The sequence below is a fragment of the Thalia democratica genome, chromosome 1, assembly GCF_965202585.1.
Source record: "Thalia democratica chromosome 1, ktThaDemo2.hap1.1, whole genome shotgun sequence".
In the NCBI taxonomy this organism is placed as follows: Eukaryota; Metazoa; Chordata; class Thaliacea; order Salpida; family Salpidae; genus Thalia; species Thalia democratica.
Genome location: NC_139165.1, coordinates 16007083 through 16079171, shown reverse-complemented (window position 1 = coordinate 16079171; position 72089 = coordinate 16007083). Strand labels below are relative to the sequence as shown.

At 23.6% G+C, this 72089-nt stretch overlaps 1 protein-coding gene across 1 annotated transcript; it reads left to right on the top strand.

The window, feature by feature from the left end:
* The first annotated feature begins 53122 nt into the window (after positions 1-53122).
* On the top strand, positions 53123-57551 carry LOC145846794 (uncharacterized). Its single transcript, XM_082953423.1, has 4 exons — positions 53123-53430; positions 54114-54240; positions 55653-55944; positions 56232-57551. The coding sequence occupies exons 1-4, from the start codon at positions 53163-53165 to the stop codon at positions 56751-56753; spliced, it is 1209 nt and encodes a 402-aa protein (XP_082809549.1). The 5' UTR covers positions 53123-53162; the 3' UTR covers positions 56754-57551.
* Positions 57552-72089: the final 14538 nt, after the last annotated feature.

The following is a 72089-nucleotide window of genomic DNA, read 5'->3' as shown; positions in this document are numbered from 1 at the left end:
TTCCAGGTTTGTTAAATTTCTTTCAGGTTTCTAAAAGTACACATGTTTTGGTCTATTTTTAGTTTTAAGTTAAGTTTAATGTTAGAAACTGAGTTAAATAGTATAAAAACATTGAAAAGATGCTGTAAAGATACTTTAATTGTGTTTTTTAATACAAAAAATTTATGATAATGACTAAATATTCTTATCTAAATGATATATTTTTAGTTTCAAATCCAAATTCTATAATAAAATGTAGAAACTGTTAATACCAGGATTTATTAGTGATTTTAGTTCAAAATTTTCCAAATTTCAGGTTTTTTCAGTATTCCAGGTAAAGTGGCTTCCCTAAATATTGTGTTAAAATTTTTATCAATTGTCATATTTATATTTAACCAAACTTTACCTAAATTGACAAAGATTCATTTTGGCTAAAATTTAAGGTTAATTTTGTTTTTGTTTGCCAAAACCAAGTTTAAAAAAGTGGGTCATGAACTGAAATAGGAGCCAAAGGGTGAGGGGGAATAAGGGAGTTCTTAGGCCATGATTTGAATTAGGACAAATGTTTAAATTCAAGGTTTTCTGGTATTCAAGCTAAAATAGACAAAATATTTATGTTCTTAACTAACTTAAATTCATCAAAATCTTTTAAACAACCTGAATTAGACAATGCAAAGTTATTAGGCTACTGAAAAAATTTTCAATAGAGAGGGTATCACAAGGATATGTAACATGTAGTTGTAGATTGAAAAACAATGATAAACAATGAGAGCTTTTGTTTATGCCTTTTCAGAAGCATTAGTATAGATTCAACATTCACCATATTGTAGGTTACCATAAAAAAAAGTAATGTACATGACAATTTAACCAGGGTTTGTAGTTTTAGAAGTCAAAAAATCTTGTTTAAATAAGTATTTTAACTATTTTTATCGCAAATTAAAAAAAATATTAAACAAAAAAATAAATAGTTTTATTATTTCAAACAAAACTGAAAAACTTCAGTTTAATTTTACAATAACTTGAACTTATTTTCGTGACTTTTAACTATTATTTACTAAATTTGTTTTCTGTGAATAAAAATTGATATAGTCAAAACGTTTGTTTCTTTTATTCCTTTTAATTTTTATTGCAAAAATCTGATTATTGTCTAAAACAACTTAATGTTATGAATTGAGCAAGAGTTTATCTAAACGCTAGTTGCTATATTAGTATCACACTTGTTCTGATTTGCATTTCAATTGTTAAGAAGTTATAAATAGTTTTAATTAGTTATTATAAACAAAATCACTTTTAAACTTGTATTTAGTTCAGTATGTTTTTTAACAGTAGCCTTAGTTGTTGGATGTTATATGCAAACTTGGAATTAGAATAATAAAAATACATTATAAATTACGTGTTTTACTAGGACAATAAATATATTTTCTTCAAAAATGATGATACACTAAAATTTCACGTTTATTTTTTGCAATTTTTATTACTTATATGCTCTATATCTCCTTATTTCTATATATTAAGTTAAGTTTATTTAGTTTTGGAAATAACAAGAAAAAAATTTTTTTTTGTATACTTTTGCAGTTTGCTAAAATTACGTTGAAACATTAACTTAATCGTAAATTTAACACAAATAAACTGCAGTTTAAATGCCATAAAAATGTTTAGTTTCGATTTAACAGCTATGTAAAGTGTTTGAAAAATTAAAAATTAATTAAATGGTCTACAGTTTTTTTGTAGTTTTAAATAATACCATCGAAAATTTGTTTTTTAGCTATTTAAAATTGGTTTAAAAAGTCATTGAGATTTGTATATGTTGTTTTTTTTTTTATGATTTTTATTAGTTTTTATCAAAAATTAACAACATAAAACTAGTTTTTAATTAGTTTGAGAATATTTCTCTAATTTTGAGCAATAAACAAGCATAATATATTGATTTCTAAAAATTACATAAATTTAAGCAACTGCAACAAAACATATTTAAAAAAAAAGATAAACATAACAAAATGAAAAACAAAACTGTTCATTCAAAAGTAATTCACTTTACCTACTTTCAAACGAAAATACTGATGATCAAAAAGTGAAATGCAAGTTATTCGAAACACTCGAGACTAATTAAACACAAAAATGAGCACCAAGACTGAAGTTAACAGCGAAGTTTACATAAGTTTCGAAGAAAAAACGTTGGAAACACATAAAAGCGTTTTCTCACTACTAACACGTTTCGTTTTGTGCGAAAAAATGCAACAAAGAAAATATGCTTGAAAATATATGAATAAAACGTTACTCTGTGTAAAACCGAATAACCTCACACATTTTAGCATACAACACCAAAAAAAAAAACTAATTACTAATTGCTAAACACTAATAGCAGCTCAAACTTAAAATATGAAATTATATAAAATATTTTGCAAGTTTGTTTATACAAAACTTAGTATGCTTAAAATTCTTTAATAGCTATATACATTGTTCTACAAAATATTGTGCGATTTTATTATACTAATAATTTGTTACTCATAATCAGTCTGATAGTATTGACACCTGTGTTGATAATTGTTGCTCGAAGTTGACACATTTTACTCGCACCTTATATTATGAGCATTTTCTCAAATAAAGCTTTTTTTCCTTAAATAAAAGTACATTTACTATGTCGGTTAAAGTTAAAGTTTACACTGACAACAGCAATTTTCTTTGGGTTTTTGATAGATAGCACGCTTTAATTTTTTATAGATCATATATTTCTTTTAGCAAAGAAACAAACATGACTTTAAACATTTTTAGATTTTTATTCAACTATTTTTTCTTTAAACTAATATATTCATAGTGCTAAAAATTAATTTTAGTTTAAATACAAAACCTATAAACTTTAAAACAAATGCAGTATTAATTTATCACCTTTTTTTCGTGTTTTAGCTTTAAAATAGTTATAGTTTTTATTTTTTGATCTTTTAATTTAAACTTATGTAGCCTGTGTAATAAACGTATAAATCAAATATAAAAACAATTACTTATAAAAAAGACGAAAATTTAAACAAAACTATTTATGTTTTTTTTTTCTGACAATCTATTTCAAATGATAGAAACAAAATTATTGCAGTCGCTAATATTGCACCAACACAGCAAAATGCTCAAATAGACCTTTGAACATTTGCATGTGTGTGTATGAAAATGTGAAACAATTCCGCAAATCAATACTCAAGAGCACTTTTGCATTGTACACTCGAACGTTTTATAACACTTTTTGTTAAATAAACTTTTTCTAATTATAAAACTTTTGTTTTCATTTCCTATCACAAACAAAAATCTGACATAAATTTATGAATGTCAATTTTTTTGTTTGTTTTAATTTACAATAATATTTTTTAATTATTAAAAAAAATCTTTAAAAAAAAAATTACTCGAGACGAAAAAAAACTTTAAAACTAATTTTTATATCAACAATTTTCAAATACCAAAAAGTTTTTCAAAATAATTATACTTTTTTTAAACCGCTTTCGTCTTAACCCTGCTTTTAACTAAATTGAACTAGTACTAAAAAAAACATTATATGCATTTTAAAACTCATTTTAAACTTTTAAAACTTAAAAATTAATGAATTTAAAGCCAAACAAACTGTCTTGGTACTTTAACTTTAAAAAAAAGTTATTTTACTGCTCGAACAAATTTATTAAACTGTTTGAAAAAAAATCATTAGTTAAAAAGCTGAAAAGAAGTAATTAACCCATGCACTTAAGACAAGCCTTCATTAAAATTCATGTGCTCTACTATGACAACTTTAAAGCAGGCTTTCCGAAAAATTTATTTAAGTCTTGAAAAAAAAATTCAGATTTGAACAAAATATATTGTAATTAGTTCTTTAAGTTTTTAATTATAATTTTGCAAAACAAATTTTTTTAATGTTTTTTAATTAAGGAATTAAACCAAATTTAAAGTTAATATTAAGCTTAAGTAGATATTAAGTAGATATTAACTTAAAAGCTTTCCCAGATTTGTTTTCTGTAGTGTTGAATGGTGCAGAAATTAAAAATTTGAGAAAAAACTGTATTTAGTTCAGCAGGCTTTTTATCAGTAGTCTTAGTTGTTGAGTTTTATATGCAAACTTGTAATAAGAATATTAGAAATACATTGTATTTTTTGTGTTTTACCAAGAAAAAAAATCTTTACGTTTTCCTTAAAAAAAATTAAAAGTACAGTTTAGGTTAATTAACATATATTTCTACTTTTAGTTAACTCTCTACGTTCAGAAGTTAAAACAAAAATCAATACTTCTGCAGTATCAAAAATATTCAAAACTTAAATGTTTAAAAAAAATTTTATAGATTATAGTACCCTTTTTAAAAGGTGTCTTTGGGATATTATGTGCGAATTCAACATTAAGATGATAAAAACAAGTAAACAGTAGTTTTAAATTATAAAATTAACCGCTCGCTGTTGTTTGATATTATATACTAATTCCGTTTTTACAACTTAATAAAAAACAGATATACTTGCAAACATTTAAACAATAAAAGTCAAAGGAAAATTTTGTCAACATATGTAACAAAAAATATATTTTAACTTGGAATAAAAGGAAATACAAATATTAATGTAATTATTTTTCACGTGTCATATACTATTGAAAAAACTAAATTTGAAACACATTTATAAAATTTTCAAGTTACCAATTAGTAACATTTTTATCCATATATATTTAATCTAAATTAGTCAGTTTTTTTTTTTAATTTGATATTTTACATTTAAGTAAACGAACAGATGATCAACAACCTAATAGACAACCTTCAACATATTAGAATTTTATTTATAAATAAACTGAACTAAAAAAGCAAATATCCCACGCATATACGCATTTTTCTCAGTTGAACTTAAATGCAAATTTTCAAAACACATTCTTGTCTCATTAGACTCTAATAAACAAACTGCTAAAAAACACTGCTCCAACGTTTAAAAAATCCGATTTAAAGTTAACAGCTAAATAAAAAACTATCTTTACAAAGGAAAATGTGCTTATATTATAATCTAGATATTATAGTCATTACTGAATATAATACAAGTTTTTTACAACTTAGATTTAAAAACTAAAATTTATACTTTGGTCTTACTAAACTCTATAATAAAAATTTTTTAATATTCCTTAAAACTAAATAGTAAACTAAACAAATTAAACACTTTGAAAAGGTCATTATAATAACGAGAGATATGTGTGTGCATATGAAACGATTTTTAAACTTCTAATGATTAATCTCGGCTTTGCTGGCAGCTGTACAAGTATTCAGCGAAAACCAATTATATTATCACAATGTACCATGGAAAACTACTACAACGAATTTCAAATTGTGTCAGATGTTGTATGAGGCTAGTGTTCAAAACTAAAAAAATATAGTTTTATCTATAGTTATTATAAACTTTAAACAAACATGTAGTCATAGTTTCATTTTATAACAAAAAAACTCTCAGACAATTTTTTAAAGTGTAATGACAACAAATTTTTCAATTTTTCTGAAACATGCAAAAGTAAACCAATTTATTACTAGAACAACTTAATGTTATGTGTTACTTCATGTTGAGTTTACATGTAAATAAATACATTTAAACATTTTAATATATAAACATGTAGAAAAAAACATCAAGTGAAAAAACAAAACTGACAACTGAAATATTAGATAAATTTATCACTTTATAACTAAGCACTCCTCGTATAATAAGTGTTTTACATAATAATAACTACACTGTTTTAAAACATGTAAAAAGAAAACAGTTGTTTTAGTTTTGTAGAACGATTTCTCGAGCAATCTATTCAGCTTTTACTTAAAAGTAATTCAACTAATGTCTAAGCAAATTACAAAGTTGTAAATTTAATACACAAACCTAATTATGCTTAAGAACAATTTAGTGGCAAAGTAAACTAATTAAATTTGAAAAAAAAACTTTGTAAAATAAATTCTAACAAGCTAATACTTACTAAAATTTATCAAATTTTAATTTTTCAATAAACAATTTTGTTAAATCATTTAAACTAGTATTTAAACAACTAATCATTCAACATTGATTAAAAATTTTTAGTCAGATATAGTAATTTAAAACACTTAAAACTAACTATAATATGTTTAAGTAATATTTAAATTATACCTAAAATATAGTTAAAGACAGGAACTCTTTAATTACGTCGAAATTTAAACTACATCACCGTTTTACAAGTTAAAATGTTTTATGTAAAACTTGTCACTAATTTTATTGCTTGTTTTAGCACAAAAGTGCACGTGTTTTCAATTCTCTCGAGGTTGCACGCACTTGTCGGCTTGGAAAACATTTGTGTTTGTTCTTTATGTTCGGTCTTTTGTCGATTCATTGACCTTATTAGCTTTCTCTCAGGGCACAATAAAACTTACTGGAAAAAGTCTGCAAGTTGTAAACAACTTTTTAAAATTTTTGCTTTTGTTTGTTGTTTACTTTTACCTTTAGTCTGTATTTTAGCTGAAACGATAAACTGATAATTTGAATGAAATAAGTCTACAATTTCAATTGTTATTAATTTGTTTGTTTTTTTATGAGATATCCGTTTGAACTATTTGACTTGTGATTAATCTTTTTTTTTTGTGTAAAACTGGAGTACAATATTTACTTGTTTCTTTTTTAGCAGTTATTTGTCTTAACTAAAATATGTTGCTCAATTTTTTGTAATTTAAACAGCTCGTTTAAATAGTAGTATTAGACAAATTAATTATATTGTTCACCACTAGGTTTAGTTAGAAAATCAGTATAAGTTTAACTTTATGTAACCTTAAGAAGTATAACAAAATAGTAAACTTTGTTTTATTCAATATATATGCTAATAATAAAAAAATCTGTGATAAAAAAAATATTAAGTTAAGACTAAAATAAATGAACATATTTTAAAAACTCAATAAATAAAGTGTTAACATTTGCGAATGTTTACTAGAAAATTTTAGCAAATTAAGTATAAATTTAAATAAAAATACAAAAACTTGGTCTTAACATGATAATATAACAACTATTCTAAATGAAAACTACGGTAAAAAAAAAATATGCATTATATAAATTATGTAGCACTAAAACTAATATATTAAGTATTGTTTGAGAAGGAAATAGTGAGTCACGTTTTTACCGTCTCTTTTCATTTAATAAGTAGTTAAATTAGGTAATTAATTAAATTAACATGTACAATATTCGTGGTTGAAAACGTTCAATTTATATATGTGGCTTTGTTTAACACTACCTTAGTCAATGAGTAGTTATATATTACCACAACTAAAGCTTAATCTGAGAGTTCTAATATTGGAATTTGAAAGCTCGTTCAGTGTCATTTTCATAACGTTAACAATAGAAAAATTTTTATTTAAATTTTAACCTTGTTTTACGTTTGCGTGAATTAACTTGATTAATTGTGTACACTAATATATTCAAAAGCTTTGTCTTAAAAATAATACTCCTATTATACTTAATATAAATCAGTAAAAAGTTAAAATAAAATTAGTCGTATCTTTCCCTAGGGTAATTATATTATATTTTTTTAATGACCAATATTTATATTTAAAATGTTTCAGTTACAGGTAAAAATGTTTTTTTTTTTTTGTTACTTGCCCTAGGTACATTTTTGTTTCTAACAGTAATTTAACTATTTTGATTGTGAACTTATAGCTTGATTAAAACAACAATTTTTTATAATTCACAAGCCAAAAATTTAACGACTAAGTTTTATTTCTTTAAGTCTTGTTAAATTAGGTCTTAAATTTATATAACCAACCTAAAGTAGGTAAACTTAAAAAAATCACTAACTTGTATCAATACAATTTTTAGTAAAATCAATTAATAATAAGTAAACTAAAATAAGTATTTTATTAATTTAGAAGCAAATGACCTTTATACTTTTTGTTTTGAAACACTTTATTAAACTTTATTGGTTAAAATGTTATAAAAAAGTGAACATTGTTTTGTCTGTACTTGTATTGAAAGATAAATTTTTATAAAACAAAGAAAAGTTACACTGTATAAATTTACTTTTCAAAACATTTTTCTTTACATGCATTTGTTTCTATTATCACAAGAGAAAAAAACTATCATGTGTTTTTTAGTTAAAAAAGTTAAGTTACAAAAAAATTAAAGTGTAGAAAACCAATAACTTTCAAAAGCATAAAGACAAGTTGCAAATCGCTATTCTAATATTGTTTAATAACAAATTTTGATATTTAAATGTCATAGTTATTACAGTCTAAGTTTTTATTATGGAAATAAATATTTTCTAAATAAAATATTAGTTATCTTAAATTTAAAGTTTACTTTAAAACAAGTGACTTTAGTTAAGCACTTGATGCAAGGTTAATACAAAATAGACATAGTTAAATATTTATAGTGTCAGTGTTATTTTATATTGGTCATTTGTTGTATCATTGCTTATTTTTATCGATTTAATTGATTTTGCTCTGAACAATTATTTTAGTTTAAAATTAAAGTCACTATATTCTATATCTTATTTACTCAGTTTTTTAACGTAACAGTACAGTTTAATTTATTCCTAACTAAAATAAGCTACAATTAGGTGTTACTAAAATCAACGCCAACAGATTTAACGTAAACAACTTTTAAATCTGGAAACGGGTCTAAATTGCACGAAAACAAAACTGCACGAGGTTACTAAATTGCACGAGTGCAAAAAATTGCACGAAGCCAAATAAAGTACAACATTAGTATATATTTTAACACACTTTTTTCTTGAAAATTCTTTGTGGCATGTGATTAAAAGTTAACTTTATTAGTTTTAATTGTTTAATGATTTTGTAATGAAAGTTGCTTTATGCAACTATACAACGTTTTTTTTCCATTAATGTTCTACTTTCTTTTCAAAAACATTATATTATTGTAAATTTTTATTTAAAATGTTTTCTAGATCATTTTAGCCTTTTAAACAAGATTTTTTTCGATTCGATAAAGTTATGCATTTAAGGATTTTAGTTTTTTATTTATTTTTAAAGTAAGCAGTTACTGAGTAAATTAAAGTAAAAAAGTTTAAAAGTTTTATAAATTTACAGTTTAAGTTTGTTTACATTTTTGCACTTTTTCTTTGCTTTTTTCGACCGATTGCTCAGAGATTTTGTGTATTTCGGACATTTTTTATTGTAAATAATTGGCAATTAATGCTTTTAATTAAATTTCTGAAATATTAAAATCTGTTTGAAGCTTAAATATACTTTATTAGATAAAAAAAAAGTTACTAAACAAAGTTGTCTAACACGCTTCATTGGTTGAGATAATTTCGTAAAACTCATGATTTAAAAATTAATAATTAATAAAATATTAAAGATGCATTCCAATATATTTTATCTAAAACAAAAGTAGCAACTATTTCTATTATATTAAAACATGTATTTAGTATCCTTAAAACATTTTTACATTAAAAGAATACTTAAATTGTAAAGTACCGAAAATTATCTATGATATTTTATTTTTCATTATTTTAAACTAAACAAACTCTAAACAAAAATTTTACATTTTAAGGTTGTAAAAAGTACTAAACTTGTTAATTATTACTTACCGAATGTTTAAAAACTTCTTAATCAAATTATGAAGAACTTAAATTACTAGACATTATATTGCATCGTTAGCTTTGAAATCAAAGTTTCAATACACAACCTTTGTCACTTTAAGTATATCAATTGTAAGTGTTAGTTATGCATAGATATTTTGTTAACTTATAACTAAACTAAGAAAATTATCAAACAACATAAAAAGCCTGAAACTATAAACGTAATTGTTAACAAACTTTGAGTATTAATTAAAATAAATACATTCTTTCTGTTAAAATGAAGTTTCGACTTAAAAATTACGTTTTTCTTTTATAAACTGTAAAAGATAGAGCAAAAGAAAAAAAATGATTGCAACTGGTATACTTAAATATAATAAATTAACAATATTATAGTCTGCATAGTAACAAAATTATGCAAAAATATATAAAAGAGTGAAAAATGCATTTGAAAGGGAATATTACGTAAGATGAAAATTTAGTAAAAAAAAGATTTGGCTCAGTATTAGTGAAGCTAAACTTTGTATAATGAAATTTATTATTACCTATAAACTTCTCACTCACCAGTGAAGAACAGCTCCTTGATATTGTTATATGAACGACATGTAACTTAGTTCATTAACATAGCTTGATAGCTGATTGCATTTTGTTTTATCAACAAAATGTTTTACTATCAAACTCAAACCTGTCTCTCATTCTCTGCGCTGTTGAACTTGTGGCTGTTGGATTGGTGCCACTCCGGCACTATGAACTTTGGTGGGGGCTGCACTAGCTTGGCCATGTTTACTTACTAAAAGTTACTTAGAGCAGTGCTTCTGAAATGGGGTTCCGCGGAACCCTAGGGTTCCGCGACGCCTTTCAGGGGTTCCGCGAATCCTTTCGAAATTTAAAAAAGAAATTTGAAAGAAAAAAAAATTATATTATAAAACTTCAAAAAAACTAGAACACATAAAATGGAAAACATATACAACTATAGCATTCATTGATCTGCTTAGTGTGTATCTAGTGGTAAAAATTTTATTATTTATTCATTATTAATAGGTGTCCTGGTTGCGCAAAACTTTGTAAATTTTTTGAATTTCTTTTTTTAGTGATGTCATTAAAATACTGGTATTATTACTAAAGTAAACAATGTAGGAGCGATCAAAACAAATTCTAAATGTTTACACAATAAAACTAAATAAAAGATCTTTATCAGAAACTTATTTCTACTATATTATATTGTTTCAAATGCTGTAAAAATGTTTAAAAAGATGTCTATCAGCTTGATTTAAAATTTAATATGTATAAAAGCTTATTTTCTACTTAAAAAATGCTACTATAATGAAATGAAATGTGTCGAAAATTATTTCATCAGCAAGGGTTTAGAGTGGAATAAATGTGTCGGCATTTGTACTGACGGTGCAGCGTCTATGACTGGGGCCAAAAATGGTGTAGTGAGGAAAATAAAGGATAAAGCAGTTGAAACTAAATGGATACATTGTTTTTTACATAGAGAAAATTTGGCAATAAAACATCTTCCTTCTTGATTACAAGAATTTCTCTCAGCGTCGATTTAAAACTGTTAATTTTATAAAGATAAGTGACACAAAGGTCAGATGTTTTAATAACTTATGTGAAAGTCTAGATGCTGACCATCTGCGACTTCTTTATCACAACTAAGTTCGCTGGCTGTCGAAGGGGCGGACACTGGTTCGTCTCGTTGAACTAAAGAAGCAGGTGTTTACCCATTAAGCAATGGTTAGCAAAGGTTAGCAATGGTAATTTTGCGATGTTTCACCGGTTTGATGAGGCCCATGAAAAATGCAAAGAATTCAACTTCTCTGACGAAATATACAACCATCTTGATTTTTTGTCTATAAAGTTTCAACATTATTTCCTGAAGATGTTCGCATCGGAAATTTATGGATTTTGAATCCTTTTATGTGTGATATTGCTTCAGAAGAAGTGAATTTTCCTACAGATACAGAAAACGAATTGCTGCAACTATCTGAATATAGCAATTTAAAGTTGAGTTTCAAATGGAAGGAGTTTTAAGATTTTTGGATATGTGCAATTTCAGAGTACCCCGTCTTAGCAAAGCGTGTAGTAAAATTTAATTTACCATTCACCACCACTTATCTTTGCGAGTCCGTCTTTTCACATGTAACAAACATTAAAACGAAGCAAAGGAACTGTATGCTGACTCCAACCTTATCTGCCTGTCTCCGTCTCAGTCTATCCAAAATCCAGCCACACATTGACATGCTTGTTGCTAAGAGACAAGTTCAAGCTTCGCACTAAATGTTTTTTATTTATTTTTTGTTAAGCATCTTACCCGTTTATTACAGTAATCTGTGAATTCGATTAGGTTCATGTTCATTTCGTTATTGTTTGTAGCTCTCATTTTGTTTTTATTATGCAAGGAAAAATTTTTATGACGTTGCGATTAATCATGTTTGTTTTCGTTTATTTATTATAGAATCATAAAATACCTATTGCCTCTGGCGCACTTTGAGTTTGCCTCGACTTAATATTAATACAATTGGTATGAATTTTAACGATGATATAGTTTTGCTGAAAAATTAGTTTTTCACTGAATTTCTTTTGTTTTTTGCAGGAAATATTATATTAAACATTTTATGTAAAATTAAATTAGGGGTTCCGAGGAAAAGTTGAACTTTGGAAAAGGGTTCCGCCACTAGAAAAAGGTTCAGAAGCACTGACTTAGAGCATATAGTGTGAAATTTTATGTTTAAAGTGTATACATTTCATAACCAACAAATTTTACATTCAAATAAAAATAAAAAAGCTAAATGTTCTAGCAACAAAGTTTTAAAATTTGCATAGTAACAAAATAATTTGAAAAAAGGGAAAAATGCATTTGAAATGGCATATTACGTAAGAGGTAATTTTTAAGTAAGAAATAAATTTTGCTCAGTATTAAGCGAGGCTAGGCTTTTAGGGTGGAGGAGGGGACGTGGAGGTATGGAACAGCGCCATCGTGCGGCGAAAAAACACGTAAATAAATTTAATTTTTTTTTATCTAAATCTAATTTCGTGCAAGGTCAAAGGTTAAATGGTGACTCTGTGGCGCCACCTAGCGGATAAATTTTTTTAATAATCTTTATGCGTACTTGGATTCTAATTTTTTTGTTTATAGTTAGAGCTTTAAAAATCCAATTTTTCGTATGTTTCTTTTAAATAAACGTCTTTAAACATATTTTACTTGATATACCGCACAAAGTAAAAGTTAAAGTAATGTCTCAACTTCAACAATTTTACACTAATTAAAAAATAAATATACGATAAAACCTTTTAAAGACGTTTTAAAGAAATAAAACATGTAACTTCATAAGATTTATGAGCTAAATTTTAGAATTTTTCGTGTAAAATTTTCTTTTTTTTTTTATTTTAAGTAAAAAAAAAACATACTGACAATCTCATTTACTTTCTGCATTACTGTTTAATATTAGGTCAAAAAAAGTGTTACTTGTTAGTAAAAGTTATATAAAAAAAATATTTTTATAAATGTTCTTAATTTTACTCATACGAAAATCCTTAAAATTCTAGTTACAAATTAGTTTAGACTTTATATTTATAAACTTCGAAAACACTTTTTAAGTTCATATTCGATTGAAATTTACGCTAAACTTTTGAAAGATGCAAGTTGTTTTTGTCTGCTTAACTTAATATTAATAAGTACAGTCTCTAAGCTTAAGAATATATAATAAGAAATATAATAATCTCCTGTATAGTAAGATACTGTTTTGTTCTTTAAGTAAGTGCTATCTTAAAATTAGTTGTCCGTCTAAGTATGAAATTAAATTCTCTAAAAATTTTAGAACTTCTAGTTTCATAATATAAAAGAAAAAATTATTTTTCAAGGTTTACAACAGACATGAACTTGTTTCGAATAGAGTAATAAAAGTCTTGTTTAATGTTTCAAAGTTTAACTAATAATGGTACCTTTTAACTTACGATGCTATGCAATATTTTGATAATTCAAAAAACCTATAGATGTCAATCAACAACTTTTTTAAACTTAGTTGAACCGTGTTAGTTAACGTTGTAAAAAAAGGTAGTTAACGGTCTACTTCCAGGTGTATAGTTTAAAACAACTTTTTTGCAGTTGTTAATAAAATTTTATACACTATACGACAAAATCGTAGATCATTTTGCATTGTTTAATTATTAAATAACTTTTGTAGTTTTAAGCTTTATAAAAATTAGTAGAGAAATCTAAATATTTTAAAAGACTTTATTGAAATAACATAATGATATACACAAATTAATGGTTCATTTTAACAAAACAATACTTTAAAAGTTTTAGTTAGTTTGTTTACAATTTCAATGAAGCGCAAATAACAGTTTTAAGAGATTATAAAGTATTATATGTTTTATATATCAACATACACATTAAAAACTAAAATTTTAACAAATATTGCTTAGTAAATTGAACGATATTGTCGTTGGTAGGCATCGGATAAATTCAAAAGATAAGTATACTTTGCAACGAAACCCAGATTAACTTTACTTCTAACCAACTATTTCCTGAAAGAGTTCTTTCATTCATTTATAGTGTTTGTGTTGCCTACACGTTTAAATGATGTTGTGCAAACAGTTACGTAATTTATACTTTAAGGCATATATTATGTTGTAAATACTGTCGATTACATCTGTTAGAATTACTGTGATTTCAGTAAATTCGAAAAGTTTTTGTGGCTTTGAGAACAGGCTATTTTTATTTATCCCCATTAGCTTAGCCATTTTTCGTATAGTTTTAACTGTTAATTTTATGTTAGTTTGTAAATATACAACTTCAATTTTTTTCTTACCGTTGCTATTGCTCAGGAAATGTTTATATATATTTGTGTATAACCAAAAAATTCTCTTTGAAAACTTTGAAATAAATCATGAAATAAAATTAAACTGTACTTTCTATGACTTGTATAAACAAGAAGACTAAATGGTAATTTTAAATTATTAGTCATTAAAACAAAACATGGACCATCAGCAAATAAACTGAAGAATACAAACAAGTTTTTAAAGGTTTAAGTTGCCAAGTCCTTAAAATCTATAAAATTTTTGCTGAGACTGTACAAAGACTTTGCTGTAAGCGTATTTTATAATATCAAAAAAGCATCATGAAAGTTCATTATTCATAAAAATTTTTGTAGCGATATGTATTAAGTTATTATCAGTAGTTCAACACTATAGCAGCTAAGTTATTTCATTTCTAAGTTTTAACACAAAGTTATGCGATTTAAGTCATTTTGCAACCATAACAAGTACCTTAAAATCAAAAACGGGTTTTAAAGCTTATCAATATATTTTACAAATGTGTTGCATTTTAAAAATTAATTAGTTGTATCTTTGTAGACTTCGAAACAAAACAATTTTGACGGAAAAACAGTTCAAAGATTTTATTTTAAATGTGCTCGTGTAAAATCAACAAAAGTATAACGATATTTGTTCAAAACCAAAATCATACTATAAAAAGTCAATTTTATACTCAACTTACAGCCTAGTTAAAAAAGAAAAACTGTTTTGTTCAGATAAGTATTTATGTGCATGTACATACAAATACCTTTGAAATCTAATTACATAATTTCTAGTTGAGTGGTAATCAATAGATATCCATAAAAATTGTTTAGTAGGCTTAATTATCTTCTAATTCTCTTCAGTCTAAAAACATTTGCAGGCGTAAATAACCTATTTTATTAGATATTAAATTCAGATGAAATAAGTCTAACTTATTTTCAAATATACTGATTTATTTTTATGAAATGCAATTAAAGTAAAAGCTATGTCAAAAATGAATTCGAGGTCAAGATGGCCTAATTACGTTGATCATTTGAACCAGTTTACTATACATAAAAAAAAAGAAAGACTTAACTGGCTTAAATATTGTTTTGACTGCTAAACATTGTGCAACCAAATATCAAGTCCGATATGATAACTTGTATATACAAAACATAAATCAAATAATACGAAGTGTACTTTTATTCTATGAATCAGCAAAATGCGTACATTATAACGAACATCCTTGGACAATCCTTAAGAAAGTATGGCACGCGAGCAAGTATTTTAATAAAAACCTACCAAAGACTTGTATAAGGCTACCAACCTAACCCCTGTTTTATTTTGGTACAAGGATGTTTATTTGATTTAGTTAAGTCCTTCAAAATAACTCGATCCACAAACTTCATTTTAACAAGCCCGGCCCTCTAAAAAGTTTTTTGAGTTCAACTACACCTATCAAACTAACTATACTTTTAAAAATATGTTTTCACTTGTTGCATTTTTAGGTCGCTAATGAACAATACTGCCCTGGGCATGACGTTAAACTGTGTTGGTGTATGACTCAATAATCAACAGGTTTTTTGTACAACGGGTCCTTGGACCAAACCCTTTGACCGTATTTATTTGTCGTTCAATAAACAGTTTTTCAACAAACTTAAAGATGAATTATATTTTATTCAGCAATTAAAAAAACTAAAGTTAAACAGTCTTACTTTCATTTTGAGCTTTCTATAAGAAACCTCATGAACCTTGTGGGCCGAAATTACATTTAATATTTGGAAAAAAAAACTGCTTAAATTAGGCGGGTAAACATAATTTTAATAACAAGGTATACACTACTTATGACATTAGAAAACTTTCAAGCTACAACTTATAGCTTGATTTACAGCCTGTTATATAAACAATATTAGTAACTTTAGGTACAAAAATATACATTTTTATATGTAAACCTTCAAAACGCACAATTAAGTTAATTTAAACAACAAATATCCATTTTTAGTTAGTCATAATTTATTAACAAAAAAAAAGCAATAGAAAAAAGAAAACACAGCCATCAATGTTCGTCTGCTGGTTTCCTTCAATTCCTGTTTAAAAGTTGGTTACTTTGATTATGTCTGTACTTTAGAATATATTATTATTACAAGTATATCATAAATAAGTAATAATTAACTATATATATTAATAACGATATAACAAATTTAGAAAATTTATTTTAAGTCGCCTCTTATTTAAAATTAATAATATTTTAATTGGTAGAAGTTATAATAAAAGCAAACCAAGTTTGTCAAAATAAAGGTTTACCACTAGACAGTTTTGAATTATTATTTAAATTTACAAGGCTTTTTGTAAAACAAAGTTTCATCAAAAAGAAACATAAATTACAAAACAGTACTATAAAATGTATTATAAGTAATTAAGGCTTCGATTAACAAAAAATTGTTATCTTTAAAAATAAATCCAGACCAAAAAGTGTCAACACTAACAGTTAAACTATATTTTTTACAAATGTTGAATTGTTTCAAGATTTTGGCTACTATAAAATGAACAAAATAATAATAAATCAACTTCTTAACAAGTGGTTATATAACAAGTGATACTATACATCAAGTTTACATAAACTTCAACAATGAGCAAAACATTTAACCTTAAAATTAATTTTCAGCTTAACAAACATTTTAAGTGAACTCTAAAGACTTTTACCATAATAAAACCTACAATAACCATATGCAAAATTCATTTTAAAAAGTAAAACTATTAAACTAGTAAAGTTTTACAAACTTTATCTTTACAAAAAATACCTTATAATAAAAAAAAAACTATCACACAGGATTGCCAATAGTTTGTTGAAAAGTTTTCAGATTTTCTAAAATAAAAGTGTTTAAGTCTGCATTTAGTCGAAAATTAAATTTAAGCTCTTAAATGGCATAAAAGTAATAAAACAATACTATGATGCTACTTTTAATGTGTTTTATACTTTTTTTGTAATCGAAAGCAAAAATAAAAATTGGGTATGGTAGATTTTTCGTACTTTGTCGAAGTTTTATTATGAAAAATGTAAATTTGTGTTAAGTTCTAAATTTTTCAAAAGTTTCTCAAGTTCCAGATTTTTTCAGTTTTGTTTTTGCCAGGACAGTCAAACTCCAGGTATTAAAAGGTTTTTTGGCAACTCTGATTAATCTACTCAAAAAAACTTGTTGCAATATAAACAAAAAAAAACATAGATCTCTTTTTTAAACTCCTTGTTAAATATTTATAATTATAAAGTGTCTATCAAGAAAAAAACTGTAATGTTTTAAATACATTCAATTTAATGTCTGTTAAAAAAAAAGAATTTTGAAAAGCTCTTACTGACTTTTATATCTAAATACCTAATTTAATAAATGTAATTTAAACAAAAAACGTCTTAAAAACGGAATCAAAACTAACTGAATTATTTTGATAGAAACCTTTTAATATCTCCTTGAAATACAAAGTAAACTAACTTTTGTAGTGTTTGGTCAGTTTAGATCTCACACGGCTTTTGTTTGGAAAGATTCTGGTTCTTTGTATCCAAAACCTTTGTTCTTCCAGGACCTGGTTTCCTTTATGAGTTGAGGATACTACGTTCTTGTATGGGGGTTTCTGACCTATAATTTCAACTATTTTAATTTTTTAACTACTTAGTAATTTTTTTTTAATAACACCTAAAATTACTAATTACTAATTAGCTACTTAACTTGTTAAAACTATACAAATAAATATTTTATTTTCATTACATAATCACTAAGAATAAACTAGACCTTAATAAACAGATAAACTAAATACAACTTTTTGTTTCAAAATTAAGATAGTGGCTGCAATAGTACAGCTTTGGACTAAGAATCATACCATTTTTTATATTCGATTAAGAAAAACTAATTTATATAAATAAGTAACTACAGTCTGATAAAATAGTACAGTATCACCATGTACCAACAATTTTAAATACAATTTAGCTTACCAACCTTCCCTAAATATATTTTTGTTTAATATAAATTGTTTTTCAAGATGTCAAATACAAAGTAAACATTTTATTTTAATATCTTTAATTGTAACTAATATTTGATTACATTACAATTAAACAAAATAAAGTTATTTTTTGATAATTTTGAAAAACTTAATCATAAATGCCCTTATGTGTGAGAAGGTTTTTTTGTATGATCATTATTTTGTTCTTATAACATAATTAACTTAAGCAATATGTAACTTTTCTTCAACATATGAATATTTATAGATGTATAGAGCATTAATACTAAAAATAAATAACTTGTAATGTTAGAAAACATATCTATACAAACTTTAAATTTATCACTATTACTTTTTTAATTCTAATATATTTTTCAGAAACTTTAAAAATTGAAGATAAATTGTTAGTGGGCTTTTAGTTTTGCCACTATTTAAAAAGTTTCATCTGTAGTTTTTCAAAGTGTTTATACACTGGACAACGTTCTATTTAACACAAAAACTTCTTTATAGCAACAGTTCAAATTTTGCAGACTATTCTTAATGTATGTACAGTTATAAACCCATTTGTTTTGTATATAATTCTTTTATATATAGTTCTACTATACTTATATATCTCTAACTACAGTATTGAAATTTTTGCAACTGAACTTTAACTTTTAAAAAATACATTTGATTTTCATACTATAAGCCATTAACCAAAAAGACTATAGGACAAACAATTCTTCGTGAAATAATTCTAGATTTTCCAGATGAGATGACAAATGTACATTTATTAAGGCCATAGGGGGAGGGGGGTTGGCCATAATTTTTACAAGTTAATCTTATTTTATAGGGTTTTTTCTAAGCTTCAAGAACCTTTTTATCGTTATATATAATTCAAATTAACTTTAAAATATAACCGGTCAAAGTTGGGTCGCATAACAGGTTCCCTATGGGAAAGGCAAACTAAAACAGCAAAAAATTACTATTTTATTTAAAATATATCTCCTCTTATATTTTTTAAGCAACCTTATTTAAACTTTCACAGTCTAATTTTATACATTAACAAATACTTACTTTGGACTTAAAAAAAATTGTATAAATATTTTTTATTTAATAAAAGACTTTTTTGTGGATTTTTTTTTTATTTTTTATAACATTAAAACTTATACATAACTTTTTTTTATATAAGGAACATTTCCTAAAATTTTAAATCAGATTGCTTGAAAAATGAAGGACATATATTTTTAGTGTATTTTGAAATTTTCTAGAAAATTGACCCCAAAAAATTTGTGGTCCGTATGTCTGAATTAGAAACTTTTTTCAATAAATAAAATACCTAAAAGTTTAAATGGTATTTTCAAATTATATAAAAACTGGCTTGTAGTTTGTACTTAAAGCTTTCATATAAAACCCAAAGTTAGTTTTTGGAAAAGAAGTGTTTTACCACCCTGTTTATGGTCTCAACCTGTTTGTTTTTTATTGTTCTAACTAATACATTTAAAATGTTTCCACTCTCTGAAATTCGATAAAATAAAGAAAGTTATATTAATTTTAAACAAAATACCACAATAATTGACATTCTTTGAGGAAACAACTAAAGCCAGCCTGAGTTACTTGAGTATATTAAAAGATTTTAAATAGTTAGTGACAACAAGTGAAAAGCTACTAATGAGCAAGGTTTCATGATTTTAAGAACTAAGTACAGTTAAAATAAATTATTAATTGTAGAAAATTTGAGTTTTAAAATAAATAGGTGGATAGAAGAAAATTTGACCAATTTAAAGAAAAATTCTTAGGCTTGCACAAAACACTCTAATAAAACTGGGTTTTTATAACCATATCTTATTTCTTTTAATTAGCTTTTGTGGCCATAACAGTTTCAATGTAGTGAGCTTTATAAACTTTTATCAATCTAAAACTTTTTTACCAATATTACCTTACAAAATAGACCTTACAGATTTACCTTAAGATTTCATATAATATATTGAGATTCAATTAAGCTCAGACCAAAGTGATATAAGTAACTTTATTTCATTATTTACTAAAGAAATTAATTAAAACTCTCAAAATATATTTTATCTCTTTATTACACAAACTTTATAGCTTTAAATTACTTAGGTCTTTAAAACTAAATTTCCTTTATATTTGAGAACTAATTACAGACACAGTAAACTTTTCAAATTTTTTACAATAAAAATTCATTAGGAATCACACATAATAATTTAATTCACCAAATATAGTTAACATTAAACGAATTACAAAGCATTTAAAACCAAGTGAGAATTCATGGAATAACAAACCTTTATACAACTAATGAAAGTCAGCTCATTTCAGCACTGGTGGGTGATCAGCTAATGAGTGTCTTCATTGTGGCTTCATGTTACAATTTATGAAGAATTTATACAATTAAGTTCTACATGATTATGTTGTTATTTTATACTTGTTTGATTTATATTCATTTTTAAATTAAGACCTAACTTTACACACATCAAACTTTCTTAAATCAAGATGTGTCTATCTTAAATATTTTATATTGTAAATAATTGCTATTTACTAAACTGCCAAGTATTGTTGGGCACTATTCTAGATTTAAAGGACAGGTTTAAAATAAAAAACATTCAATCATCTTATTTACGTAGCCACAGGACCTTAATAAATTTCATCACAGTTTTATGATTTACTTTAAGATTCATACAATACAAATTTCATTATTCCTCTGTACTTAGATACTACTATTATTACTTTTAATTTATTTGATAACAAAAAAAAAAACAGAAGTTTAGGGTTGCCACTCGTTTTTTTTTTTAATAATTTTCCAGGTTTTAAAAATTTCTTCCAGGTTTCTAAAAGTACACATGTTTTGGTCTACTTTTAGTTTTAAGTTAAGCTTGAGGTAAGAATCTGTGCTAAATAGTATAAAAACATTGAAAAGATGCTGTAAAGCTACTTTAAATGTGTTTTTTAATATAAACAGTTTCTGATAGTAACTTAACATTTTTATTTAAATGATAAATTTTTTGGTCAAATCCAAATTCTACTACTGAAAATGTGAAAACTGTTAAATACCAGGTTTTTTTAGTGATTTTAGTTCAAAATTTCCCAAATTTCAGGTTTTTCTAGTATTCCAGGTAAAATGGCTTCCAAAATATTGTGTTAAATTTTTTTTTAATTGTCATTTTTATATCTAACCAAAGTTTACCTGAATTGACAAAAAGATTCATTTTGGCTTAAATTTATAAGTTAATTTGGTTTTGTTGGCCAAAAGCAAGTTTAAAAAAGTTGGTCATGAGCTGAAATAGGAGCCAAAGGGTGAGAAGGGGGGGGGGATAAGGGAGTTCTTAGGCCATGATTTGAAATAGGACAAATGTTTAAATTCAAGGTTTTCTGGTATTCAAGCAAAAATAGACAAAATATTTATGTTCTTAACTAACTTAAATTCATCAAAATCTTTTAAACAACCTGAATTAGACAATGCCAAGTTATTAGGCTACTGAAAAAATTTTCAATAGAGAAGGTACCACAAAGATATGTAACATGTAGTTGAAGATTGAAAAACAATGATAAACAATGAGAGCTTTTGTTTATGCCTTTTCTGAAGCATTAGGATAGATTCAACATTCACCATATTGTAGGTTACCATAAAAAAAAGTAATGTACATGACAATTTAACCAGGGTTTGTAGTTTTAGAAGTCGAAAAATCTTATTTAAATAAGTATTTTAAGTATTTTTATCGCAATTAAAAAAAAATAATAGAACATAAAAACAAATAGTTATATTATTTCAAATAAAACTGAAAACTTTAGTTTAATTTTACAGCAACTTTAACTTATTTTCGTGACTTTTAACTATTATTTACTAAATTTGTTTTCTGTGAATAAAAATTAATATAGACAAAAAGTTTGTTTCTTTCATTACTTTTTAGTTTTATTGCAAAAATCTGATTATCGTCTAAAACAACTTAATGTTTTGAATTGAGCAAGAGTTTATCTAAACGCTCGTTGCTGTATTAGTATCACACTTGTTCTGATTTGCATTTCAATTGTTAAGAAGTTATAAATAGTTTCAATTAGTTATTATAAACAAAATCACTTTTCATATGCTTATGTTTACATTCATTATTAGAATATACAAAATATCATGTTTATAATAATAATAATTATTATTTTTATTTATCATAGCCCGAAACTGACAAAAACAAACTACCTTAAAGTTTTTTTTTACGATAATGTAATCCGAAAAGATACTAAGCAAATAAATAAATACTAAAAAAATAAACATTTTAAAATTTTAATCTCTATTATATATAGTAAAATTCAAACTATTTAACTATATTTGATTATTCGCAAATAATTAGTTACTTTTAATGAAGAAACAATAAATTATAAACTACAACCTTAGTATATACTTTTACACTTTTTTTTTTCATTTTATTTCAAATTCTTTATGGCATGTAACTTTCATTTGAAAGTTAATTCTATTAGTTTTACTTATTTAATGATATTTTTATTAAAATTTCTTTATGTAACTATAAAATATATTTGTACAAAAATGTACTTTTTCTTTTTAAATACATTATTTTATTGTAAATTTGTAATTAAAATTTTTGTAAAAAAATTGCGTTTTAAACAAGTTGTTTTTAAATAAAATTATGTATTTTTTAAGATTTTAGTTGTTTTAACTTTTAAAGTAAGCAGTTACTGAGTAAATAAAGCAAAAAAGCAAAAATGTTTAAAATTTAAAAAATTTAAATTAAGACGCTATTGGAATTTTACTATGCTAGTTTAATCATAAACTAATAAATAAAAATTACTGGGCTTCTACTTAACTTGTAATCTACTGTATAGTCTTTCAAGCATATAAAGATTTGCAAGAAATTCGTAGATTTTTAAAAACAATTCAGGATATTGTAAGAATTCAAGCCTCTGTGCATTTATTTAATATAAAACATTGTTAATTATGGTCATGCTTCTTTTATTGAACTTTTTAAATTGATACCTTTATTCAAGATGACAATTCTTTTTTCTTAATTTTTTTCAGTGATTAAGTTAAATTAACTTTTTTTTTGAAATTACTTTTTTTTATTAGACTTTCTTCTTTGGTTTAATGGCTTTTATCGTTTACGTAGTAAGTTTAAATTACTAATAGTAAAACTTATTGTTTTAAATATAACAAGATAAAGTTATTTTGTTTTTTAACTAATTCGTTAACAAATTTTAAGTTTTTCATTTGAAACTTAACAGTAAAATTTTTTAAAGTTCCTTTTTGTTAAATCTCAGTCATAAAAACTATTTTAAATTTTTTATACTTAGGATCTAATAACTAAAAATAAAAGTTTTATATAAAGTTTTTAATCATGTCTTTGTTAAAAATAAAATTAAAAGAAAAAAAGTTTTATTAAACAGAACACAGGCTGTTTTTCATTGATAACGGGTCTAACTCAACCATAGTTTTAATTAAAATTACTTTAAACAACTTTATTGCTACTTTACAACTTCTTTACTGTGAAACTAGTTGTATTTTATAATTTACCAGGGAGGCTGATGCAAGTGAGTTCAGAAGTATCAGCACTTGCGTGAATCTTTAAAAAAATTTAAAACAATGCAGGAAACGTTCAGAATAAAATCTGTTAAAACATATTCGTTTCGTGATTAATACATGAAATATAGTTTTGTCAAAAATATAATCTGTTTGGAGTGAATTTGAAAAGTAAGCAGACGTGTATTAACGAATTATTTTTTGTTTAAACTTAAATTCAAAACTTAGCAATAAAAAAGTATAATTTAATGTGTTTAAAAAAACATTTAATCATGATTTTGTTTAAATAAAATTAGTAAGTTTGTTTAAACAGACCAAAGGTTGCTTTTTTTTAATCAAAGGTTCTTACTCCACAACAGCTTGAAATAAAATTACTTTAATTCTACATTGCAACTTAACAATTTTACTTCCACAAAACTAGTTATGTTTTTCAATTGAAACAAAGTATTTGAAATGTACCAGGAGACTGTAACAAGTGAGTTTACATAAGAAAACTCAGCACTTTAGTTATTCTTTGAGGGAAATTTGCACACGATACAAGAAACTTGGTTCAAAATAATATGTGATAGATTGTTTATGTTTCCTACTTAATAACTTAAATTTAATTTATCAAAACGAAATTTTGTTCAGAACGAACTTAGAAAATAAATAAAGGTATACTAAATATATTAAAATTTTAACAATGTATAATAACTTTGATAAAACTAAATCTAACTTAGTAATAAGAGAAACTAAAACAAATAACTATTTATTTATTTATTTTGTATAAGCTTCGACACCAGAATATTACATTAAAAAAGCAACAAAGAAAGTTAAAAAATAACTTAAAAGTAGGTATGAAGCATCATCAACAAAAATACAACACAACAAGTAAAAAGCGTAAAATAACAAACAAGAGTAAAAACCATCTCTTATAAAGGTTGTCAACAAGTTCAGAGGACTCTTGAACATTCTTGCGTTGAAACACGTGCTAAGACTCTTTATGATACTTTCTGTGTTTTCACCAAACTTCTTATAAGAAAGCAATGTTCTGAGCCTCCGTGAACAAGGAAACTTAATAATTTTTCCTGGACAGCTACAAGTCATGTTAATCGCAAAACAGAAGAAATTTGAATAGACGAAATAATATAAGTAAAATGCCAACACACACAATATAACTGTAACGACAAGAAAACAGCTACTGTAGCTTTTCAGTGTGTATTTTGTTTTTCGAGATTCTTTTTTAGTTGGCTGAGAACTTTGATTTTCATTTTCAGGTAAACTATTCAAGTTTGGCTTATCTGTGATCTTTTTACCTGGCAAGACACCTTTTAATTTTGAAAGTTGAATTTGCGCGACATATTCTTTAATTGTTTTTTCCGTAAAACTTTCAACTTCGGCCTCCTCATTCATTCCGTATAAAATATGTTTATTTTGGTGTTCTGTTTTCATTTCTGACACAATACTGTCACTTTTTTTGTATGACTGTGAATAACTGAAGTTTTCGGAACTCTGCATCTAACAAAAAAACTTTTGTAAGTTTTCAAGGACTTTAAAATTATACTAATAATTAAGATATTCTTCCATTTAACCTATGTATTAATATTGTAATGATATTTAACTAATAATAACAAAAAACTATACAAACTATATAAAAGTCTTTACTTGTACTATCAAAAATATTTTTTAAACTCACATATTTCATATTTATATTTTTAGAAATGACAATTGCTTGATATTTATTTACTTTGTGTGAACTTCTTGTCTTTGCATTTGAAAAACGTCTGTTTTTATAACTTTGCATCTGAAAGTAAAAGCAAAAAATGTTACAGCTAGCTTTAACATGTATTTCTAAACAGTATGTGTAAATTTATAGATTTTTTAGTTATCGGTTAATATTTAAACCTATAAAAAATTTTAAATGTTTATTATCAGCAAGACATAATGATATTGGGCCTAGTTTTAAAACCTACACCTATATATTTTTTTTTAATATATATATATATTATCAATTAAATGTGTAAAGGGATTATAAATTATTAGCTAATTCGAAAACTTGAAATAAACGAACTAGCGACTAAATGCCAAAAGTTTATAAAGCTATTTTTAAAGTTTAAGTTTGGGGTTGTTTAAAAGTTTTAAAAATATAGTGAACATTATCAATTAAAAAATGTAATCCATAATGCGCTTACTTTAGTATTATTTTCCACATGAATTAGTTCAAGACTTTTTGATTTTCGATCAAGTCTTTTTTGTGAGCACTCAACTTGATAAAAATTTTTTTCGGACATCAATTGATTCCTTGTAGATATGCTACACGTCATTGCACTGCATTTCGTTTTATTCACCATCCTTTGATTGATAACCTGTTTTTTATAATGTGTTTATAAATATATAATTATATAAAAAACTCTGATAGACAAAAATATGCTTATAATTATCTTTAACATCACTTTAAAACTGGCAACAATTTTATTATCTTCATGTTTATAAAGTTTTTACTAAATATTGATAGAAATATCTAAAACATAATGTATTTATTTCTACACATATATCAAGAAATATCATGTTTTTACAAAGACATCAATGTAGTTTTTTTGTTTAAGTACATTTTATTTGTCTAAAGAATTAGAAATTTTAAATTTAAGTAACATGAAAAATAATTTAAATAAAAAAAAATTCAACCTTAATATTATCTTTCTTTTTTTCACTGTGGTTTTGATGTGTACATTTTTGCATTTTTTCTTTGCTTTTTTCGAACGATTGCTCAGAGATTTTGTGCTTTTCTGACATTTTTTATTGTAAATAATTGGCAATGAATGCTTTTAACTAAGTTTCTGAAATATTAAAAACTGTTTAAAGCTTAAATATATTTGATTAGATAAAACACTTACTAAACAAAGTGGTCTAAAACCATTAACGTATAAAATTTCAAATTAAACTTAAAAACATTCTGAGACCTATACAATTCGTTTACAACCTTATATACTTTACAACAAGATTATTGACAGTATATAACATAATGTTATAAACATTTAAGACAATTTTACAAGATTAGTTCGCATTTTATTTAAAAATATAAGTAAAATTTAGGGAAATTACTAAACCGTAGTGTTTTTAATATAACATTTATTACTAAGACGAATTCTTAAAATAACTTAATAATAACATTTATATTTGAATGAAAAGCTAAAGGTATGTCTGCATGCATTTTTTTTGAGTCAGAAGATTTTTAAAACTTTTTTCTTTTTTTTTAAATCCTTATTCTTAATCCACCATACTCAAACATTTTAAAAGTTAAGCAAAAAGTATAGTTTTAATATCTAAATTTAAATTATACACAAAATATTTTGTTGTTGCTGCCTTAACAAATATGAGTCATCTTTAAGGTCCACCACTGACATTTAAGTTATATAGCCGTTTATATATGATTATTAAAGGAAGTAAATTTAAAGATCACTGTTTACAGCTGTTTCATACCTAATGTAACTAGAAAGCTGAAGTAACAAACTATAGCTATTTTTTTCTTATTTTTTTATTTTAATAAACTTCATAAGTTAATGTTCATTACTTTTTTTTAGAAGAAATTAATTATTATGTTAAACTACAAAAGTTTTACTTCACAACATGTTTTATTGTTTTAACACCTTGTAATGTTGTATTTACATATTAGCTTAGTTTTTTTTTAATATGAAGAAAAAATTTCTTCTAAAATAATTCTTTAGCTTAAACCTTTAAAAACAAAACGAACAACTTTACAACTTTGCAATAAGTTTCTATAACAATACCTTCTATTCAACATTATTATTTAACGACTATTATTTTTTCATATCAACATATATTAAAAATTAAATATATAAGTACTTCAAGGTACAACTAACTTAAATGTTTTAACATCTTTATTAATAATAAAATTTAGAATAAACATTAATAGATATGTACTTAAATGTCTTGTCTTTAATATTGTAAAATAATTTTCTTGTTTATACTTAGTCCACAAGTAAGAATTTTAGATTAGTAGATAAAATTTTCTAAAGAAATAACTACATAGTATATGTTGTGGCTGTAACATTATTCAAAGGTTTTATTGATGAAATTACAAATTTTTTGTTTAAAAATTTAATATATTTAGAATTAGAAAACAAATCTTGTAATAAAAAACTAAGTTTTAAAACTCTTCGTAAAAATTTATTTATCTTAGAGATTAAAAGAATCCTACTACCGGCGTTTTTTGATAGTAATTTAGATTTTGCAGCGATTTTACTGGGAACGGGTCTAAATTTTACGAGGACAAAATTGCACAAGGTTACTAAATTGCACGAGGGGACTAAATTGCACGGGGCCAAATTTGCACAAATCACAATTTTGCACGGGAGTAAAAGTTACAGAAATAAAACTAAATGATATTTTTATAAATAAGTAAAAATTTACTGTCCGAGTGTAAGGGTTAGGGTTAATAGTGATAGTAAAGTTTCAAAAAATAACTAATAAAAATTAAAAAAATATATATAGTTAATAAAAAAAGAGTTAATCAAAATAAAAAGCTATTGACCTGGGGTAAGGATTAGGGATAACAGTGATAGTAAAAAATAAAATAATAAATAAAATTAAAAGAAATATTTAAAAAAAGTTTAACACGTGATCAGTTGACTCCGTATAATTTTATCCTGTCGTGCAAAAGTTTATTCGTGCAATTTTATGCACTCGTGCAAATTTGACACCTACCCATTTTTACTTTACTTGGTACATATATTCTGTAAACATGAATTTTAGACTTAAATTATATTAATATATTGATAAAAGTAAATGTAAAACTTGTTTATTTAAATCATATTATAACTGAAATTTAAAACGAAATAAGAAAAATTAAATGCAAATTGAGTATTTAAATATATTAATTTATTTTATAACTTTTTATGTTTACTATTAAAAATTATAAAAAGTGGTTAACACTTAGTAAATACGATTTAGTTAACATAACAAAATAAATTTTATAAAACTTTTCTACTTCAGATTATTACTTCTTTTATGTCAAAAAAAGTAAAAGATGTAGTCAGAAAAAGTTTTATTTAAATTTTAATTTAAAGTTAAAAAGTAAATAAAAGTACATGAGTAATAGAATAAAATTAATTTTAAAAATTGAATTGTTTTTAACTAGTTGTGTTCAGCAAATTTTTTTTTTGTTTGTTTTATTATCTATGTTTAATGAGATAGTACTAAAAACGTTATATTATTTAACCTAATAAGCACACACAAAACTCCATCACACACTAGATATTGAAATAAAATTTAATAAACAAAATTTAGCTCAACAACGACTTTAAAATTAAAACTTATTAAGAATTTTTATTTTTTAGAAATATGTCAACTGGTTAAATACATTATAATGTTGAAAGATAGTTATATAGATGCAAAAAACTCTTACTAATGTATAAAATAAACTGTTTTATAATTAAATAAAATTATCTATGTACCAATTTATTAACTCTTATTCCAAGCACTGTTAATCACAACTGACTAAATAATATGCATTGCATATAATAAGTTCCTTTTACACGCTTCGTTGGTTGAGCTCATGATTCAAAAATTAATAATTAAATAGAAAATGAAGGATGCATTTCATGACATTTTATAAAAAAAAATCTATTATATTAAAACATGTATTAAGTATCCTTTAAATAATTAGTAAAAATAATACTTATACTGTATAAGTACCTAAAATTTGTTATAATGTTTTATTTTTAATTAATTTAAACTAAATAAGCTCTAAACAAAAGTTTCACATTTTTAAGGTTCTAAAAAGTACTAAATTTCTAATTTAACTATCACTTACTGAATGTACAAAAATCTATTTATCAAACTATGAAGAACTTAAATACTAGAAATTATATTCCATCCTAAGCTTTGAAATCAAAGTTTTAATACACAACTTTTGTCACTTTAAGTATATCAATTATATGTGATAGTTATGCATAACTATTTTGTTAACTTATAACTACACTAAGAAAATATTCAAACATCATAAAAAGCCTGAAACTATAAACGTATTTCTTAACAAACTTTGAGTAGTAATAAAAATAAATACATTCTTTCTATTAACATGAAGTTTCGACTTAAAAAAAGATATTTTTTATTTAATAACTGTAAAACATAGTGTACAAACTTAGAGTACAAAACATAGAGACAATTTTATTAATTTTTAAGCCGTTACTTCTACCTTTAATTATTACAACTGTTTATTAAAAGTGCTTGACATATAATTACTTAACATTTTTATAATTAAATTAAGCTCATTTTGTTCTTAAGTTTTAAGCTTTTACAACTAGCACTATTGTCCAAATAAATTATATTTGTTACTAATTTTTAAACTGTTACATCTATTACTATTGTTTCAACATCTTAATCCTTACTATAATTTTTTAGCTGTTATATTCACTACTATTAATTGATTTAAGTAATTCTTACTATTATTCAATTGGATTATCTTTGTTATTAACTTTTTAGCATATACATCTACTACCATTTTTTAATTAAATTGATCTTTATAATTAAAATTAATTTCCTTTTTTACTTACTTTTTAATCGTTACATCTAGAACTATCGTTTAATTTAAGTAATCCTTACTAAAATCTAATTCAACTTTATTTGTTGTTTACTATCTAGCTGTTATTTTTGGAAGTAGCTTAAAACAGTCAACCTAGATCTTAATTAATCTTTAGTTCTAGCTAATTAGTTGTAACTATTATTTTCAACTGGTTATATAAAACTCATAAAACATAATACATACAGTTAAATTAATTATTTTTTATTTAATGTTACCAAATTTTTTTTATCTTCAAATAAATTTTGAATAAGTAGTTTTTAACACCTTTAATTATTTTCAATTGAAATTTTGAAAATGTTTTCAAGTAGATTAAAGTAAAGAAAACTACATAAAAAAGTTGGACATTAATAAAAACTATTATTTAATAATGACTCCTAGCTGTACTTTAATTTGAATGTATTATTTATTTTTAATACAGAAGGTAGGAAATTAATTTTCAAGATTTTTAAAAAGTATAGATGTTGATTTACAATCTATTGGTGCTACTTATTATAAATATATCTTACACTACCTACAGGTAATTTATAAACAGTTTGGATTTTGATAAAAGTAAAATAATACTTAAATTGTAAAGTACCTAAAATTATTTATAATATTTTATTTTTCATTAATTTAAACTAAACAAACTCTAAACAAAAAATTTTCATTTAAGGTTATAGAAAGTACTAAACTTGTTCACTATTACTTACTGAATGTACAAAAACTTCTTAATCAAATTATGAAGAACTTAAATTACTAGAAATTATATTCCATCCTTAGCTTTGAAATCAAAGTTTCAATACATAACTTTTGTCACTTTAAGTATATCAATTATATGTGATAGTTATGCATAACTATTTTTTTTAATTATAACTACACTAAGAAAATTATCAAACAACATAAAAAGCCTGTAACTATAAACGTAATATAAAAGAAACTTTGAGTATAAATAAAAATAAATACATTCGTTCTATTAACATGAAGTTTCGACTAAAAAAAAACTATTTTTCTTTTAATAACTGTAAAACATAGACTAACCGATAAATAAATAAAAAATAGTTGCAATTGGTATACTTAAATATATTAAATTAACAATTTTATTAATTTTTAAGCCGTTACTTCTACCTTTAATAATTACAACTGTTTATTAAAAGTGCCTGGCATATAATTAATTAACATTTTTGTAATTAATTTAAGCTCATTTTGTTCTTAAGTTTCAAGCTTTTAAAACTAACACTATTGTTCAATTAAATTTTATTTGTTACTAATTTTTAAACTGATACAATTATTACTATTGTTTCAACATATTAATCCTTACTATAATTAAATTATCTTTAAATTAATTTTTTAGCTGTTATATTCACTACTATTAATTGATTAAAGTAATTCTTACTATTATTCAATTGGATAATCTTTTTTATTAATTCTTTAGCATATACATCTACTACCATTTTTCTATTTAATTGATCCTTATAATTAAAGTTAATTTCCTTACTTAGTAATAACTTATTTTTTAATTGCTATATCTAGAACTATCGTTTATTTTAAGTAATCCTTATTAAAATCTAATTCAACTTTATTTGTTATTTACTTTTTAGCTGTTGTTTTTAGAAATAGCTTAAAACAGTCAACCTAGAATCTTAATTAATCTTTTATTCTAGCTAATTAGTTGTAACTATTATTTTCAACTGGTTATAAAAAAAAATCATAAAACATAATACGTACAGTTCAATTAATTATTTTTATTTAATGTTACCAAAATCTTTTTATCTGCATATAAACATTGAATAAGTAGTTTTAAACACCTTCAATTCTTTTCAATTGAGATTTTAAAAATGTTTTAAAGTAGATAAAAGTAAAGAAAACTACATAAAAAAGTTGGACATTAATAAAAACTATTATTTAATAATGACTCCTAGCTGTGCTTGAATTTGAATGATATTTTTTTTTTATTACAGAAGGTAGGAAATTAATTTTCAAGATTTTTAAAAAGTATAGATGTTGATTTACAATCTATTGGTGCTACTTATTATAAATATATCTTACACTACCTACAGGTAATTTATAAACAGTTTGTATTTTGATAAAAGTATATCATCTATAAATAATAACTATGAAAATTATTTTGTAATGCAAAAATCTAAACATATACAGACTTATATAAAACAACTTTAAAGTTGTTATATATACATTGATATTTTTAAAGAAAGTTCAACTTCTAAATAAACTAGAAGCTGCCTTTAAGAATTAAAATTAATTATTTTTTAATTAAAAAGATTTATGTTAATACATTTTTAGCTCATAACCCTAGCACTATTAATGTATAACTAATTAAATAAATGCATTGCAAGTTATAAGTACAATTAACACGCTTCATTGGTTGAGCTCAATTTGTGAATTCAACATTCAAAAATAAATGATTGAATCGAATATTAAAGATTAAATTTTATAATTAAATTTTTAAAAAGTTGCAACTATTTCTATTATATTATAAAAATGACAAAGTGTTCTTAAAAATTTTTTACAGTATAAACAAATTTTTAAATGGTACAAGTACCTAAAACTTGTAGTAATTTTAATTTTCAATTTTTTTAACAAAAAAAACATTTTTTTAAAGATGACAAGTAGTACAAAAATGTAATTTGACTCACACTTACTAAACATACAAAAACCTGCACATCAAACTATGAAAAAAATTTGTTTACATATTTATCTCAACCCTAGCCTTTAATTTAAAATTTCAATACAAAACATTTGTCACTAAAAATATTTAGTTATGTATAATAATTATCAATAAGTATTTTGTTAACAACAATAATGTAGTATTAAATTAATTCGTACTATAATCAAAATAAACTATGTTTTTATCAAATTTTTAACTGTTACTTCCAGCATTGTAATTAAATTAAATTGATCCTTACTACAATTAAATTAAATTATGTTTGTTACTAATTTATAAGCTTTTACATCAAGCATTGTTATTTGATTAAAATAATCCTTACTATAGTTAAAATAAATTATGTTTGTTATCAACTTTTTGCTGTTAGATTTCAGCATTAATATTAAATTATATTTATATATACTTTTTTTTATTATTATTCTTGTCATCTTTTTTAGCTTTTGCACCCATCAATATTGTTTAATTAAATTAACCCTTACTATAATAAAATTAAACTATATTTGTTACTAACTTTTAAATTGTTACATTAACTATTTTGCTTTAATATACTAATCCTTATTATAATTAAACTTTCTTTCTTAATAACATTTTGCTGTTACTATCAATGCTATTGTTCAATTTTATTAACCCTTACTTTTATTAAACAATATTTGTTAATAACTTTCAAGTATTTACTAGCAGCACTATTGTTTAAGTAAAGTAATCATGTTTTAACTTTTAAGCTGTTACATCTAGAACTAATATTTGGTTTAATTAAATCTTACTATAATTAAATAACATTATTGTTGTTGCCAATTTTTTAGCTGTTACATTTAGCATTATTGTTTATTAAATTAATCTTTATTTTTAAATTATTCTTGCTACCAAATTCTTAGCTGTTATTTTCAGTATTATTGTTAAATTAAATTGGTCCTTATTAGAATTAAAATAATTTATCTTTGTTACTAACTTTTTAGCTCTCACATCTAGCACTATTGTTTGATTAAATTAATTCCTACTATTAATTTTTTTCAACTTTGAAACTGTTACATCTAATGCTATCGTTTATTTACATTAACCTTTACTATAATTTAATTAAACTTACTTTGTTATTAACTTTTAAAATACATGTAATACTATGGTTTAATTTTATTAATACTTAAAAATTTTAATCAAATTATTTTTATTTTTTGTTTCTAAGCTTTTATAATTACTAATATTGTTTATTTATATTAATCATAACTATAATCTAATTAAACTATCTATGCTACTAACTGTTAGTAATAACAAATATCAAAATGATACCTTATACTTAGCTTCGTTATAATATGTATAACTTGGTTTAACTAAACATACAAAAACGTACACCTCAATTTATGATGAACTTAATTTGGTAAACAATTTAATCCCAACTTCAAAATAGTATAAAAAAAAAGTTTCTATATAAAAATTTTTTATATTTAATTGTTTTAATTATTGATTTAATAAATATTAATAACAACTGTCGATAAATATTCTGTTAACTTATAACTTCATTTAAAAAGTTATTTTTTTTGAAACAACAAAAAGCCTGAAACTATAAACGTTATTCTTAATAAACTTTAAGTATTAAAATGAATAACGACAAACTTTCTATTAACATGAACTTTTGACTTAAAAGTTAACAAATGTATTTTGAGTACAACTCTAAAACTCTGAAATATTAATCTATAATCTATAATATATTAAAACATACAATTACTTACAAGAACAAAAATTAATCGCTACTGGTATGTTTCAATATACTGAATTAACAATATAATTATTTTTCCATTATTAATCAACTTTGTTTATTACAACTGATTATATAAAATGCGAATTAATAAATTATTTATTTAATATAATTTTTCAGAGAATTTTTTTAGCGAAACTATTATTTCTATTTTTATTAAAACAGAGCAGAACTAAGTAGTTGTAAGTATCTTTAATTACTTTTCTGACTTAATGTTAGTATTTTTACATCTTGAAATAAACTAGAACTAAGTAATTTTAAACATCTTTAATTATTTTAAGTTGAAATTCTTAAATGAGTCTAATTATCTAAAAGTAAGGAAAACTACATAAACAAAAGTTGAATAGCATAAGTAGAACAAAAAAACTATTTAATTATTACTCCTAGCTGTGCTTGTGTTGGAATGATATAATTTTATCCGGAATAGTAGAAAATTAATATTTAGAAATTTAATAAAACATGGATGTTAATTTACTATTTATTGGTGCTATTCATTTTAAATATATCTTACCATGCCTTTCGCCAATTTATAAACAATTTGTTTTTTGATAAAAGTATGTCAACTATAAAAAATAATTATAAAAATTTTTAGTTATTTGAACATACAAACTTATATAAAACAACTCAAAACTCGTTATTAAATACAATAATGTATTGAAAGAAATTTAACTTTTAGATCAACTAAATGCTGTCATTAGGAATTTAAATTAACTCATTTGTGATTAAATAAAATTATGTATGTTGCAAATTCCTTAGCTCTTAACCTTAGCACTGTTAATGTATAACTAATTAAATAAATACATTGCAAATGATAAGTACAATTAACACGCTTCATTGGTTGAGCTCATTTTGTAAATTCAACATTCAAAAATGAATTATTGAATCGAATACTAAAGATGAATTCCATTAAATTTAATTTTTTTCAAGTCGCAACTATTACTATTATATTAAAAAATTGATGAAGTATCCTTAAAAAATATTTAAGATATAGACAAATGTTTAAATGGTATAAGTACCTAAAACTTGTTGCAATTTTAATTTTCTATTTTTTTTAAACTAGACAAACATTATTTTTTTTTTTAAGATAGTATTAAAAATGTAATTTGACTTGCACTTACTAAACATACAAAAACCTGCACATCAAACGAACTAAATTTTATTAACAAACTTATCTCAACCCGAGCTTTAGAATTAAAATTTTTATACAAAACATTTGTCACTAAAAATATTTAGTTATGTATAATAACTATCAATAAGTATTCTGTTAACAACAATAATGTTGTATTAAATTAATTCGTACTATAGTCAAAATAAACTATGTTTGTTATCAATTTTTTAACTGTTATTTCAAGCATTATAATTAATATAAATTGATCCTTACTACAATTAAATTAAGTTATGTTTGTTACTAATTTATAACCTTTTACATCCAGCACTATTATTTGATTAAATTAATCCTTACTATAATTAATTGAAATTATCGTTGTTGTTAACTTTTTAGCTGTTACATTTAGCATTATTGTTTAATTAAATTGACCTATACTTTTTTTAAATATTGTTGTTGTCATCATTTTTAGCTTATGCACCCATCAATATTGTTTAACTAAATTAACCCTTACTATAGTAAATTAAACTATATTTGTTACTGACTTTTAAACTGTTACATCCATTACTATTGTGTTAATATACTATTCCTTATTATAATTAAATTATTTTTCTTAATTAAATTTTGCTGTTACTTTTAGTACTATTGTTCAATCTAATTAATCTTTTTATTAAACAATATTTGTTATTAACTTTCAATTTCTTACTAGCAGCACTATTGCTTAAGTAAAGTAATCCAATATTAACTTTTAAGTTGTTCAACCAGCACTATTACTAGATTAAATTAAATCTTACTATAATTAAATAACATTATCTTCGTTCTTAACTTTTTAACTTTTACATTTAGCATCATTGTTTAATTAAATTAATTTTTATTTTTAAATTATTCTAGCTATCAATGTTATCATCAGTATTATAGTTAAATTAAATTGGTACTTATAAAATTTAAATTAATTTATCTTTGTTATTATCTTTTTAGCTCTCACATCTAGCACTATTGTTTGATTAAATTAATTCTTACTAATATTTTAACTTTTAAGTTGTAACAACTACTACTATTGTTAAACTAAGTTAAACTCACTATTATATAATAAAAATATTTTAAGTTTAAAATCATTAAAATTGTTAAGAAAAGAAAAGTAAAAAAAATAAGTTAAATAACTATATATTTTCTTATATACCTAGCTGTACATAAGCTTGAATGATATTAGTATAAAATTAATGTAGTAAAATATTTAAAAAAAACTTTGTCTTTAGTTTTAAACATTTTAACTAAAAAGAAAATCACAAGTATGTCAACATTTAATTGATGAATTTAATTTTAATTGTGTTCATCCAAAAGATTGTTTAACAAAATGTATCATTTAAAATGTATGGCTAATGGTATATTACTAAAAATGTTATGTAATTGTATGAACAAGCACAACAAAAACTACATCACAAACTAACTATGAAGAACTAAACTTAATAAATAAATTTAACTTAAACATGGTTGAAGATCTAAGTTTATTAAAAACTGCTTTAGTTAGAAGTGTATCATTTAAAAATATAAGCTATAAAAAAAAACTTTCTTTAAAAAGAAAATTTAAATCTAAAAAATATACAAACATATCTAAACAACTTAAAACTTGTTAATTAGATAAATAATGATGTTGAAAGAATATTTAACTTATAAATCAAATAAAAGCTTTTTTAAGAAGTAAAACTAATTGGTTTACTAAATGAATAAAATTATCTATGTTACCGATTCCTTAGCTCTTATTCTAGCACTCTTAATCACAACTGATCAAGTAATATGCATTGCAAGCTATAAGTACAATTAACACGCTTCATTTGTCAAACTCAACATTCAAAAATAAATGATTGAAAAGAGTATGAAAGACGCATTTAAATACATTTATTTTAAAAAAAGTCGAAATTATTCATATTATAGTAAATAGTTGATAAAGTATCCATATAAAGTAACTTACGAAATAAACAAATATTCTAATGGAATAAGTACCTAAAATATGTTGTAATTTTCAATTTTTATTTTTTTAAACAAAAAAAACAATATTTTTTATTTTTTCAAGATAATAATTAGTTCTAAAAATGTAATTTTACTTGTGCTTACTAAACATAAAAAAAGCTGCACATCTCTCAAACTTTATGCCTATCCCCTCTGATAAAAATCCCTAAAAATTGTGCATATTACTGGTCTCTCTGTCTTAGTTACTAATAAGTTTTGTCTTTTTTTTATACTCTTTTACGTTTTAAGATTCTTACATGAATTTATAATGACTGACTTTGATTTAAAAATTGTCACCATTTTTATTTCCTTACTTGTACATACTAATACATTGTTAATACTATTGTTAACAAATTGGACTTATATTTTTCAGTTGTACAGTGGACTAAGTTTTCAGCTCTAATTTGACTTTGGGAACTTAGATTTTGTCAGTTCTATTTTTACTTATTAGAATTCGAACTTGGTCTAATTTTAACTTTGAACAATTAAAATTTGACACTTTTATTAAATGTTTTTGATTTTTAGAAAACAAAAAAAAAAAGATCTCAACTTTTAGGTAGAAATAATTAATTTATTCTTTTAAGACATTATTTTACAAACTAAGTATAAGGTCAATATTAAAAAATAGCCAATTTTTCAAAGCTACTACAAGTACAAAATTGTTTAAATTTTTAATAGTTACATCACAATTAAAATTAGCTACATTATAATGCATCTCGACTAAAAGTTCACTTAGTTTTATTAACTTAATTTTTACTTAAGCAATGTTTACTTAGAAAATTATTACAGCTATTATATATTTTTTTATTATTATTCTTGTTTTTATACTGATTTTTAAATGTAACTTTAATTTAAACTTTACCATAATTTCAATCTTAATATTGAAATTTAATTTGTTTTGTTTTTAAGTAAAAATTAAAATAAAAATGTGTTCTTAATTAATTGTTTAAAAGCTATTTTCCATGACACTAAAACAAGAATGTGAGATAAAAATGTGATAAGTATTATCTTTAATATAAAAGGTAACATACTAGTAAAATCTACTTGGGTAAAACACTGCCTTTGTCTAGTTCAATAGTTATCAAGAAAACTGGTGATTATTTACGTGTAGAACGCCAATTGTAACTCATATGGGAATGAGGGTTACTTAACACAATAAATAGTATGCTTAAAGTATACATACCACACTATAAACTATACTTAATTTCAAAATTAACTTAGACTTTAATGATACTGAGTAGCTACTACATATGATAATTATAAAAATTAAAGGCACGACAATTAATGAACTTATTGTATTAAAGAACCATGTACGAAATAAATATGTAAAAAACTTTATGCTCTAGAAAAATTTTAAATACTATTAAAAACCTTTTAGTTCTCAGAAAAATATATTTAAGAATGTTAAAAAAAAAATTATTTACCTACTTAAATTTAATTTAAAAAACTGCTTACAAGATACTAAATTGATTAAAAAACTTTACAGCAAACAACAAATAATACAAATTTATAGAATCCAGGTCACTGCCTAACTGGTGAGTATTTACATATGGTTGTAGTTTGTAAATGCAAAATTGCATCAGTAAAAAACAGGACCCTACGAGCTTTCTCTAAAACATTTGGAAGAACAAGAACTTTAACTCAAAACTTCCTAATAAATTCAAACAATTTTCAAAAATAGTTTGATATCCTTAAAACTTTCTCTTATTCCACTTTACTCTTTAGATTCTTTACTCTACACCTCCTCTGCCTTTTTGTTGAAAGATTATCACTACCCCAATCATAAAGAAGAAAAAAAATAACACTAATTAAAATTTAATTTGGTCTTAAAACTATAATTAATGATTTTTAAACTAAAATTTAAGGTATATTAAAAAAAATAATTTAATTTTAACAGCGGCTTTTCAGTACTAATTTATTATTTATGATAAAAAAAAATGTTGTTTTCACTAGAACATCAACGATTCACTTTAATTTCAAATATAATATTAGATATGTATTACAACTTAGTATAAAGATTGCAGCATTTAAAATACAGATGAATATGAAGAACAGAAAAAAGCATCTCCTAAATTTCATGCTTATCCTAATATCATGCCTTAAATCAATAAATTGTATGTTTCTTGTCTCGCTTACTAACAGTTGTTGTCTTTTTCTATTACGCTATTAGGCTTTATAAGCCTTACACAAACTTAATATAACTCAATTTGGCTTTAAATAGGTCATCACTTTTTATGCATTATTTGTACTCTTACACTATCAATACTTTTGTGAGTCATTTGAACTTATATTATGTCAGCTCTAATGTAACTTTGTCGACTGAACTTTTCAGTTCTATAGTGACTTTGTTGTCTCAAAATTATTCAGGTCTATTTTGACTTATGGAGTTAAGTTTTGTGGGTTCTTTTTTGACTATAAAATTTTGAAATTTGGCAGGTTTAATTTGACTTTGTAGACTTGGAACTTGTAAGTTCTATTTTGACTTTGTGGACTTAAAATTTTTCAATTCTACTGTAATTTTAATTTTTTAGTGACTTATTGGGTCTAACACTGGGACAATACCCTTTGTAAATTATTTGACTTATACTTCGTCAAAAATTCTCTGTGATTTATTTTGATTAAAATTCTGTTACCATTTTTTTGATTTATCATTTAATCTTATTATGATACTTCATTTAATATGACCCTAAGTTGCCTGTCGATTTTAATAACACCCTATTTTTCTGGTCATACCAAAGGCTTTATAAAGTAGCTGAAAGCAAATGTAAATATTTTGGCTATAAGATTTAGTGCAGGATTAATTGTTAAACTTCTCTAAATTTAATGTTAAGTCAAATGAAAATGACAATAATATAAAAATGTGAGATAAAAAAGTGATAAATACTACCTTATATATAAAAGGTGTCATACAGTAAAATCTATTTTAGTAAAATAATATTTTGGTCTTTTTCAACAGTTACCTAAACGACTGATGGTTCTTTACTTTTTACTGTAGAACACCATTGTGAATCTAATGTGAACTTACTTGACTTAATAAATAGTATAGTTATCGTATATATGCCCCACCATAACCAATACTTAAAAAGCTTTAGTTCCGTAAGTCCTTAAAAACATTTAGTAGTACTTATTACAAGACTGAATTTCCGTTTTAGATTTTAAATTTTAAATATTCGATAATCTAGTTTTGATTAGCTTACAATCAAGTCTAAAGTTAATACATTACTAATTAACTTTTAAGAATGATGCTTTACTTAATTTACTTAATATGTCACAGAAATGAACATTTTTTTACTTCCTTGTTTTTTAAAAGTTCTTTTGTTGTCATTATTAATGTGTAGTTTTATTATAAAATAATTATATTTAAGTAAATTAAGTTAATTTTAATTAATGCTAATCGCTTTTGTCTTTTAATACGGTTTAGACCCATTTAGAGTCAGTTTATAGGTATAATTTATCCATTTTTATGTTAGCTTCGTATTCTACTGAGATGATAGCTCGAAATTTACTTATTTAATTTTATTGTGCGTCCTGTTTTTTATTCAGAGCTAATTATCAGTAATGTTTAATTAAGTATATTGGTGTAACGTAGCTAACTTAGAATTTTTTATAGTCCATACAAAATATAAGTAAATTTTAACTAATAAGACTTTTTAAAAACTATAGCCTTTAAATTAAACAAGTATATAAAAATCTTTTGAAAGAACCAGAAACAACCATAAAAAATTATTTAGTGTAGAAAAAAGTTAAATTTTCAGTTTGAATTTATCAATAAACATTTTATCACTCACAAAAAATTAAAACCTGATTTTTATTGTGCAACTATTGGATATGTATTCAAACTTTAAATGGTATAAAAACAGTCCTGTTATAAAACTAAATACATTTATGAAATTTAATTTTATTGAACAACCAAAATTATCAAGAATTGTTTTATTATTTAATAAATATTATTGATTTGAGTTTTTATTATATTCTCTTTATTAAGCAAAGTAACTTATAATACTTTGTCTGAAATGTTAGTAGAGACATGACAAAAAAGTTAAAAAAACATTTGTTATAATGATTTAACTATGATTTTTATATCCATGTTTCATCGAATATGATAGGTTTTTTAAATAACTTTTACTTACTATTTAATTCATCATTACAAGCATAAATTAGAAATTACCTAAAAAACATTCTAATAAATGACCGAACACAAATAAGTAAGAATAAAACAACAGTAGACATATAAATTACATGGCTTTATTTAAAGAAATATTCAATAAGTTCTAACAATTTTCGTTCCATAAAGCAGACAAACATTAAAGTATTTAGGTAACTAGTATTTATTTTGGCTACTTCACTTAAATAACTTTAAACTCACATTTAATAGGCATTAGACCGTACCACACGATCTGGCTGTCGTTCAGCAAATCTGAGAAGTTTTATTTTATCGTTTAATAAGCACATTACACTTCGCAATCACAACATTTCGTGTGACGTTCTGCGAACTACTTTTAGCACTCAAAAGGACTCACATCAGACAGACATAGTTGTTATAAGAAGAAAAAAATAATATAAACTCTTTCAATGGCGTTTTGCACTATTACGACATTTTACCCAACGTTTCCGTTTTGTTTCCGGTTTTCTTTCCCAGGGAAGCAGGTCTGTTCTGCTTTCTCTTTTTAGTAAGATGCTTTTCGATTTGGTCTCTTTATCTGACTTGTTATTAAAGACAAGATTAAGTGTTGTATGAGTCAAAATCTAAATCCCTTAATTTTTTGGCAATAAAGTTCACAGCAACAAGCTAACGAACGCGGTAACGATAAATTCCAAATATGGCAACGAATCAACATTTCCAAGAAATAGAATGAGTAGAGTAGCAAAGTGTATGACGTAACAGTTCAAAGCAAATGTTATGGATGTAGACGCAAGTTCGACAGGGTACTTGCACACTTTGGCTTTGAAACACAAACTGAGCCTTTTTATGGCTCTTTCCACTCTTTTGGCAAATTTGTTGAAGGAGAATATTCTAACTTTCAACTTTATCAAAAACTTTAAAAATCTCCCTGCCTGACTGATTGCGTAGTTTACAATCCAACAAACCAAATTGGTTGAAACGGTAAGATATATGTATAAAATGGCCATAAAGATTACTAAAACTAAAGCGGAGTAATCTTTAAAGGTATATTTACTGATTGCTTCTTCTTGAATTTCAGTTGTATCTGATAAACAAGCAGTTTTGTCTTCTTTTTTATATTTTGACTTGATACCTTCATTTATTTTTATTGATTGTGAACAACAGCAGTTTTCATTGTTCTGTATCTGAAAAAAAACTTATGTTAGTTTTTGCAAAGTATTTAATATGTATACGGATTATTTGTTCTTTCAATTAACTTAAATAATAGCTATGAAACTAATAAAAACATAAGATAGTAATAAATTACACGTAAAAAACTACTGATAATATCAGATATTTAAGAATACTCACATATTTAACATTTACACTCTGAGAAATGTTTTTATTTTTGCTCTGGACTTTTGATTCCGTCCATATATTTTCATTTAATTTTCTATTTATTCTATTTGTATAAGAACAATGTTCGTAATTCTGCATCTGAAAATAAAGTAAGACTTAATTAAACTATTATAGTTAGAAATTTAAGAGTTATATTTAAATTTTACGATTTTTTTTTGGTATAGTTTAATAAATAATTTTAATATAAGATAATTTTAAACTTACATTATTAATAAAAAGTATACCAACAGCTAAAACTTAATGATTATTATACATAATTAAAAAATTGACAAAACTAAATATTGAAAACGTTTAAAGATATTTGTAAAACACTTAGTAAACTTTTTTTTTATATATAATAATTGTAAGACTTTAGACAAAGACTAGGTAACTGTATCTAAATTAATATTTTAAGTAAAATAAAACAAACTGGTCAAATTTGAGTTTCTTCAAAAAGTATACTAAAAACCTGATGTAGTGTAAACAAGACTTTATTAAAAATATGTTTACTTTAGTATTCTCTTTATTTATTTCACCATCAAATGATAACCATTTTTATCATTTTTGTATTATATTAATTTTCATGATTTTTATTAACAAAAGCTTAATGTTGTTTTAGTAATAAAATAGGGTCAAATAATCTCATAATCAAGAATTTCATATCTTCTTTGCTATTAGTATATTGACTTTTTACTAACTATTTATTCAAATGTTATGTAAAATTTTAACAATTCTAATAATAACAAATTATTATCGGATTTTGAATTGTATATAAAAATTTAATTTTATTGTTGTTTGTTTAAATGTATCCTAAGTTATATAAATTTATAATAAATCATGTTTCAAAACATAAGTATATAGTGTATTAGATATTCTTACCTTGATTTTATCTTTTTTATTTTTATCATCAAACTTATTAAGAGAAAGCATTGAACTTTGATTCATTTTTCTAAGCATATTTTCTTTGCATGTTTTGACTGGCTTGACAGACATTTTTGGTTGTAAATGGTTTATTGGGTTTAAAAGCTTTTAACTAGTTTCTGAAAAATGAAAACAATTTAAAACATAAACATATTCAGTTAGATCAAGTTTTACTAAGCAAACTTGTATTATCCACAAACATGAGAATTTTAAAGACATTTTGAAAACAATTTATATTAACTTTTTATAGCTTGTTTACAAGATTAAATATTTTACACCATGATTATTTAATGGTATAAAGCAGTGCTTCTGAAATGGGGTTCCGCGGAACCCTAGGGTTCCGCGATGCCTCTCAGGGGTTCCGCGAAGCCTTTAGAAATTTAAAAAATTTTATTAAAAAATTAAACATTTTATGTAAAATTAAAATTAGGGGTTCCGCGGAAAAGTTGAACTTTGGAAAAGGGTTCTGCCACTAAAAAAAGGTTCAGAAGCACTGGTATAAAGTATCTAAATTATTTATTTTTGTAAAAGAATTCTCGTTATAAAATAAATAGACTATTTAAGTTTTTGAAAAACATATACAAATTAGTTTTTAAAAGCTATTTTAAGTATAGTAAGTGATAAAAAAAGTAAAATTATATTATTAATTAGAACAAATCATTTAATTACTTGTATACGAAAATAATATAATTAAACTTTCTGTAAGCATTAATGTTTTCTATTTATTAGTAATTGACAAAACCTTTATAAATCATTTAGAAAATGACTGTAGTGAAATTAATTTTAAATAATACAAGAACTAACAAATATGGAGATTTAATTGCAACTGATATTTTAACTTTATTAAACTGTTGTTAATATTAAAAATCAACAATTAGTCTAATTAATTAAAAACATTTCTCCTTTTCTCTCTCTTTCTCTTATCACTCTTATTTACTTTCCTTTTTAGCGCATGAACAGTTACTTTGTATTTATTGTATCCTATTCTAAAGTGCTTGTCATAGTTTTTTTTTGGCCTGAAGATATTGACAACTATTGTACTTTGAAATACAAAGTAATACTTTGTTTATTTAGTTTTATTCTTATAGTAGGTAGCTTCATTATTAGAACAACAACCAATAAGTATTAGAATTATTTAATATTTGAGTTAATGGCTTTAAAACTTGCAAAGAAAGGTTGTATAACAAAATTAGTTACAAATTTAAAATAAAATATTAAACACAATTATTATAAGAATTTTAAAATGTATTTACAAAAATAAACACATTACGACAAATTTATTAACAATACATAATGTAACAAATTTTTAAAAATTTCAAGAAGTCATTTAAAAATAATTTTATTCAAAAGAAGATTGTATAATTTGAGAATGTTACATCTTTTGTAAATTTGTATTAATTTAGGCAAATAATAACAAAAAAACTTTTGGTGTACTAGTTAAAATAAATATCGTAGTTTGATTTAAATAACGTAGGTATGTAGTCTAGGGATAAAAACAAAATAAAATCTGTAAGTATGAACTCTCAATTTTAAGTTTATTTTAAACATTAAAAAAATAACTTAAAAAAACCTGTAACTCCTTGTAATATTACTTTTAAAAACAAAAAACTATGATCAAACAAAAAATGTCATTGTTAATTAAATCAAACTGATACATTTAACTTTATTAATTCATCAGCTGTTATATTTGCTATATTAGTTATAAGTGATTATAAAAAATGCATATAATACAATTAGTACAGTTGAGTAAATTATTTCTGTTTTAACATTACTAAAGTATTTTTATGTTAAAAGGAAGTAGAACTTAGTAGTTTTAATCACTTTTAATTAGTTTTAATTAACAGCTTAGAACTTTGAAACAGTTGTTACTTCTGCAGCTTTGTTTATCACAACTGATTATAAAGAGTCTAGAACAAGAACAATTTAATTAAATAAGTTGTTTTTGACTAATCTGTCCTGGGCATGACGTTAAACTGCTCTGGTGTATGACTCGATAACCGAAAGGTTTTTTGTACACCAAGTCCTTTAACCAAACCTTTTGAGCGTATTTTCTGTCGTTCAATAAACAATTAGTACAATTTTTTTTATGTTGGATATAAGTATAACGAAGTATTTTTAATCATTTTTAATTAGTTTTAATTAGTTGGTCAAAATTTTGTAAAAGTAGATAAACAAAATAAAAGCATAGAAGAATGAAATAGTGTTTATAATCTATTTATTACTTTTGGTTGTGCTTAAATTTGAACGACGACATTATTAAAAAAAAACTACTAAATTTGTTTAAGTTTTAGAGATTTAAATAAAAACAAAATCAAGTTTTTCAATATTAATACTTTGGTAAAAAATTCTTATAGATATTTTACAGTACAAACTAATACTAATATGATATTTATACACTATTTATGTCAGACTGTTGACCTTTTAGTTGTGTTCAACTCAACACTTTTTCAATGTAATTATTTAATATAAATTGTTATTGAAATATAACTTAAGGTTTCATGTTTATTTTACGAACTTTGAATACGAGTAATTTACACTAAAAACTAATTATGAAGAACTACATTAAGTTAAACAATTTTCTCAAACTTCGTTTCAAAATCAAAATTTTTATACAAAATTTTGTCATTGAACATCTATCATTTATTAAGTAATATTTATAAACAAATTTTTGTTAAACTAAAAATACAATTTGAAAGTTAAAGTTTCGTTAATACAACAAAAATTTTTAAATTTTTTTTAGATGTTACTCTTAGCTCAGATAGTTACAACTGAGACCTTGCTCTGGTGTAACACTTTTATTTCCAAAATATTTCTGATTGAAGTTTTTATATAGTTTCAATAAGCGATTAATTAAAATTACTATATAGTTCTTAGTAACTTTGAATACTCTATATTTGTCTTATTCAAACAATAAGTAGAATTAAGTTTAATTAGTAGAATAGTTAATTTACTTTAAATTCATTTGACAATTTAAAGTGGTGCAGTATTGAAGCATTAACTACTAATTAATTTTAAATTTTTTTGAATATCAATTAATCAGTCTGACATAACTATTGTAGTAACATCATTTCAAGTTTATATACGGTTTGAATAGAATTAACTTCTTATTTTATTTTTGATTTAATGTATACAAGAGAATTAATTGTGGTGTAATGTAAGGAATTTACGTTAGACCGCATAACGTCTATAGTGTTAAAGAAATTAATGCAACTGGTAAACTTAACTATACTAAACTACTTATTTTATACCTTATATAAACACTGACATACGCACTAGCACAAAAAATATTATATTTTCAATCGGTACAATGTGAACAGTCAAAGATAATAGAGTTTTTTCAATAATAAGTCTGATAGACATTACTACATTGTTCCTTGCTAGTAGAGTGGACCTCATTTTTGTGTTTGGGTAAAAAACAAAAATCTAGGTAAAAGTTAATAATTAGGTGAACCTTTAAAAAAAATAAAGAACAGTGTATATTAGATTGTTATTTTTAGTTAAAACTTTTACAATTAAAGCGCTTTCGGACCTTACAAATTCCCTTGTCAAAAATACTAAACACTCACAAATTAACTAAAAACACTATTAATGGAACAAAACTAAATACTAAAATATTAACAATAATTTACAAACATAGTTTTTTAAACTTAAAATTAAAATGAAGTATCACTTTTTTTCTTCTGTAACTACAAAATAGTAACCAAGCCAAAACATGTAAAATACAATTAAAATAAAAAATGAATTTTAACGAGTTTTTCTTATACATTGTTACATTTTTTACTCGATTGTTTAGTTTAAACGTTGTTTATAAACTGTTTTAAAAAACATTATGAACTAGAATTTACCATTCAAGGTTATGAAATCAGTGAACTAGCTTAACTTATAAAGGTAAAAGATTGAGCAATTTATCTGTTATGAAACATTTAAAAAGGTAAAACTTATTACCGTTGTTGTTATCATTTCTAAGGCTTTTAAAGCTTGAAAATTACGTAATACGTAAGTAAGTATTAAAATTAGAAAATGTTTAAATCTTAAAGAGCTTATGACTTATTTTTCTTAATTTTTAAATATAAATAATCAGTTTATTGCAGCTAATTAGTTAAGCGAAAATAGTTAACTACTTTATACTAAAATTACTAAAAATTAGTTAAAAACTGATTAATATGTAAAAAAAACAAAATGTTTTAATGACCGTTTTAAAACTTGACAGATATCTAAAATAATAAGTTATATAACAAAAAGTTAGAAAGCAAAATTTCATTTATTTTTTGTTACTTAATATAACTAATTATAAATCAATGTTTTCTTTTTAAATTATGGTTATAAGAAGATAAGGAGTTAAAATCAAGTTTGACAAATATAACAACTATTTAAATAAAAACTGTTCGTATTGTAGAAAACTTATTATCATTTACAAAATATACAATTAAAACTAATAGAATAGTAAGTAATTTAAAGACTAAGTTTACAAAAAAAATTAAATCAATCTTTTATGTGTAAAGTACTTTTTCGTTATAAAAAATATGAGTTTTTTAACGGTATTAAAAAAGTTTAATTGTGTGAAACAAATCATCATTTTTTATTGTATTTATGTACGAATTATTAGCGGTCTAAAAAGTTTTTGCTTCAATGCTCACTTTTATTAGCTTTTTTATGTATTACCTTTTGTATTTTAGTTGGTTTACAGCTTTTTTTTTGTTTTTCTTTGTTTATCTTGCTTTTATAAAACAAAAAAAGCTCTTAGTATCTATTAATCTTGTAAAAATATTAATAAGTTGATGGTATTTATACTTATAAACTTTAGTTTATGCAATTTTTTTATATAGTAGTCGAATATAAAAATTGCAAACGTTACTCCAAGCATTTACTAGCTTAAATTAACTTAATTATGTGATCAGTTTATAAATTTAACCGTCTTTTCAACAATATAGTTAACTAACTTACAAACATATAACCATATAATTTCGAAATTCCGCTTGTAAATTTCCGAATACTTTACCATAGTATTACATCGCATTTAACCTAAATAATTTTTTTAAATCTAAATTTTGTGAATAAATGCGAACAGTTTTTATAATCTTTAATTACTTCGATCTTTTCTTCTTTTTAATTAAATGTCTGATTTTCCATGATATTGTCCGAAATGTAATGTTTATTTGCAACTACTCCGTAAGTTTGTAAGTTTTAAGAGGTCATATCAATTACTGCATTTATCAAAATAAATAAAAGTATACGAAATATACAGTGTACTTTAACACACTACCAACTTTATGGGTCAATTTTATGTCATAATACTAATGAACATTTACCCGCCTTAAAATTACTATATCTGAAAATGTTTGTAATAGACCATAAATTTTAATAAACATGTAAAATATTGTTAATTTTTTTTATCTATTTGTTTTTGTATGTACTATATTAATTATGGAATAAATTGTTCTTAAATCAGATGCTAATATCACAATTAAAAGTGTTAAAAGCTTTTCTAAGGACTCTGGTTAATTTTAAATCTTTACTTTTGTTAGTTACAATAAAAAAAACAATCGGAATTCGAATGTTTAAGTGTTTTTTTAAGACTTTGTTTACAACTCCTTAAAAATAGTCCCTATTAAACAAACAAAAGTTCAGATTAACTTAAAATTTAGTCGATTTAACTTTACATTTGGTATCTGTTTTTACTAAAGAAAACATTCTACAAACTATATGTTGAAATAATTTCTTATTTAAACATAGGTGACAGTTTAAACAAGATCTTAATCAAATTTAATGTAGATTTATTTATTATATCTATTTAATTTAATAGTTTAATGTATTAAATTTCAACCAGTTTCTTAATATAGACCAAAATATTAATTTATATTTTCTGCAGAGTTTTTATCGTCGTACAACGTTTTTTACAACTTCATTATAAAGATTTTCGCATATATTTTAAGCATTTATTATTTGTTTACGTAAAACATCATTTTTAAGAAGTTTACTAACAATGAAAATGTATCTAAGCTAGCTACTGATTTATAGTTTTTTAAAGAGAGTTAACTTTGAAAACAGATTTTTATATCACTTTTATTACTATTATATAAAAGTTTAATAACTATAATGTAAACTGTTTTATAAAAAAAGTATAAATTAGTTCTAGCTCTAGTCTCCATTAATCAGTTCTAGCCCCTTATAAGTATTACAACTTAAGTAAAAAATCTTAACACAAGCTTAATTGTTTAAATGAAAATGCACTAACGAAAACTTACTATAAATTCAACTTATATAATCCATGAGTTGCTTATTTTTTAGTTAAGCTTAGTAAAAATTATAATTTATATATACTTTATTAAGTCTACTAAATAGTTTAGAATTAGTAGCTTATCAAAATTAATTTATAAAAAGTTCAACTAGTTCAACCGTATATCAAATGTTTGAAACTTTATAATACAAGTAACACACGTTTTTCCTCTATCGTTTACAATTACATCATTTTCGTATTTTCCAACAAATTAAATAACGTTTAAAAAGTCACATGTCATAATTACAAAACATTAAATGATGATTTTCGCGTTCATTTAATATTGACATTGTCATTAAAAACCCCTCAAACTTTTGTGACGTCATACCACTCAACAAGAGCTTTTCAAAGCGATTTAATCATAAAAAGTCAATATTTTTGAAACTTTTCCGTTAAAATTAACACAGGTTTAGTATAATAGCAAAGCAAAATGTAGCTGTAGCTATAAGTTATTAAATCAAACCTTTAGTTTATTTAGTTTTAGAAAGAATAAACTTTATTTTTTTTAATGTTTCGATATAAGAAGTAGTGCAAATGAGTTATTTTGAACGGCTATAAAAGTTAAAGTACAAATTTAGGAAAAGCAATGAGGTAGAAAAAAAAAAAAATTAAAATAATTTTTTTTAGTTTATTGTATAACTTTAAGTTTAAACTTTTTGCTTTTTTTATTAAGTAAGTATTTTTCTTTTTAGTGCATAAAAAATATTTTAAAAACTGTCATTCTGAGTTGTTACAAAGTTGTTTTAAATATTAAATTTTTTTTACCAGTAATTTTTTTTTCAAATGAAAAAAGACAATTGCTAGTCGTTATCTATTGTTTTAATAAACTTAAATATACGATAAAATAAATAAATTCAAATTAATACAATCAAACAATTATAGTTAAAATGAGTTATAAACTTTAAACAAATTTTGGTACATTAAAAGAGTTAAACTATTTTAAGTATTCATAAATTTTAAAAGTAGTTCTACTAAAGTACTTTATATTGTGAAAAGTTTGAAGAAAGTTTAAATTTACAAAGTGTTTAAAGGTTCTGAAATCTAAAAAAACTAGCGTTGGTATTTATTTTTACATTTTAACTTTATTTTTGTTACTTTTTATTTTAACCGCTATACTGCAGTAAAAGTTAACTGTGTTAAATTATTAAAAGCTTTAGTTTTAGAGATAAACTCGAAAGTAAATTTATTTTCACCATAAGTATGAATACAAGTTAAAACATAATAACTTATAGATATTTACATATAAGTTTTGTTTATAAAGTTAAAACAAGTGCAACTATTTTTAAGCTATTAAAATAATTTTATTTTTTTACATGAAAGCTTAACTTTATTAGCTATTTTTGAAAAATTTAGAGATATGTGTTTGAATTAGGAAAGATAATTTTGTTAAAGATTAAATCAAATTTTCAATCGACAGTGATTAGATCTATTTTACTGTATTTTTTCTTTTATTTCATAGAGTAATGAAACTTTTTACTTGCATGCATTTAACAATCTAGAATATTAATAGGATTTAACTTTTAAGTTATGCTTAAAACATTTTAACATAAAAATAGCATAAACTAAAACACTAAATGAAAGTTTGCATTTAAAAAATTCCTATACTACCAAGTTTAAAATAAGTATTTGTTTTTTAAAATGAATTTATATAACCTAAGTTAAACTAATATCATTTTTACTTTAAAAATTTTTGGTTTGTAACATGGTCAAAATAGTTTAACGTCAACTTATATTTTGTATAGTTTGTGTTTAAAAGTAGGTTTTGTAAAAATTTGTAAATATAAACTCTGCAAATTTCTAACTATGATTTATTTCAATTTTTATGCCACTCTTAATTTTAACATAAAATTTGATTAAGAATTTTCAACAAAAGCAATTATTTAAAAAACAGCGCTAATAAGCACATTAAATTTGTAAATATATTAATATTGCTTTAATTTTAAATACAATATTTAAAAAAAATAACATTAAACGGGGCCAACAAAATATCAAACTTGAAAAAACTGCAGCCGGAGTTAAAAATTAACAATTTAAGCACAAATTTTCAATATAACTGTTTTATCAATACTTTTTTATATATATCACTAATTAAAAAGACTATTATAGTTCTTTCAATAAAGTTCAAAGCAATATAAGCTTTAAAAAATTTTAAGACGTGATAAAAAAAAAATAAAACTCCTACTACTCACCACACTCATAAATACAGTAATGAATCAACACTTATAGCAAAGATTTTTAAACTGCTTAAAAATACTTTTAAGATACATTGCTCATAAATTAAATAAATAAAGTGGTTTTAATAAAGTTCAACAAAAGCCAAAGCAATATTAACTTCAGAAAATTTTTAAAACATGATAAAAACAAAATGTTGAAAATTGTACTACACACTACACTCATAAAAACAGTTATAAATTAAGAGTTATATTAAAAAAATAAAACTGTTTTAAGAACAATACTTTTTAAGATATATTTCTAATAAATAAAAAAAATAAAGTGGTTTCAATAAAGTTAAACAAAAGCAAAAGCAATTTTAACTTTAGAAAATTTAAAAACGTGATAAAATCAAAAATGTTAAAACTCCTACTACTCACCACACTCATATCCGGGGCTTTCCCCTTCCCGATGCTGATGCCGCTAGGTGGCTCCATGAGCACGAGCACGGACCCCGGTTTCGGGTTCATGAGGCTGCTGAACGACATAATTTCCGACATCGGGGTTTCCCCCGTGAACCAGGATTTCCTCGGTTGGGAACCGGAAGTGAAGTATGACGTCATGAAGCAAGCGTGGACGAAAAACTGCAGTGACGTAGCAGCGTGTGAACATGGAGTTTACAAAAGTTTGTTTTTTTTTACAAATGTTTTAATTCATGTTTTACAACGTAAGTTTTTTTTTGTCAACATATTAAGTAACCAAATAATGTCAACTTTTTATAAGCTAAAGGTTTTAAACAAATGCAAAAAATATAAGTTTAGGTATATACTGTTTTTAATTTGGTTTTAGTATAAAATTTTTCTATTGTACTGTAAAATAAATTTAAAAGTTTTCAAACTAAACAAGCTTTCAATAATTAGCCAATGTTTAGGTTAAAAAAACATCAAACACCGTTTATTTCAAGTCTATATGATAAATGTTTGTTTGGAGCATGCTGTTTATTGTACAGCAAGTTCATATTTCTAGTTTTCAAAAGAAAATTAAACTGTTTTTTCATTTTTAATAAACTTTGAATAAAATGAATAAATTATTTTTGCAATTAAGTTTTAAAATGTTTATAATGTTTATTCTATGCATTTAAAGCTAATTTTACTTGCTTTTATTTTAAGTATTTTTTTGTTTATCTACGTTTTTGTCTATAAATTTAAAAAATAATGTTTTAATTATCATTTCTATTAAAGCTTTAAGAGTTTAAAAGATTAATTTGCATAAAGGTTTTATCTTAAGGGATGTTTTTTATTTCAAAATAAGCTTTGAACTCTTGAAGCTTAATCGAAAAGTTGTTAGAATTATAAGTCAATTACTTAGATGAAGATCGTGATGACGTGTGTCCTTCTTGTTACGTCACAATCAACGAGGTTTGCGGTAAATGGTATGGAGAATGCGAACCGGAAGAACTCACTTGTAAATACGATGACGTCAAATACAAGGGAAGGTTTGAAATAATTGGATTTCAATATCAAATATTAAACAATAATAGATTGGATAATTTTTATTTTTACTTTTAAAAAAAGACTAAACTTAACAAAACTTAATTAACTTAAATTTATACAACATAAATATTAAAAACATAATTTTTGATTAGTTTTCTTTAAACTGTTAAACTAAAACTTTAAAAAACAAGATATAATTGACTTTAATAAAATTACAACTTATAAAGTTTTAAAACATATTTACAAAAATAAAAATTGTAGTATTAATAAAATAGATAAGATATGTTTACTTAAAAACTTACAACACATTAGATAACATTTACAAAAATGATTGCTAGTCTAATAACCGCTTAACTTTTAAAACAAAAACACAAGTCCTAATTAGTAGTAATTTCTTAACTAATTTTTCGACTAAAATTTATCTTTTTATTTTTCTATTTTTATTTTAGTTTAAAGGTTGTCTAAAACAGGGGTCGGCAAACTGCAGCCCACGGGCCAAATGAGGCCCTCAAAGCCAAATTATGCGACCCACAAGGTTTATTTAGCTAAAACCACACTTTTTAAAAAACATAAAAAAAAGGTTTTGCAATAAAAACTTACAACTAGGCTCTTAATTTAATACTTACCATTAAATGGGAACGAATCTTAATTGCACGAAGACAAAATATATAAATTTGCAAAAAGCTAAAATTGCGCAAGGAACTAAATTGCACAAAGACGACCAAGGGTCAATTTTGCACGAGTTACATTTTTGCACGTGAGTAAAAAATTAAAGAAAAAATAAAAACAAAAAAGAAGCAAATTAAACTAAAAAGTAATCTAAAAAAAGTGTTACTGACCGAGGGTAAGGGTTAGAGGTAACAATGATAGTAAAGAAAATAAAAGGTAAAAAAAAAAGAATAATAAAAACAAAAAAAAATAGTTAAAAAAAACAATTAAAAAAATAACTTACAGATCGAAGGTAAGGGTTAGGGGTAACAGTAATAGTAAAAAAAACTACATAAAACGAAATTTTTAAAAAATGAAAAAAAAAAGCTAAACTGTCTTCGTGCAAATTCGTCTGCTCGTACAACAGTATCTTCGTGTAATTTTATCTTTGTGCAATTTTATCTCCTCGTGCAAAAGTATTTTCGTGCAATTTTGTGAACTCGTGCAATTTTGTCACCTCGTACAACTTTGTACGCTCGTGTAATTTAGACAGCTACCCCCTTTTAAATAGTGCTGATTTACTGCTTATTTTGTAATATTATATTTTAGATTTTTATTTTTAAACTACTCACTATATTAATTTTAAATATTTTCAGCCCTAAAAAACTATTTTATGAAAAGTACGTTTCTTGAAAAATTGGTCCGCAAGTTACAAAAGGATGCCGTCTAAAACTTAGTAAGAATTATTAAATTTTAATCTTTAAAGGTGCGTCAATAAATCCGCAATGACGTCACTCGAGCTGGGAGAAAAGTGCGGTGACGTCACTGGAACCTGCCGGGAAGATCTCCGTTGCCAACACGACGCAGACCCTATGACGTCATTCGTCTCAGTCACCGGTTATTGCGTCACAAACGAAACGTTCAATCAACGTCAAGAGGGTCAGACTTGTGGGGAGAAGGTGGGCGGTTGCCAAGGTGATCTAATTTGCATGGAGAACATTTTCACGGGTCAGCGGTTCTGCAGGAAGGAAGAAAAAAGCCCCGAATGCGATACTCAGGTTTGTTGAGCGCAACAGTCACAATATTGATAGCTAAAACTGATAAATATATAATAATTGATTTATAAATTTAAGTTTTACCATATCAACACATGTTTTTTTTTTGCTTATTTAATTATGAATTTTCTTCATATGAAGTTCTGATCATTCGTTTTATTAAAGGTTACCAGGTTTACCAGATTAACAACCTAGAAAGCTGTAAAAAAAAGTATAAAAATTCTTATACACGCAAAACATTGCACAAGTACAAAAAAAAAGATATTTTACTTAAATCTATTAACTTGCAGATGCCATTCGGCGGAGTTGAGATGATAATCGAGTTCGACGGCGAAGACAAAGACGGGGCCCACAAGCACATGGAGTTTGTGGGGGACGGATCCGCGTTGCCACAGCAACTAGTTGAAGAGATCCCCATGCTCTCGTTGCTGGGAGAAGTTATTGGGGAGGGTTTACTTCCAAATGAAAATGACGATCAAGAGGACCAAAATGACAAGGACGGAGATGAAGGAAAAGTAGAAGAGGATGAAGACAGCAATGATGATGATGTTTGTGAAGGCGAAGATAAGGAAGCTGGAAATGAAAATAATGATGAGAATGAAAATTTTGCGTTGACTCCAAACGAAGTAAATGATGATCAAAAAGAAGACGTTGAAGATGTATATGTTAATGAAGATCAGGATGAAAAGGGTGAAGAAAAAGACGTTGTGGAGCCTGCAATAGTCAAACTGAACCAAGATACTTCAAACAACTTTGATAATATTAATTTCAACGATAAGGGTGTGCAAAGCATGCATAAGGGCAACTTTTAAGATGTCTGCAAAATAATTTAACTTTTTAGTGAACCTTTGTAATTTGGTGTTTCACAATCTTTTAAGCACATGTAAAATTCAAAATATAACAGTCTTTTTCCCTTTAGTTATTTTATATTATTTTGTTTTAACTTATTACAAACTGACCAATAAAAAATCAAAAAAAAAAAACACACAAAATAATAATATAGAATGACATATATATTTATTTATCTATTTCGATTGTTCCGACTTATAATTTGACATAGCTGTTTTCGTATTGGTTTTTCAACGAGAGTGACGAAAAATTTTATAGTAATAAAACATCATTTGAATATGTAAGTAGTTTAAATTTTAACTTAGTTGTTGAGTGTTGGTGTTTAAAGAAATTTGTATTAGATAAATCTTGGTAAGTATAATTAGACTTAGTTATTGAAACAATTGCTTTTTTTCATTGCAAAATCTTTTAAAGTGAAAAGCTTTAAGCTTGAAAAATTATAACTGCAAAGTTTATAAATTTAACTATTTTATTTTATTGTCTTCTTCACAAAGCTCTATGTAAGCTTTAATTTGTTGAACACTCAAACAGTTTAACTTTTATTTTAAACAAAAAGTTTAAAACTTATATGTGGTTTAAAATACGTTTAAATTTAAAAAGAACGCTAATGGTATTTATAAGAAAATTTTTAACTAGATTTTTCTATAAAAGGTCTAGTGAGTTTCAATTTCTTAAGTACTAAATTAATGACATACTAAGTTACTTTTCAAGTTGCTTATAAATGGTTTTTTTTTTTCGTAATAAAAGCTTATGTGAATACATATTTTTTGTCATTTATAAGATTTTTAAATAAGCTACATAAACTCCAGTCTACTGTTTATTAAACTTCATGTAGATTAAAAAAATTAAAAAAACTGTACTGTATATTAATATATTGTTAGGATGACCTTCTAGTTTTTCTGGCAAATTTTTACAAAAGTATTTAAATAAATAAAACAACAAAAGTTTACTTATGATAAACGCTGTCTGTTTTTATTTACTAGTCTGTTTTTATTTACTAGTCTGTTTTTTTACCATAATGAACCAGTAAAAGATTGTAACTTATAGTTTTTCTGGTATTCAGGTTATAAACTTTGCTTTATGTGTTTTAAAACCTTAGTTCTAAATTTTTGTCTATGAAAAATTTTGAATCAATTAAAAATTACAATTACTATAACTGTTTAAAGTTTGATACATAGAAAAAATACTCTTAAACAAAAGAAATTAAGAGTTCTCATTTAAAACACAAGTTTAAAGTAAATGACTATTCAAACAATCTATAGTTCACAAACTAGGATAACAGCGGACTACCATCTGTATCAACTAAGTAAAACTACTTTAAGTAGGTTTGAATTAAAATGAGAATTAACTGCTTAAAACTAAAATAAAAAAATATTTATGATAATAAAACATGAATAAATAAATACTTTACACAAAGCAATCAAACAATATAAGTGTCTATTCTCGAATGACATGTTTACTGCAGCAGGCTGTGGCTAGAAAGCCGCAACCACTCTTTGTGGTTTTTTGCTTTTATAAAGCAACGTTCTTAATTTTATTCAACATTTTCACCAGGAATTTTTATCTGCTATTTATTTTCTCCTTATCTTATATTGCATCAGTATAACACTTTACCATGCGAGCTTGGATGAACTTGGATTTTAGCTCAAAACTAACCATAAAATTTAAAATGTTATCTATTGCAATTTGATATACTATTACAATAAAAAGTTTACTAAACAGATTTGTCTTATACCATTAACATAAAATATTTAAAATTAAATTTTGAAAAGTTGTTTTTGAGTCTTGTATAATTTATTATAACACTAAATATTTTACAACAAGATTATTGACAGTATATAACATAATGTAACAAACATTTAAAACAAAAAAAATAATTTTACTTTTTATTTAAAAGAAGTTAGAAAAATATAGTCAACATTAAAAAAACATAACGTTTGTAAACTAAGATTTGTAATTAAAACACATGCTTATAGTTTGTTAATGAAAACGTTTATATCTGAGTATTAAAATAATTAAGTAAAAACTTTCTGTAAACATGAAATTTCGATTTTAAAGTTTATAATATATTACTTAAATTAACTTTAAAACCCTGTAATACCAATCGGTAATCATATGAGTAATTAAAAACAAAAGAAAAATAATTGCATTTATTGTATTTAAAATAATAAATTAACAACATAGCTATTATCTAACTGTTACTACCAGCTTTGTTTACTACAACTGATTATAAAAAATGCATAACCTGTAAAAAGTACAATTTAATTAATATTATATTACTGATTTAATACTTCTACTGAAATTAAGAAATTAATTTCTTGAAAAAAGTAGAACTAAAGTGTTGTAATTTTTTTATTTACTTTTAGTTTAGGTTTGAGTTGTGTATAAGAAAAGTACAAAGAAGAATAAAACACATTTTTTTTAATTACTTTATCTAGCTGTACTCAAATTTGGATGATATTATTGCACAAAAAACTGTATAAGGTAAAAAAAAACTTTATCTTAAGTTTTAGATATCTTAATAAAAAGAAAATCACTATTATTTAAACATGTTCTATTTTTAATTATGTTCAGCTAAAACATTACTTAAAAACATATTTATCTTAATATCTATTTTTAATGATATAGTACTATAAGTGTCATTTTATTGTACCTACTTAGCTTACATAGGTTTATTATAGTGAAGTATACAAATGTACTATAAATCACAATTGAATTTAAACATAACTTTTTTTTTAAACTTATATTAGACGATACTTAAGGTCAATATATAGATTTTATATAGATTACCCTATATAAAACTAGGCAAGACAATGACTGAACTTCAAGTATTAAAGAACAATTGCAAACACTAACAATTTATAAATAATATCACACTTTAGAAAATACTTCAAATATAGAGTCAAAAATTTCAAACAATATTTAATCTAACAGGAATATACTTGAAGAATGTATGAAACAAACCAATTTGAATGTAAATAAAAAAACTTATATAAAGCAAAATTATTAAAAAAAAACATAATACTTGAAAACAATATAGTTGTCTTTTCTGGAATAACATGTTTACTGCAGCAGGCTGTGGCTAGAATTCCCCTACCAAACTCTATAGGCTAGTTTGTATATCAACATTCTAAACCTTATTTGACATTACATCAGGAATTTCTTGACTGCTCTTTATTTACTTCTTATCTAAACTCTATTAAACTTGCATCAGTAAAACGGGTGACCTAGCGAGCTCAAAACGTTCCATTAAACTTAATCATCCTTGTTCATATTATTTCTTCTTAGTTACTTTTTTGTTTTATTTATTGCTTAATTAAATAATTTCTTATTTAATTATACGGCTGTAAATCTTTAAATTTTCTTTAATTTCTCACAATCGTATCACACTGACGAGAACTTGTTTTAGTATGTTTGTTTTGAAAAAAAAGGCTTATTTTTTTGATTAAGAAAATTTGGATGTAAATGTTAACTACATTTATGCAAAGTCAATTGTTTTCAATAAATCTGCTTAATTTCCGTATTTGAACTATTTTTGTCACTTATGTAAAAAAAAAATACAGTCAGGTCGTTTTACGGTGTTTTTATCTTTTTTATAAATATGAAATTATTATTTTTTTAGTTTTAAATACTAAAACTACTAGCATTATAATTTTATGCCATTAATTTACTATAAGGGTTCTGTTTAGGATGTTTTATAAAGTTTTTAAATTGCTGTTGTTACCAAATACTGTCTTTTATGCTCAAAAAGGCTTATTATAGGGTAGTTGAAACGTTTTTTAGCATTTATTTTACTTAAAAGACTTATATTTTAGAAACTGATAAACTTACTGTGTTTTAATTCACTTAGACCTGATTATAAAACTTTTATTCAACTTATAGATTTAATTGTTACTAAACTGTACTAAAAATATTTTCAGAGTATTTTGTGAGTATTTAAAATAAAAGTCATCTTATAGTCCGACTCTCATTAAAAAAACCTTTTACCAGTTTAAGTCAATTTTTTCCATTCGTGTGTGAATAGTTAAAAAAAAAATTGATTTAATTTCAAAAACCTCACTTTTGTTAAAAAACGTTTTTTAATCAAATTTAAAGATTTTCCTAACAAAAAGTCTTTTTTAACTGTGTATTTGTTTAAAAAGTGACATACTTATAGTAAAGCAATAATATAAAAAAAACTTATAATTATAAAACATTTTTTTTTATTTAGTAGACTTACCTCACTTAAGAATTTTAAAACGAATAAAAATTTTTTTCATGTAAGCTTTAAACTTGTTTTAAGTTTCAATTTAAATGAAACAAGTCGTAATTTACCATATATTAAATTTTTAAATAAGTAAAAGAAACTCATTAAGAATTAGGAAAATATTACATATAATATTAATTTTTGTTATTTTAGTTCCCCTAAAAGAACTCCCTAAAATTGTTAGAAAAACTACAAAATATATTATTTTTGTTATTTTATTTTTAAAGTTATAATTTCACAAAGCAAGATGGAAATTGATAATAAAAGTCTTGTTTCCTGTCATATTAATGGACTCTTGTATCAAACCAGATTTTCTTGGTTATTTTGGCGTTCAAGTGCACAACACCAAGCTAACAAATGCAGTCACGACAAATTCCAAGTACGTCGATGGAGCAAAGTTTCCAAGTAACAGAAGAAGTGTCGTTGCAAAGTAAATGGCGTTGCAAACTAAAGCTGATGTTATTGAAGGACATGCCATCTCGACAAGGTATTTGCACCATCTAGAGTTGAAACACAAGCTGAGCGTTTTTATGAATTTCTCTACTTTTTTTGTAAAATTGCTCAAGGAACATATTCTAATATTCACACAACTTGCTACTTCACTTATTGCTTTGTTGGCCATGAAACCACCCAAATTGGTTGTAACAATAAGATAAAAGTAATAAAGGACCATAAATATTATCAAAATAAATACAGCGTAATCTATTATGGTATATTTGTTCGTTGTTTCTTCTTGAGTTTCAGTTGTTTGACAAACAATTTTGTGTTCTTTTTTTACTTCTGACTTGGTCTTGTTATTTGTATTCATTGATTGTGAATTACAGCAGTTGTCACAACTCTGCATCTGAAATTTTGTTTAAGTCATTTACCCAAAAAATACACTAACAGATAAAGTTTTTATTTACTTGACTTAAACAATTATTTAACTAGTGTACAGCTGAAACAGACTTTGAAATTTTCTGTAAATTATATATAAAATACTGTTTATATCTTCAGGTATTTTTAAAACTTACATATTTCTGATTCACATTCCGACAAATGTTTTCATTTTCGCTCTGGAATTTCAATTCTGTCCAACTACTCTGACTTGATTTTGTCTTTATTGCATTTATATAACAACAATGCTCGTTATTCTGCTGCTGAAAATAATAAAAAACTTTTACAAATTTTTAAAGTTCGAATATTGAAATTATGAGTATTTTTTTAAGATTTACTTGCGTGTTTTTAGTGGAAAATTTGAAATGAATTGGTTATTAGACTATCTAAAACCTTACACAATTAATAAAATGTTTACTATTTGCTAAATATTAACCAATATTATGTACATCAATTGGTAAAACTATGTTTTAGTTGTTCACTGGTTCGACTTAAAATATTAATAAACACTTATTTAAAATTATATCTTTAAATTTTTAGACTATAAACTAAGTAACTGTATCTAATATAAAGTTTTAGCATGTTCAAATTTGTGTTTGAGTTGTTTAAACAATACGAACAACTATCAAGGAATGTCAGTTAAACTTTATATAAGGCAATTCTTACTTTAGGTTTTTCTTTATTCGTTTTAGCATCTAATGAATTTATTAGTTTTGCTTTCAGATAATACTTTTTTCTATTGTAACTACACGTAATTAGACTGTATTTCCTATTATTCACGATGTTTTCTTTGATAATCTATTTTTTTGTAATTTGTTTGTAATCATTTAGATGTTTTGTTTTTAATAATAACTAATTTATAATATAGACTTATAACTAGCTTTAACTAAACACTAAAACTAAACATATTTTTTATTTTTACGTTAAGAGCCTTTATTTTTAATACAAATCATATATATAATATTATATATATCATAAATTAATGTGATTTGACTAAAACAAAATAGTAGTGAAGTTCATAATTTCATTATAACTGTTTTTACAGTTAAAAATAAGTTTCGTCGAACACTTGAAAAAATAAATTATTCTAACCTTAAATCTATCTTTGTTACTTTCGTCATCAATATCATTATGAAAGTGAATTGTGTTTGTATTCATGCTTTTTAGCATAATATCTTTGATACTTTCGATAGATTGCTCAGAGATTCTAGGCTTGTCAGACAGTTTTGATTTTAAATGATACATTGGCTTTAAATGCTTTTAACTGAGTTTCTGAAAAATTAAAAATAGTTTATAGCACAAATTTATTTAACAAATTACAAATTTTACAAAGAAAAGTTGAATAAATTCAGTAACATTAAAATTTACAAACAAGATCTTATACACACTTATTATAAGAATTTTACAATGTATTTAGAAATAAAAAAAATTACAATAAATTTATTTGCAATGGATAATGTGAATCATTTAAAATAAATTTAAAAAGTCATTTAAACTACTTTTTTAGAACATGGTTGTGTAGTTTGAGAATCGTACAAACGCCATAAATCTGTATTAAGTTTGGCAAACTCCTACAAACGCAGTTTTTGTAAAATAATTAAAATAAATATTAAAACTTATTTTTTATAACGTCTGTATCTAGTCTAGGAAAAAAAAACAATATAAACTCTCTGTAAGCATGAAGTTTCTATTTTAGATTTATTTAAAACATATAAAAAATAAATAAAAGAATTCTATACCTCCTTGTAATGTTATTTAACCCTTATGTTTAGTCTCAAGTCTCAAGAAAACAAAAACTGTCACTAATAATTAAATTGAACTGATAAATTTAATTTTATTAACTTATTATTCCTTACTTCAAGCTCTGTTATACACAACTGATTGTATAAAATGCATTTAATACAATAAGTACAATTAAGCATATTATTTCTGATTAAACATTACTAAAATTTTTTATGTTGAAAGGAAGTAGTACTAAGTAGTTTAAATCATTTTTAATTAGTTTTAATTATTAGTTAAAAGTTGTGCAATAGTATATAAGTAATTTTAATGATTTATAATTAGTACTAATTATTAATTATTATTTATTTTGTTATGTTGGTTATTAAAATAATTAAACATTACTAAAATTTTTTTATGTTGAAAGGAAGTAGAACTAAGTAGTTTTAATAATTTTTAATTAGTTTTAATTATTAGTTCAAAAATGTGTAATAATAGGTAAGTAATTAAAATATTTAATGAGATTATAAAGAATGCATAACATGCAATAAACACAATTCAAGTACGTTGTCTGAAACATTACATATTAAACATTACTTCAATGTTAAATTCAAGTTTGGCAAACACCTACAAACTTACTTTTTATGAACTAATTAAAATAAATATTTAAGCTTATTTACAATAACATATGTATTTAGTCTAGAAAAATAATTACTTTGTGTAAGCATGAAGTTTCTATTTTAAAAATTTAGAAAATAACTAAAAGAATTTTGTAGCTGCTTGTAATGTTATTCAACCCATATGTTCTCAAGTCTTAAGCAAACAAAAACTGTCACTAATAATCAAATAAAACTGTTAAGTTTAATTTTATTAACTTATTATTCCTTACTTCAAGCTCTGTTATACACAACTAATTGTATAAAATTTATTTAAAACAATAAGTACAGTTAAGCATATTATTTCTGATTAAACATTACTAAAAATTTTTTATGTTGAAAGGAAGTAGAACTAAGTAGTTTAAATCATTTTTAATTAGTTTTAATTATTACTTAAAAGTTGTGTAATAGTAGGTAAGTAGTTAAAGTATTAAATGAGATTATAAAGAATTCATAAAACATGCAATAAACACAATTCAAGTACGTTGTCTGAAACATTACATATTAAACATTACTTCAATGTTTAATTCAAGTTTGGCAAACACCTACAAACGTACTTTTTGTGAACTAATTAAAATAAATATTAAAGCTTATTTTTAGTAACATATGTATTTAGTCTAGAAAAAGAATTACTTTCTGTAAGCATGAAGTTTCTATTTTAAACATTTAAAAAATAACTAAAATAATTTTGTAACTCCTTGTAATGTTATTCAATCCATATGTTGAGTCTCAAGTCTCAAGAAAACAAAAACTGTCACTAATAATTAAATTAAACTGATAAATTTAATTTTATTAACTTATTATTCCTTACTTCGAGCTCTGTTATACACAACTGATTGTTTAAAATGCATTTAATACAATAAGTAAAGTTAAGCATATTATTAAAAAAATTAAACATTACAAAAATATTGTTATGTTGAAAGGAAGTAGAACTAAGTAGTTTTAATCATTTTTAATTAGTTTTAATTATAAGTTAAAAGTTGTGCAATAGTAGATAAGTAGTTTTAATCATTTTTAATTAGTTTTAATTATTAGTTAAAAGTTGTGCAATAATAGATAAGTAGTTTTAATCATTTATAATTACTATTAATTATTAGTTATTATTTATTTTGTTATTTTGGTTATTAAAATAATCAACTGTTTATAAGTACCTATTTAGGTAAGCAAACACAATTAATTCTAATGTATTAAATTAATAAATTATAATGTAATTCTTAGAATTTTTAATGTAATAAATAAAAATAATTAAATTTCTTTAATTGATTGTTTTAAAATATTAGCAATATCTAATTAAGAATGCTTTATAACTAGATTTCTTTTTTTTTTTAATTCTTGTGGCTTACTATGTTTGTATCTATTATTATTTTTTCTTTTTAAATGAAGAACAAAATTAAAAAGGCAAAGTAAATAAAAACAACAGTTTTGTCAACTTCTTTTCAATATTAACTTGTTTTATGTTACATGAAATTTAGGCCCATTTGCTACTTAATATATTTTTTTTCTTTTTGTGTTTACAGAAAGCTTTACAAATAAATTTTAATTATAATTATTATTCTGAATGTTTTTCAAACTATTAAATTTCATTGATATAAATAAAAATCTATAAAAAAACGAATACCCTAAATACTAAAGTAAGTACCAAAAGTAAGGAAGACAAAATGAAGTTTTTAATTGAAGAAATATGTAGAAAAAAATAAAAATTGTAAAGCAATCATTACAGGACAACTAAGCTGTTATTAGTAGCTCTGCTTTAACTGAATGAAACTAACAATTTAAAATTTATCTAAATGTATACAATACTGGAACATTTCTAGAATTTAGTAAAATGGACTTTTTTAGATTCATAAAGAGCAGGTTTTAATATTAGCGTTCCACTAGTTCTATGTTAAGCTTTATATGTGTGTCGCAATAAAGCTTATAGAACATAAACTTTATAATAGTAGCATTTAATTTAACTCTGTCTGATAATGTAATGATAGTAATTAAGTACAATTGATACTAAAAGTTTGTAAAGAAAATAATACTCTAACTCTTTAATAGCAACGAGTAGAATACAAAGTAGAATTAAAAGTTCAATAAAAGTTTAATAAATAGTTAAAAATTAATATAAGAATGTCTTATGATTATTAGTATATTTTTTTTTATTACTAGAAACATAACTTTATGAATACAGTTAAATAAACTAAATTTATAGTTTACAGACTATCAAAGATGATTTTTTTAATTTATGCTTCATTTTTATATAAGAATCAGTAGCAGGCATGGTAAAATTTTAAAATCACTAATTATAGCTGTTTTATCTTTATATCAACTAAATCAACTGTCTAAAGATATTTAAAATACTTAAAGTGGTAAAATCTAAAACATCATAAGCTTACTTAACAAAATTTATTTTAGTTTCTTTTTTTGCCTTTGAATTTGAGACTAAATTTAACAAAGTGAACTAAATACCATTGAAAGAATCTTTCTTAGAAAATTTAAATAATGACCATTAGTGTAAATATTCTAAATTTAATAAGTTTTGTTAGGTATAACTTAAAAGCTATACATAACCAAGCTTCTAAAAAAATAGTTTAAGTAAGTAGTAAAAAAGAAATATAAAATAATGTTTTAAATAAGGAACATAGAGAATACATAATTAAAGCAATTGATACAAAATAACTAAGATATTACACGAGCATAAGGTAATTTTATAGGCAAATTTATTAGTTTTTCAAAAAACATAAAACTTTAATGTCAATTATTTTCTTTATCTTAAAAGCTATCTAAAAATATTTTTTTTTATTTTAGAGAACGCACCTTTGTCTTTAATTTAAAAAAAGTATTTGGTTTGGGGTTGGAATTATTTCATTGGGTCTCTCCAAAAATAAAGTTTTTTTTTGTTTTTTATCATCATATGGTATTAAAACTGAAAATAAATATTTTTATTTTATATTTTATTTTATTTTTCCCTTAGTTTGCATGTTATTTAAACTCTTTAATGTTTCTTTTATAATTAATGTTAATATTTTTTTACGATTTGGTCCCAAATCAAAATGATGTATACTACACTATTATTTGCCTCGGCCATTTCCAAGATAAAAAATTGATAAAAGAAAAAAAATAATTAATAAGAATGTGAATTACAACAAATTTAATCAACTTATTTTCTTTTAATTAAATTTGATGTAATTCACATTCAATATTATTATCAATATCAATATTATTTTGTCAATAAAACCATGAGTGATTGAATGTAATTAAATGACCTATTTTAAAATATAAATTATTATTTTTATAGCTTACACATTATTTTTTTACACGAGTCAGTAGTGATCTGAAAGGATTTTGATCTAAACTAGCTTTTTAAAATTTTATCCTTTATATTTTAGCTAATTCATAGTATATTTTTTGTTTTTTTTGTTAACCTCACTTAAAAAAAGTATATAAACTATAAATGTACATTAACATGTAAATTATCAGTACTTTTAGTCATTTATATGCTTACATAAGAACCTATTTTGTATAACATAACTAAAAATACTATTTGCTAGTTAAATAAAAAGAAAAGACATAATTACTTTCTACTAGAAGCTTTCTGATGGAATTTTATAATAATCATTTTTTAAAGTCTGAACTTTATTAGGTATACACTTACGCCATATAAAACCATATAACTTAAAATAGATATAAGTAATACAATAAAACAAGATAAAATGATTTATTTAATAAAGGGAAGATTAAAAAAATGTATTAGTATAGCAACCAACATATTTTTTTTACATAATGCATTTAAAACTATTTAAACTTTATTTAAAGAAAATTTAAAACTTTTATTAAGTTTTAGCAATTAAATTAAACATTAATTTCTACTAAAGTTTTGATATGCTTTAGATTTTTTGAGGTTAAACTATATGTTTGTTGCTGAAAACCATATACTTTTCCTAATATCGGTTTATACCTTCATCACAGTTGCTTACATTGGAATAGAATGTTCATGATAAACCTTTGATGTTTTGAGAAGAAAACTAAAGTGGTCTAATGAGCATATTGGTTAATAAACTTAGAGCAAAATATGGTACTAGGGCTTAATTTAACTTTAATGTTGAAATATATCGTTTGATTAAAATAAATTAAAAGAATTATAAAATACTAAAACATTCTTGGAAAATTTTCTGAACCCTCATTTAGAATCGTGCAAATTAAAATTTTGTTTGCCTTAAAACAAATTTACATAATTTTTTTTTTTTTTTCATTTAAATATAGTAAAGCCAGCAATTGAAGATTTAAAAAAGTCTCTATTTTTTATATATTCTTGTTGTTCCGGCATTAATAAAGTTTTAACATAACTGTTTGTTGATTTTGTACTTGAGTGGAAAAATATTAGGTTCATTGGAAAGTCATTAAAATGTCTCTTTAATTTATTTAATCATTTATTTCAAATTTAAATTTTCAAGTAAATACATTTAATTTTATAAATAAATTACACAACAAAATATAAGCAAATAAACTTTCAAAAATGATTGCAAAATAAATAAGATAAGAGATAATGCTCATACTTCAATTTTTATCAACATTTATTTCAACTCACAAGTTTCATACTTTGATATGTAAAAGTTTATTTAAAAACTGTTTTAGTTTCACAAAAAAGTGTTTAAATGATAAAGTATATTGTTCAGTAATAGTATGTTATTAGAAATTAAAGCGAATTTATTACAAGAAAAGTAATAATTATTAACTTATGAATTTTAATAAAATGTAATACATGAGAAAAAAAATAACTATAGTTTGTATCTTTAGATTTTAAGTAACTATAAAAATAAAACAGCTGTATTAGTGATTCTTATATTTTACCATGTCTGCTACTGATTTATTATTAAAAGTAAAGTATAATTAAAAAAAATATATTTATATGAATTTATAAACCATAAATTCACTTCATTTAACTGCAGGCTATGAGTCATGTTTCTACAAGCATATAATGTTCCATTAATTGTAAGACAAATTTGAATTAATTTTGAGTTTTTTTAATAAACTTTTTAATTACTTTGTATTTTATGTGTTTTTATAAATAAGTTAGTTTTTACCGATATATAAGCATCACTATAAGTATATTTAACTTACTCTCATTGCATTATCAGACTAAGTTTTTGAATTAAATGCTCAAGACTCTAGTTATAAAGGTTTATCATTCAATTTATATTCTTTAAGCTTTATGATTACACACATATTAAGTTTATTATAAAATTAGTTGAATTGTATTGTTAAGTCCTGTTTTTCATAAGTTAAAAAAAAGTCCATTTTAGTAAAATTCTAGAATAATTCCAATTTTTTACAATTAAACAAAAATTAAATTTGAAGTTTCATTCAGCATATGCAGAGCTACTAGTAACAGCTAAGTTATCTTGTGTTGATTACTATACTATTACATTTTTTTAATCTTCCTTTTATTAAATAAATCATTTTATCTTATTTTATTGTATTACTTATATTTTTTTTAAGTTATATGGTTTTATATTGCGTAAGTATTGTATACCTAATAAATTCAGTCTTTAAAAAAGATTATTATAAAATTCCTTCAGAAAGCTTTTAGTAGAAAGTAATTATGTCTTTTCTTTTTATTTAACTAGCAAATAGTATTTAGTATTATGTTATACAAAATAGGTTCTTATGTAAGCATATAAATGACTAAAAGTACTGATAATTTACATGTTAATGTACATTTATAGTTTATATACTTTTTTTAAGTGAGGTTAACAAAAAAACAAAAAACATACTATGAATTAGCTAAAATATAAAGAATAAAATTTTAAAAAGCTAGTAAAGGCTAATTTAATTCAAAATCCTTTTCAGATCACTACTGACCCGTGTAAAAAAATAAAGTGTAAGCTATAAAAATAACAATTTATATTTTAAAATAGAACATTTAATTACATTCAATCACTCATGGTTTTATTGACAAAATACTATTGATTGTAAAACTAATTTAAACTAGTTTAAAGTTTAAAAAAAGACTTTTAATTACTTTGTATTCTGTTTTTTGTATAAAGAGTTAGTGTTTTATTTTACATTGATATTTTTATTATAAATTTTGTATTATTACCATTGCATTATCAGATTAAGGTATATTAAATGTCAAGCTCAAGACTATTAAGTTATCATAGAGGTTATATACTCTCAGGTTTCGTATTACACAAAAATTAAGCATAAAATAGAACTAGTTGAATTTTAAGACCTGCATTTAATAGATAAACGTTTCCAATGCAACGAAAAGTTTCCATTTTAGTTAATTCTATAAAAGTTCTAGTTTCTTCTTCATTAAATAATTTCTAAATAGGTAGTTTCATTTAGTTTTAGAAGAGCTAGTAGTAAAATCTTAGTTTTTTTGTATCAATTGCTTTAATTATGTATTCTCTATGTTCCTTATTTGAAACATTATTTTATATTCCTTTTTTTGTAGTTACTTAAATTATTTTTTAGAAGCTTGATTATGTATAGCTTTTAACTTATACCTAACAAAACTTATTAAATTTAGAATATTTATACTAATGGTCATTATTGAAATTTTCTAAGAAAGGTTCTTTCAATGATATTTAGTTCACTTTGTTAAATTTAGTCTCAAATTCAAAGGCAAAAAAAGAAACTAAAATAAATTTTGTTAAGTAAGCTTATGTTGTTTTAGAGTTTACCACTTTAAGTATTTTAAATATCTTTAGTAGAAACTTGATCTAGTTGATATAAAGATAAAACAGCTATAATTAGTGATTTTAAAATTTTACCATGGCTGCTTCTGATTCTTATATAACAAAGAAGCATAAATTTAAAATGTCATCTTTATTAGTCTGTAAATTATAAATTTAGTTTATTTAACTGTTATGTTTCTAGTAATAAAAAAAAAACAATATTTGTAAAACAATTTTAAATTGATTTTTAACTATTTATAGAACTTTTATTAAACTTTTGAACTACTTTGTATTCTACTCGTTGCTATTAAAAAGTTAGAGTATTATTTTATTTACAAATTTTTAGTATCAATTGTACTTAATTACTATCATTGCATTATCAGACAGAGTTAAATTAAATGCTACAATTATTAAGTTTATATTCTATAAGCTTTATTGCTACACTCAGATAAAGCTTAACATAGAACTAGTGGAATGCTAATATTAAGACCTGCTCTTTATGAATCTAAAAAAGTCCATTTTAGTAAATTCTAGAAATGTTCCAGTATTGTATACATTTAGATAGATTTTAAATTGTTAGTTTCATTCAGTTAAAGCAGAGCTACTAATAACAGCTTAGTTGTCCTGTAATGATTGCTTTACAATTTTAATTTTTTTCCACATATTTCTTCAATTAAAAACTTCATTTTGTCTTCCTTCCTTTTGGTACTTACTTTAGTATTTAGGGTATTCGTTTTTTTACAGATTTTTATTTATATCTATGAAATTTGATACTTTGAAAAACATTCAAAATAATAATTATAATTAAAATTCATTTGTAAAGCTTTTTGTAAACACAAAAAGAAAAAAATATATTAAGTAGCAAATGGGCCTAAGTTTTATCTAACATAAAACAAACTAATATTGAAAAGAAGTTGACAAAACTGTTGGTTTTATTTACTTTGCCTTTTTAATTTTGTTCTTCATTTAAATAGAAAAAATAAAAATAGATACAAACATAGTAAGCCACAAGAATTGTAAAAAAAATTAAATCTAGTTATAAAGCATTCTTAATTAGATATTGCTAATATTTTAAAACAATCAATTAAAGAAATTTAATTATTTTCATTTATTTCATGTAAAAAACTTAAGAATTACATT

Coding starts and splice junctions, on each gene's coding strand:
- LOC145846794 (XM_082953423.1), top strand. CDS start 53,163: ATGTTAAAACTCCTACTACTCACCACACTCATATCCGGGGCTTTCCCC. Junction 53,431..54,113: donor TGAACATGGAGTTTACAAAA/GTTTGTTTTTTT, acceptor TCAATTACTTAG/ATGAAGATCGTGATGACGTG. Junction 54,241..55,652: donor GACGTCAAATACAAGGGAAG/GTTTGAAATAAT, acceptor TAATCTTTAAAG/GTGCGTCAATAAATCCGCAA.